Source organism: Salmo salar, chromosome ssa09, assembly GCF_905237065.1.
Source record: "Salmo salar chromosome ssa09, Ssal_v3.1, whole genome shotgun sequence".
Classification (NCBI taxonomy): Eukaryota; Metazoa; Chordata; class Actinopteri; order Salmoniformes; family Salmonidae; genus Salmo; species Salmo salar.
The window spans coordinates 36187258-36258915 of NC_059450.1; the positions used below are offsets into that span (position 1 = coordinate 36187258).

At 44.5% G+C, this 71658-nt stretch overlaps 3 protein-coding genes across 6 annotated transcripts in view; all 3 read right to left on the minus strand.

Moving 5' to 3' along the window:
• Positions 1–6873: 6873 nt before the first annotated feature.
• On the minus strand, positions 6874–19691 carry LOC123744621 (cell wall protein AWA1). Of its 2 annotated transcripts, none has more exons than XM_045723616.1 (5): positions 18369–19691; positions 17952–18110; positions 16387–16575; positions 15302–15346; positions 6874–9750 (listed from the first exon to the last, which is right to left on the minus strand). In XM_045723616.1, exons 1-5 carry the CDS (start codon positions 19602–19604, stop codon positions 9562–9564), a joined length of 1818 nt encoding a protein of 605 aa, XP_045579572.1. In that variant the 5' UTR covers positions 19605–19691; the 3' UTR covers positions 6874–9561. The 2 variants fall into 2 exon arrangements, with proteins under 2 accessions (XP_045579572.1, XP_045579571.1); XM_045723615.1 differs by having other exon boundaries at positions 15302–15349; positions 18369–19619.
• LOC106611262 (nesprin-3) lies at positions 19602–47574 on the minus strand. 3 transcript variants are annotated; one of them, XM_045723613.1, is made up of 15 exons: positions 46883–46990; positions 44804–44967; positions 39831–40003; positions 39220–39358; positions 37277–37447; positions 36052–36207; positions 35239–35694; positions 33052–33188; positions 30064–30238; positions 24977–25159; positions 24659–24802; positions 24204–24338; positions 23761–23922; positions 20635–20807; positions 19602–20223 (listed from the first exon to the last, which is right to left on the minus strand). In XM_045723613.1, the coding sequence occupies exons 2-15, from the start codon at positions 44951–44953 to the stop codon at positions 19824–19826; spliced, it is 2754 nt and encodes a 917-aa protein (XP_045579569.1). In that variant the 5' UTR covers positions 44954–44967; positions 46883–46990; the 3' UTR covers positions 19602–19823. The 3 variants fall into 3 exon arrangements, with proteins under 3 accessions (XP_045579569.1, XP_014066751.2, XP_045579570.1); XM_014211276.2 differs by lacking the exon at positions 46883–46990 and adding an exon at positions 47441–47574 and having other exon boundaries at positions 19603–20223; XM_045723614.1 differs by lacking the exon at positions 46883–46990 and adding an exon at positions 47441–47559 and having other exon boundaries at positions 19603–20223; positions 39831–39942.
• A 16527-nt stretch (positions 47575–64101) lies between these two features.
• Positions 64102–71658, minus strand: part of LOC106611267 (gamma-aminobutyric acid receptor subunit rho-2) — a 23789-nt gene continuing 16232 nt past the window's right edge. Inside the window, exons 3-9 of the mRNA XM_014211295.2 lie at positions 70359–70426; positions 69120–69343; positions 68017–68099; positions 67505–67645; positions 67113–67265; positions 66579–66799; positions 64102–66267 (exon numbers count right to left, since the gene is read on the minus strand). Coding sequence (XP_014066770.1) covers positions 65917–66267; positions 66579–66799; positions 67113–67265; positions 67505–67645; positions 68017–68099; positions 69120–69343; positions 70359–70426 — 1241 coding nt within the window. The 3' untranslated portion in view covers positions 64102–65916. The remainder of the gene's footprint in view (positions 66268–66578; positions 66800–67112; positions 67266–67504; positions 67646–68016; positions 68100–69119; positions 69344–70358; positions 70427–71658) is intronic.

The following is a 71658-nucleotide window of genomic DNA, read 5'->3' on the forward strand; positions in this document are numbered from 1 at the left end:
TCTATTCTGTCCCTAAACAGTCAGAAAAAACATTAGTTACATTTTCCTTTGGAATGTAAATAGATAATGATCAGTTACACCATCACTGCTGAACTGAGATGACTGTATAGAAGGAGTAAAACATGTTCCTGTGGGTTATGGCCGCCACTCTCTGTAATAGTATGATTCCAATGCCTACGTCATAGGACTGTATCCCAGCCCCACTGGCCTTCAATTCTAGATTTCCCCTCTCTCGGTCTACTCTTCATTTAAGCCTATTTCAATCATTAAAAAAATTATTAAAAGAAATTAAGGAGTTAAAATGGCCACCGGGCGGTGACAGTGCTGGGACAGATTGATGGCAGGTCACACATTGTAACGGCTATCATAGAGAGGGGACCAAAGCGCAGTGTGTTGAGTGCTCATGATGAAATTTATTTTAACTCAAAAACACTAAAGCCAAAATAACAAACAGAAACCGATCGCGCACAGTTCTGTCAGGTACATAGACTTAACAGATGATAACTACCCACAAACCCAGGTGGGAAAAACCCCTACTTAAGTATGATCTCAAATTAGAGACAACGAGGACCAGCTGCCTCTAATTGGAGATCATCCCAAAAAACAACAACATAGAAATAGAAAACTAGAACTAAACATAGATATAGAAAACATAGAAAAACACAAAACACCCCCTGTCACGCCCTGACCTACTCTACCATAGAAAATAACATCTTACTATGGTCAGGACATGACACACACACACACACACACACACACACACACACACACACACACACACACACACACACACACACACACACACACACACACACACACACACACACACACACACACACACACACACACACACACACACACACACCATGACCGACAGCCTGCGGGTCAGAGACAGGACACAGCCCTGGTCTATCACCTTCAAACTGATGTTTTGTTTTCCAAACGACTATAGCTCAAAGATAGAGAGCTCTCAACCTTTTACAATTCAGGGTTTGAGCATATTCAATGATATCATATTCATCATATTAAATCATATTCAATGATTTAATATGCACCACAGGCACCTTAAATGGGGAGGACGGGCTCATAGTAATGTCTGGAACAAAATAACGGAATGGTATCAAACACATCAAACACATGGTTTCCATTCGCTCCATTCCAGCCATTATTATGAGCTGTCCTCCCCTCAGCAGCCTCCTATGATGTGCACATACAGTATTTCACCCCCCAAAAATACACATTTGGATAAGGAATCAGTGTTAGCGTTAACCTGCTAAACCTGGTAAGAAGAAAAGAACGAGAGAGAGAGAGAGAGGAGAGGAGAGGAGAGGAGAAGAGACGAGAAGAGAGAGGTATTCCAATTTCCAAACCTAGACTAGCGTAGCTATACAGGGTCATCATGTCTAGATTGACGAGGTCATCCCCAAGGGACACCTTATGACAGCAACGCAGCAGCTGCCATGGCAACGCAGTAAAGGATTCAATATTTACAAGGGACAGAATGGATGTCTCTGCTGTTGTGAGGAGCAGAGACGAGCCCGTGTGGGTGGTGAGTTGTCGGTCAGCCAATCAAAGTACAAAATGGAGGTGGTCCGGTCAGCAGACAGCAGTAGCAGGAGAAAAGGGCCAGGTGCGGAGACAGGGCAGAGCGGGTAACTAAGAGGTGTTTACAGCAAGCTAAGTGATCAGGGGACTATACTGCTGTTACTGTAGTGGATCACCTTTAAGCTGAGAGAGAGCCCTGACTGACTGTGCAAGGACTACTGCCATTAAGATGTGTTATGACTGTCTATGACTGTCTTGGCCCTGGATTGTCAAAGGTTTGTCTTAGACACACAGTCATATGAATATAGACATACTGTGTATGTCGGTCCTGGATCGTTTTGTGCCACTATGTCGGTCATGGATCGTCTTGTGCCACTATGTCGGTCCTGGATCATCTTGTGCCACTATGTTGGTCTTCTTTGACCCTAACCAGGACAAGAGCTCTGTCACACCAACATGTCCTCTTGGGGATAATAAAGTCATAATCTCTCTCTCTTTATTGATCTCCATCATAGCCTCTCCCTAAAAACCAACAATCCCCTGCTTAGCCTTCCTTTCTTCCCACCTGTCAGACAGACAGAAGGTTTCCTGCTCCAGTAATGTGATAAGAGACTGTTTACATCGGTGCTGCATCTCCCTTTCGCTCCCTGAATGTACACTCTCTCTTCTGTTCACTCTGCAGTCTAATGAGAATTGGCTGAATCTGGTCACTGTAATAAAATCAACAGCCTACTGTTCCGGCCGGCTGGAAGGGAAGCAGGCAGGCATGTAGCTAGCTAACTATCTCCGGTCATTTGTCCAGCCCCCGTGCATGAGTCTCAAATGGTACATTATTCCCTACATAGTGCACTACTTTTGAACAGAGACCTAAATGGGGAATAGAGTTCCATTTGGTACGCAGATAGTGGGGCGACTGTCAACCGCTGATCATTTGATTAGACGGAGTTTGATGAGGCATTTGATTACATACTCTCTGTCCTTCTTTTGTTCTTTTTATCCTGGTATTTACAACAGTACATAGCAGAGACATATAGAAACCACTGACCAAGATCACAGAGAGAAGATGCAATGAAATATGTGTTTAGTGATGTCTTTTCATTGGATCACAATGGGATTGGGTGAAAAAAAATTCAGACAGAACACAACCACTCAGACATGCGTTTTAACAGTAACTGTGTCAGTATTTGTACTTGTGTTTTTTTTGTTTTTTTTACGTTTAACCTTTATTTAACGAGGCAAGTCAGTTAAATAGGAACACATTTTTATTTACAATGACGGCCTACCCCAGCCAAACCCGGACAACCCTGGGCCAATTGTGCGCTAACCTTTGGGAATCCTAATCATAGCCGGTTGTGATACAGCCTGGATTTGAACCAGGGTGTCTGTAGTGACGCCTCAAGCACTGAGATGCAGTGCCTTAGACCGCTGTGCCACTCAGAAGCCCCCAAGGATGGGCATATAGTAATGACTGGAATGGAATAAATGGAATAATATCGAGCACATCAGACACGTGGTTTCCATGTGGTTGATTCCATTCCATTCACTCCATTCCAGCCATTATTATGAGCTGTCCTCCCCTCAGCAGCCTGGTTTCATATTCTCTAAGAAGTGTTACGTCTCATACAGAAAGGCTTTGGGAGTAAGAAGTATTTCTACTAGAGATTTATTTCCAGGCCAGATTGAGTCTCAGTGGTGGAGCTGAGAAAAGCAGGGTTGTGTGTGAGCGAGGATGCAGTCTGCAGAGAGTAGGTGGATGGGTAGACACACACACACACACACACACACACACACACACACACTAGAGATGTATAGTATTATGTAAGAGTTTGTTAACTGTTGTGTACGTGGGTAGGCACACACAGAGATTTGAGCTCTAAATTGCTTGTTGTTTGGTATTTCCATATGCAGTGAATAGGTTGGTGGTACACTGCACACCTAGAACAGAGAGGGGAGAAGAGAACTACACCAACTGGCCAACTACACCAAGAGGGACTTCCAGTTGAATGAATTAGGCCAAACAAGGGCTACCGCACAGAGCAAAGTGTGCCACTGTCGCTATCAGCATTTGCCAGGTAGGACAGAGTCCACAAACACACCCACAACTGGAAGGCAAACAGTCACCTGAGTGTTGCACCTGAGTGCTTGTCATGCACAGGTTGAGCCCCAGACGTAAATATTGTTTGTCTGCCAGGAGGGTGTGTTTGTGTGTGTAGATTTTGGAGCTCATCTCTAACAAATCAGATGTTTTGGCAGGCAGCCATATGCCTTCCTCAGATGAGACGAGCTGCTCTTGCTTTCACTGGTGGCCTAAATCACAGCCAAATGAATCTACTGAGAACGTCATACTACAGTACAACTGCAAATCTCCTGAGCTGTTTTTCCGTAACTGCAGAGTTCCTGTGGAGTGTACGGTATCTCAGTATAGTAAAATAGACAAATAAACACTGTACTCTAGGCCTGAATATCATAACACTGGCTTTAGTGAGGAAATGGCCAGCTCTCTTGTTAGTGTCAAATCTAACAATAGCATACTGTCACCGATGAAATAAAATAGAGAAATAATATAAAAAAGAGCTGGAGAATGCTGAGAGAGAGAGAGAGAGAGAGAGAGAGAGAGAGAGAGAGAGAGAGAGAGAGAGAGAGAGAGAGAGAGAGAGCGAGCTAATGCTTCATATTTGACTGTGAGGCTGTGTGTCAGGTTGTCAGTGTGACTGGTGTGTGTCAGGTTTTGGGTGTCAGTGTGACTGGTGTGTGTCAGGTTTTGGGTGTCAGGTTTTGGGTGTCAGTGTGACTGGCCGTGTGTCAGGTTTTGGGTGTCAGTGTGACTGGCTGTGTGTCAGGTTTTGGGTGTCAGTATGACTGGTGTGTGTCAGGTTTTGGGTGTCAGTGTGACTGGCTGTGTGTCAGGTTTTGGGTGTCAGTGTGACTGGTGTGTGTCAGGTTTTGGGTGTCAGTGTGACTGGCTGTGTGTCAGGTTTTGGGTGTCAGTATGACTGGTGTGTGTCAGGTTTTGGGTGTCAGTGTGACTGGCTGTGTGTCAGGTTTTGGGTGTCAGTGTGACTGGCTGTGTGTCAGGTTTTGGGTGTCAGTGTGACTGGTGTGTGTCAGGTTTTGGGTGTCAGTATGACTGGTGTGTGTCAGGTTTTGGGTGTCAGTGTGACTGGCTGTGTGTCAGGTTTTGGGTGTCAGTGTGACTGGCTGTGTGTCAGGTTTTGGGTGTCAGTGTGACTGGCTGTGTGTCAGGTTTTGGGTGTCAGTGTGACTGGTGTGTGTCAGGTTTTGGGTGTCAGTGTGACTGGTGTGTGTCAGGTTTTGGGTGTCAGTGTGACTGGCTGTGTGTCAGGTGTTGGGTGTCAGTGTGACTGGTGTGTGTCAGGTTTTGGGTGTCAGTGTGACTGGCTGTGTGTCAGGTGTTGGGTGTCAGTGTGACTGGTGTGTGTCAGGTTTTGGGTGTCAGTGTGACTGGCTATGTGTCAGGTTTGTGGTATCAGTGTGACCGTGTGTGTCAGGTTTTGGGTGTCAGTGTGACTGGTGTGTGTCAGGTTTTGGGTGTCAGTGTGACTGGCTATGTGTCAGGTTTGTGGTATCAGTGTGACCGTGTGTGTCAGGTTTTGGGTGTCAGTGTGACTGGTGTGTTCACAGTGGTCCAGCTTATCAGACACGTTCAGACCTAACCCTCTTTTCATATCACAGGAAACTAGGTGGTGAAGCATTCATCCAAGATGGCGATCATCCAAGATTGCGATCATCCAAGATGGCATAGCAGTCAGACCTCTTTCTCTTCGTCATGTCGTGTCCCGTGTATATATCTTTTTATATCTTTTTTATTCGCATATATTTTTTATATATTTTCTTAACCTCAACTTCAACATACTCTCCAGCAATCCGACTCACCCAACGTGGTATGGATCTGCTATTTTCTTTACTTTCGAATCGGAACCCCCAGCAGAAGCTAGCCAGGTAACTAGCTACTAGCTAGTAGTCAGCTAGCCACTGCTAGCGGTCATCAGCTAACCTTAGCCCGGACAACTCTTGCCAGTCTGCACAGAGCAATTCAAACCAGGGCATATCGGACGTATTTTTCTCCATATCTCCGGATTCCTACCGCAAGCTCAACAGCTGTCAGAGCAGCTCACAGATCACTGCACCTGTACATAGCCCATCTGTAAATAGCCCATCCAACTACCTCATCCCCATACTGTTATTTATTTTGCTCCTTTGCACCCCAGTATCTCTACTTGCACATTCATCTTCTGCACATCTATCACTCCAGTGTTTAATTGCTATATTGTAATTATTTTGCCACTATGGTCTATTTATTGCCTTACCTCCCTTTCCTACCTCATTTGCACAAATGGTATATAGACTTTTTCTATTGTTTTATTGACTGTATGTTTGTTTATTCCATGTGTAACTCTGTGTTGTTTGTGACGCACTGCTTTGCTTTATCTTGGCCAGGTCGCAGTTGTAAATGAGAACTTGTTCTCAACCAGCCTACCTGGTTAAATAAAGGTGAAATAATAATAATAATTGCTCTACATACTCAGTCATCTCATCTCAGATCCACAAAGGGGAGTGAACAAGGGCAGCAAGGAGGGAAGATCTTTTTTGGAATGAAATGCTGACCTGTAGAACCCTCACAAACTTCCTGGTATAGGATAAGGAAGTGTGTGCCTACTCCAAGACCTGCTCAGCATTGAGCTTTTCAATCAGTGCCTAACCAGAGGCTGGTTAAACGAACAGCCTGCTACACATTACACCTGGTAACTCTGGCATTTTACTCCTCATGTTAAACGAGTTAGTAATTTACCCCCAACAACAACAGTGGCTCAACAATAGAAATAGTATCACTAGAACGGACGTAGCCCCTCAGACCACTGCAGTTTGACTGCAATAATCATGAGTGATTCTATACTGAACAAAAATATAAACTCAGCATGTAAAGTGTTGGTCCCAGGTTTCATGAGATGAAATAAAATATCCCAGAAATGTTCCATATGCACAAAAAGTGTATTTCTCTCAAATATTGTGCACACATTTGTTTACATCCCTGTTAGTGAGGGGTATTTATGTTTGTAGTAAAGCCCTTTTGTGGGGGAAAAACTCATTCTGATTGGCTGGGCCTGGTTTCCCAGTGGGTGGGCCTGGCCCACTGATGGCTGCGCCCCTGCCCAGTCATGTGAAATCCATAGATTAGTGACTAATGAATTTATTTAAATTGACTGATTTCCTTACATGAACTGTAAAATATCAGAAATTGTTGCATTTATATTTTTGATCAGTATATTTCTATAGGCTCAACAATGATTGACACTTCATAGACTTCTGTCAGGTATACACATTGCATATTTATTGCCAGTTTGAGTACAATACAAAAATATTGGTTAAATAAAAGCTCTGTGTTGTAACATTAAGCATTTTGTTCATTTCAAAATATAGTAACAAAATAGAGTATAATATTTTAATGTTTTACAAAAGCTTTGAATCTTCATTCCTGCCGGCATGTGTGTTTAAAAGCCTTTCATTTTTGTAAAGCAGATACTAATTTGCATAACACACTATTCCAATCTATGCTAATTTCATTTTGAATACATTTAGCAGAGCACTTAGTAAAGCTACTCCTGCCCATAACACACTGCAGAGGAATCTAATTAGGGGTTGCAAAATTCTAGTAACTTTCCAAATATTCCCAGATTTTCCAGAAATCCCAGTTGGTAGATTGCCGGAATCAGTAAGGAATAAGCAAGAAATCCATAATCCTCCAAATTTTTTGGGAATACCTGGGAATATTGTAAGTTACCGAAATTTTGCAACCCTAAATCTGCTACGGTACATTATAATATTCCGACCTAGCCTGTTGCCAGTGTGTGCTTAGCTAACATTCCACTCCTTGAAGGCAACTCCGTGTCAAGGAGTGGAATGTTAGCTATAAAGACTGGCAACCGGGCTAACTCTGACCTTCATCCCCCACCACTATCCTTCTCCTATCCTTGATTCCCAGATCCTTTCAAGAGGACCACTTCTTTAGGTTCAAGTGAAAGTCCATATGGATGTTCCTTATGTGTGACTACAGACATACAGTTCATGACTGACTAGGCATTTGAACCTGTGTCGATTGTATATGTGTCTTACTCAATATAGCAGTGCAAGAAGCAGAGTTGGCAGGTAGGCCCACTGTAGCCATTGCTACTCAAAAGAATGCAGCATATCACCCTGTGGTATAAGTATGGTGATGTTTTGTGCTATATATTGTATTTAAGTTGAACATTTATTTAAAAGCCTCCTAAGAGCTAGATATGTTGAATAAATATATTGAAGAAGCGCATTGCATAAGTTGTTTATAGATAACAGTAGACTGGTATAAATATTCAGTTCAAATCCAGCATACACTCAACTGTAATACTATGTATGCCTTCAATACAGTTTTGTACAAGTAGGGCCGGCATGCACTTTCCTTCTATTTTTCCTTAAGAATAAAGTTGTTCAGTCATTTAACGTTCACAATGACAGACGAAGACAGCCCTCTGAGACCTTCCCAGACAGAGAACAGACACAGATTATACTTCAACATTCTGAGACGAGACAGGCTTCAGTCGAACTAACACACGCTCACCCCCATTCCCAACAAAAGCTAACAGTTCAAATGTAATCAAATTGAAAACATCGGCAAACTATTTGTGGGTTATAACCTCGTAAAGCCATGTGTGATAGGACACTAATAGAATAACTGGATTTGGTCTCCATTTCCCTAGCAAACCTTAGGTCAGTAAAACACACTTACAGGGACAAATAGAAATGTGAGTGAATGACAGAAGTCCACACTGGACCGCAAGATCAGTGAGTGAGTGAGTGAGTGAGTGAGTGAGTGAGTGAGTGAGAGAGGAAAAAGTCAAGGTTTAGAGGTTCATTGCGTCATTTTAAGAGTTTGCTCAAAAAAATGCCCCTCTCCCATAACAGCGGCTATGTCCATCTTATAATCTGGGCCCTGCTGAACATTACATATAAAAAACAAAGTAAATTTAGCATCTAGAACACTCTGTGGTCCAAGAAAAAGTCAGGGGCCATAGTACAAGGCTTTATAATTGCTATATTCACCAAACGGTTTAACTGTGCCAAGGGATCATTACGAAAGTGTTCAAATATAGCATAGAACCTTGAGAAAAGAAAGCATACTGTTTAAACATGCATACCTACAGTACAGTATAAGTACAATGTATTTGGACAGTCAAAAGTGGGACATCCTGTATACCATTACTGACTGACTTGCTTTATCATGCATCTGTTAGATTTCAGTTGACTCATGATAGAATAGATATTGTGTTTTGGGGGACATGAGAACATCCTGCATCTAGAATGTCTACTATTCCTGATCATTGAAGTGCTAGGCTGTCATTAACACAGTGCTACAATCGATAAGGGTAATCTATGCAAAAGGCATTATGTACAGGTTAAATATAAAGCTTTAAAAACATCTTACACTCATCCAAGAAAAAAAAAGCATAATGTTATTTGCGAGGGTTAAAAGCAGTTTAAAAATGTGTTATCCACACTAGTCTTTAAAATGGCAGCAAACCATGATAGGTATTTTTGGTATATGATAGATCACACTCAGTTATTTTTTAAGACCATGTAAGCATAATTTCACCCTTTAAATAAAGGCAATAAAAATCCACCTCCTTATCCCACATTATCTCCACTCCCTACTCCAACATTATGCTAAGTGTTTGGTGGCCATTAGTTACTGTGGTAGTGTGAATAGGAGTGTGGAGCGCTGTTCTCTGTGAAGTGCTGCCAGCCTGTGTGATAGAGGGGCTGAATTGGCCTGACTGTGTGAGAACAGCTGAGGTCACCCACCCACACACTGACACATACAGCAGAAACGCATTCACACACTGACACACACTCACTGACCCAAACTGACACACACACACACACACACACACACACACACACACACACACACAGAATGGATTGAGGGTGAAGAGCAATGGTCTTCATAATCCTATATCTCCTCTCCTATGTGGGTGGAGGTCCGTGGTAACGGAGCATGATGTTGAAGGAGCGGGCAAAGTTGTTGGACAGAGAGCAGCTGGAGCCTTCGTCCATCCAGGGCAGGAAGAAGGCAAAGAGGAGCAGAGCCAACAGCAGGAGCCAGAGGGGCAGGGCCACCCGACACACACGGTACAGCAGGCCTGGAGTCTTCTCCTGCAGGGAGTCAATATAGAGACGTTACACACAACACACACACACACACACACACACTGTATATATACACATGGAACACACACACATACACATGCACCTAGTCAAATACACAAACACACTAGTGTGTACAAACAAACACATTTTAATTCACGTAATTCAACCCATCAATTTTTGGGGGGTAAACAGCTGGGCTTGAGAAATGAAAATTCATAGACAGAGCAAAGACGGACCATCCATGAGATCAAAATGATAGTCCCTTTAAAGGGAGTGTATACTGAGTCACTTCAACATGGGTCACACAGTAGGGTCACTGTTAGCTAGCTAGGTAAACAACATAGAAAAGGCTCACAGCCCCCTCAATATAATCAGGATTGTGATGACACACACACACACACACACACACACACACACACACACACACACACACACACACACACACACACACACACACACACACACACACACACACACACACACAGAGAGAGTGTTCTTCCAAGTGAAGCGAGAAAATCCTCACCCACTCACTCATGCTCACTATCTTAACAAGACTGCTCCATCAACTGCCAAGACATTGCTGTGAGTGACACTACAGCTTCTTTCATCTGTGTCTGCTGTTATTTTTCTCATATCAACAACCTGGGGGTAAACTTAGTTAGCTATCCTCCTTATTTTTAGCCAGCCATGCACCTGCTGTGTTCACAGCTCACTGATAGAGACACAGCGAGACACAGCGAGCGAGAGACACAGAGAGCGAGAGACACAGAGAGCGAGAGACACAGAGAGCGAGAGACACAGAGAGCGAGAGACACAGAGAGCGAGAGACACAGAGCGAGAGACACAGAGCGAGACAGCGAGAGAGAGACAGCGAGAGAGAGACAGCGAGAGAGAGACAGCGAGAAAGAGAGAGACAGCAAGAGAAAAAGAGACAGAGCGAGAGAGAAAGAGAAACAGAGAGAAAGTAAAGAAGGCATCAATCTAGCATCAATCTAGCAGTAAAAAACATCAATAATATATTCAGGCAAATGGCAAAAGAAGCACAACTGAAATTGATAAAACTGTTTTAATGCAGATTGTAAAATAAGGAAAAAAACACTATCCAACCAAAAGCACAGAGACCCAAATAATGGTGAATTACGCCTTCATTACTGTGAGACTTTTAAACTCTATAAACGTTCACTCAGAACCAAAACAGCAAGCAGCTGACACTAATTGAGGAGTCCATAAACACAAATAACTTCTGTTTCAAAATTGGAAAACCCCCCCCCCAAAAAAATCTACAGGAATTAGCGATACAAAATGGTGATATTTGGACAGCCCAGTTTAAAACACTCTACAACACTGTTCAAATTGACCCACATGCAGAACAATGCCAAATTCATGAGAAGTTGAATGGATTTGAAAAAGCTATAGAGGACAATCAAAATCCACTGGACGCCCCAATTACTGACCAGGAGCTTTATAAGAAACTTCAGGCCCTCAAATTTAAAAAGCATGTGGACCTGATGGCATCCTAAATGAGATGCTCAAACTCATTAGTGCAAAATGTCAATTGGCTATATTAAAACTGTTCAATTTGATCCTGAGTGTAGGTTATTTCCCTGACATCTGGAATCAAGGACTCATAACCCCCCCAATCTTTAAGAACAAAGATGAATTTGACCCTAACAACTCCAGAGGCATTTGTGTGAACAGTAACCTGGGGAAGGTTTTCTGTAGTAATATAAATGTAATAGTTCTAAACTTCCTTAATAAGCACAATGTCTTGAGTAAAATCCTAATTGGATTTATACAAAAACATCGCACGACCGATCATATTTACACCCTAACAGATTAACATGTCCACCAAAATAATACCAAAATGTACGCTTGCTTTATCGACTTCCAAAAATAATTAGATTATATTTGGCATACAGGACTGTTTTCCAAAGTTATTGAAAGTGGTGTAAGGAGCTAAACAGATGACATAATTAAATGGCAATATGTGCAGCATCAAAATTGGCAAGAAAATAACAGAATTCCTTAACCAGGGGCGGGGCCGTCGCCAGGGTTGCAATCTGAGCCCTGCACCCTTCAATATTTACATCAACGAATTGGCCACAATTCTAGAACAATCCTCAGCCCCTGGTGTTAGTCTCCACAATTCAGAAGTTAAATGCCTGATCTTCACAGGTGACCTATACATGCTGTCATCTACAGCACATGGCCAACAGCAAAGCCTGGATCTTCTAGAGCAGTACTGCCAGACCTGGGCCCTGGCAGTAAACCCCAAAAATACTAAAATAAGGATTTTCCAGAGAAGATCCAGATCTCAGGGAATTAGACCAAAGTTCTCAATTGGTACAAAATATATAGAGTACTGCACACAGGTTTAAAAATAAGCTCAACTGGACACCTTAATAAAGCAGGAAATGAACTGAGAGAAAATGCATGCAGGGCCTTCTACGCCAATAAAAAACAAATTCAAATTGAAATACCTATTAAAACGTGACTAAAACTAATTGAATGTGTCATGGAACCAATAGCACTTTATGGCAGCGAGGTGGTGGGTCCACTTGCAAAACAAGATTTCACCCAATGGGGAAAACACCCAATTGAAACCCTGCATGCAGATTTCTGTAAGATTCTCCTACATGTCCAGAGGAAAACTACAAACAATGCATGCAGGGCAGAATTAAACCAATATCCACTAATAATAAAAACTCAAAAAAAGAGCAATTAAGTTTCGGAAACATATAAAATACAGTGACCCCTGTCAGATCATTACCAAGCCCGACAATGCCAAGAGCTGAGCAAAGAAAATAGTCCCCTCATCCAGCTGGTCCTGGAGCTGAGTTCACAAACCTGTTCTACTAACACACTGAAGCCTCAGGACCAGAACATCCAATCAATCAGAATAAAACAAATTACAACACAGTCAAAACAAAACTACATTCCTTATTGGGAAACACAAGCACAAAGGACAATGCAGTGCAACCTGCCCCTAAATCGACAGTACACCATGGCTAACTATTTGACCATGGTTACTGATCAAAACCTTTTACAAAGTCCAGGCTCAGTGAGCACAGCCTTGCCATTGAGAAGGGTAGGCACAGAAAAACCTGGCTCCCTGTAGAGGAAAGGCTGTACAACCACTGCACCACAGCAGAACCCAAGACAGAGCTGCATTTCCTGAGAACATTTTAAAATATAAAACAATTAGAGTTACACTAAACTTGAAACCCAAAATGTAATTTAAGGTGCCCCAAAGCTTTTTACTCTTATTCGTTATATAATTTATCTTTGTTTCATAGTGTACTTTATTTTTATTTCTATTTAGTTTAGTCACATGATTTCTTAATTTGCAGTATGTTTGCCAATCAGTTGGGCTGCCAGACTTATTTGCCATACCTTTTGCCTCATCCCTCTCAACCATAACATTTTTAAATTCCTCATCAATCCAATGAGATTTAACAGTTTTTACAGTCATTTTCTTAATGGTGCGTGCTTATCAGTAACTGGAATAAGTAGTTTCATAAATGCGTCAAGTGCAGCGTCTGGTTGCTCCTCATTACACACCACAGACCAGCAAATATTATTTACATTATCAACATATGAATCACTACAAAACTTATTGTATGACCTCTTATACACTATATTAGGCCCAGCCTTTGAAACTTTGGTTTTCCTAGATATGGGAATTATATTTTGATCACTATATCATATGAATTTGGCTACTGCTTTAAAGCAAATATCTGCAGCGTTAATAAAGATGTGATCAATACATGTTGATGATTTCATTCCTGTGCTGTTTGTAACTACCCTGGTAGGTTGACTGACAACCTGTTCCATGCTGCAGGCACTGGTTACAGTTTGACATTTTTTCCTGAGTGGGCAGCTTGATGATAGCCAGTCAAATATTTAAATCACCCAGAAAATATACTTCTCTGTTGATATCACATACATTATCAAGCATTCGCACATATTATCCAGATACTGACTGTAGAGATATTTGCATTCCTCAGGCTGCAGCTTAGCCGCTCTTGGGTAGGGGGCAGTATTTTCACGGCCAGATGAAAAACGTACCCAAATTAAAACGGCCTACTACTCGGGCCCAGGAACTAGAATATGCATATTATTAGTCGATTTGGATAGAAAACACTCTTAAGTTTCTAAAACTGTTTGAATGATGTCTGTGAGTATAACAGAACTCATACGGCAGGCAACAACCTGAAAAAAATATAACCAGGAAGTGGGAAATCTGGAGCTTGTAGTCTTTTCAAGTTATTGCCTATCCAACACACAGTGACTTAGGGTTAATTTTGCACTTCCTAAGGCTTCCACTAGATGTCAAGAGTCTTTAGAACCTAGTTTCAGGCTTTTGCAGTGAACAGAGAGCGAACAAGAAGGCCAGGGAGTTGGTGACTCAGGGAAGGACATGAGTTCATTGGCGCGCAATCACGTGATGAGGTAGTTGTGTTCCAAAACGTTTTTCAAGACATTGGAATCGTCCGGTTGGAATATTATGGAAGTTCTATGTTAAAAAGGCCCTAAAGATTGATTCTATACAACGTTTGACATGTTTCAATGAACGTAAATATAGCTTTTTTTTAACTTTTCGTCATGAAATTTGGGGCGCGCTTCCTACATTTGGAGTAGCTTACTGAATGCGCAAACAACAAGGAGGTATTTGGACATAAATTATGGACTTTACCAAACAAAACAACATCTATTGTGGACCTGGGATTCCTGGAAGTGCCTTCTGATGAAGATCATCAAAGGTAAGTGAAAATTTATAATGCTATTTATGATTTTAGATGACTCCAAAATGGCGGGTATCTGTATTGCCTAGTGTATGTTTCTGAGCGCCGTACTCAGATTATTGCAAAGCATGCTTTCCCCGTGAAGCTTTTTTGAAATCTGTCACAGCGGTTGCATAAAGGAGATGGTTATCTAAAATTCTTTGAATAACAGTTTAATATTTTATCAACGTTTATGATGAGTATTTTTGTACATTTTTGTGCTGATTCACCGCCAGTATTGGAGGCAAAATATTTTCTGAACATCACGCACCAATGTAAAATGCTGTTTTTGGATATAAATATGAACTTTATCGAACAAAACATACATGTATTGTCTAACATTGAGTCCTAGGAGTGTCATCTGATGAAGATCGTCAAAGGTTAGTGCTTAATTTTAGCTGAATTTCTGGTATTTGTGACCCCTCTCCTGCTTGGAAAATGGCTGTGTGGTTTTTCTTGTGTTGTACCTGTCCTAACATAATCTAACTTTATGCTTTCGCTGTAAAGCCTTTTTGAAATCGGACAATGGGGTTACATTAAGGAGAAGTGTACCTTTAAAATGGTGTAAAATAGTTGTATGTTTGAGAACTTTGAATTATGACATTTTGTTGATTTGAATTTGGCGCTCTGATTTTTCACTGGCTGTTGAATAGTGTGAACTGTGGGTGGGACGCTAGCATCCCAGGCCACAAGTTTCTCCAGTTTGAACTACACTGAATATTAAAGGAATGTTTGACCAAGACAAAATCATTGAGACTGATTGTTAACTGTACCTTAGCTGTCCTGGTGTGTTCCTCTCGGCCAGCAGCACTGGCACCCTGCTGGAAATAAAGAAAACATACAGGTCAATATACTGCATGTGCTTAATCAGCAGTTATCATATTCAAAATGGCAAAAATATTAGCTGTAAAACTGCAAATTTTTCTCTCCAACTCCATAGCAAAATGGGTAAAATTGCAGGAAACAAACTTTAAAATGTGTTTTTTCCCCTCTTCAATGTCACTAAAATGCAAGATGGGGGGTATGTAGATGATAAATTTTGTTTTTTTTGTGGCCCCAAAAACATCAAAGTTGCCCATCCCTGTGGTAGACCAATGTATCATCTCTTTATTATAGGATACTCTTTAACGCCCTCTGCTGGATGTACATTTTACACAGCACCCTATTCCCTATATATTGCACTACTTTTGTCCAGAGCTACAGTATATTCATGGCTTGTTTCGTTACAATATTATTTTGAACGTTCGTTCTGGACTGATGCCTATCTGAGCATTCTACACAATGCATCATCAATGAGCGCTGATGAAGATTTCATCAAAAGTGCATTACAGTGGCTTGGAAATACAATGCCCTTCAAAAGGAGGCAAATAATTAGTAGGAAAACCTTGTGTCATCATTTTGATGTCGCCAGATTGACTTTAGATGCAGTATAATGTTAGCTACGATTGAGGGGAGGACACTGGCTTTTAGCTAGCTACCATTAGCATAGCTGGCTATTTTTGCAAAACTTTGCTAGCTAATGACAACATTTCCATACATTTTCTAAAGTAAATTTGACGACATGATAATGCTGGCAAAGTTGTTTCCTACTAAACATTTGACTACTTTAGCAACGTAAACATTTTTCCAGGCAGTCGTTAGCCTCCGTCCAGAATGACTGGGCTTATCATGACTTCAGAGCACCTCCATCACACCGCTGGTAGAGGGCAGCTTGAGAACGTTCATAACAATGGAATGACATGACCGAGTGACAGAGGTGCAACCTATGAATAGGTCCTAGTCAAAAATAGTGCACTATAAAAAGGGAATAGGGTGCCATTTTAGAGGCACAATACAATATTTGCACAGTATTGTTTACCTTGACATTCAGCAGGGCCTTGAGGTCTCCAACGTCCTTCAGTTTGGACTTGTAAAGCATCCAGCGATAACGTATCTCCTCCATACCCACATCCTCAGCCCCACGGTCAGCCCTGGCCCCGGCTACAGCCCAAGCCATCAGTAGTAGCTGGAACTGCTCCTGACCCCAGTCCACACTGGACCGCAAGGTCTGTGGGAGTGAGGAGAGGGAGGGGTGAGAGAGGGAGGGAGATGGTGGAAAGATAGAGTGAGGAAGAGAGGAGTAAGAAAGAGAGAGGGGGAGAGAGAGGGAGGGATAGAAAGAGAGGAAGAGAGGGGGAAGAAACAGAGAGGGAGGGATAGAAAGAGAGAGGAAGAGAGAGAGAGGGGGATGAAAGAGAGGGAGGGATAGAAAGAGAGGGGAAGAGAGAGAGGGGGAAGAAAGAGAGAGGCGGAGAGACAGAGAGGGAGGGATAGAAAGAGAGAGGAAGAGAGCGAGAGAGAGGGAGAGAGAGAGGGGGAAGAGAGAAGGGGAGTGAACAACAGGGGGACGGAGAACTGTTGCATGTGGCTGAGGGATAAGCAGGAGAATTGCTGCATCATGTAATAACAATAAGCAATGTGTCAGTGAGTAATGTCTACACAGGATCTTTGCACAGGAGAATTCAGGCCGCAGTAAATCCTGAAGCAATAATCCTTCATATCTACTGAAACACACACAGTATATCCCCAATCAAACATCTCCAATCCCCCGTCTGCCTTGAATCAATGTCCATTGTCTGCTGACTGAATTTGAAGCGTTCTCTGTGCTCCCATACTGACAGATACATCCTAACCACTAACATGGCCTGCTAGTGTCCCAAATGACACCCTATTCCCTTTATAGTGCACTACACAGCCCTATTTCAAAAGTAGTGCACTAAATAGAGAATAGGGTGCCATTTTGGATGTAACCTGTCTGACTGTCAGGCAGCTTGTGGTTGTGATGTAACCCGTCTGACTGTCAGGCAGCTTGTGGTTGTGATGTAACCCATCTGACTGTCAGGCAGCTTGTGGTTGGGATGTAACCCGTCTGACTGTCAGGCAGCTTGTGGTTGGGATGTAACCCATCTGACTGTCAGGCAGCTTGTGGTTGTGATGTAACCTGTCTGACTGTCAGGCAGCTTGTGGTTGTGATGTAACCTGTCTGACTGTCAGGCAGCTTGTGGTTGTGATGTAACCCGTCTGACTGTCAGGCAGCTTGTGGTTGGGATGTAACCTGTCTGTCAATTCAGCTGCCAAAAGTTATTTTAGTCTTCTAGAGGAAGGCCAGAAGGTTTGTGAATTTGTCAGGGCCTCGCTGTAAGGTATGTTTATACCTTCCTAGGGTTTTGTTTGGTGCACTCTGAACATAATGTCCTCCAGATGAAATACACGTTTTATCATGTAGCATGCATATTACTTCAAAAATAACTTGCCTTAAGCAATCTCTAACCATAAGACGGCCACAGACCTAGAGTAACTTATAATTTTTGTGTAAATATAAACAAGAATGGAATACTGGAAATGCAATACTGTATATTTCTGAGAAGAAACATCAGCACCAACCATGAGTGTGTTCTGCCTGATCTTGAGTTCTTTGGTGCTCAGTGTTCCCTCTGTGCTGAGAATCCCTGAGAGTGTATCGTTCTCCTTCTGTAGCCAGGCCTCAAACTCCCTCCTCCTGTCCTCATAGTCCCCTGCACTCAGGGTTGCCCCAAGACCTGCCTGAAGGACCCCAACAACAACATTATCAGCAACAACATCAACTTACTGTAGGAAATATATGTAAAAAAAAATATTTTTTTAAATCAGCTAGCTAATTTTCTTAATATTTCAGTTTATAACAGCAGTTGAATATGGGTTACAGAGTATTGAGAGAAGAGTCAATTATAGCATGCCAATTTGAAGTATATATCTTCCTTTATGAACTAGAAAATGTGCTTATTATGTTTGGAGTTAATAGAATGGGTGGAGCAACCAGACCGTGGTGTGGTGACTTGAGCCCTGTAGCCTTCCAGAGGGTTTTCTAGCAGAGCCTTGCTGGAATGACAAAGTGAGACCATCCATGACTGAATCCTCCATCCTGGTCTTGATAGGCGGGAAAAAGCCTCTGTGTCGCAGATGTCCCCCTTCACTGTGGTCTCTCATTTCACCTGTTCCCTCTTCGTAGTTGCCTCTGTTGCCGTGCCCTAACCCAGAGCCTGACCCCAACCCCACATCTACCTCCATGGCCAGGGATTCAGCCATCCCTCTGGACCTCTGCCCATCCACCCACTCCTCTGTCCGCCCGCTACTGCTGGACCCAGACACCTCCACCACCACTACCCCGCTAACCCTGGTGCCAGAGTGCCCCACTACCCCGCTAACCCTGGAGCCAGAGTCCCCCATTACCCCGCTAACCCTGGAGCCAGAGTCCCCCACTACCCCGCTAACCCTGGAGCCAGAGTCCCCCACTACCCCGCTAACCCTGGAGCCAGAGTCCCCCATTACCCCGCTAACCCTGGAGCCAGAGTCCCCCACTACCCCGCTAACCCTGGAGCCAGAGTCCCCCACTACCCCGCTAACCCTGGAGCCAGAGTCCCCCACTACCCCGCTAACCCTGGAGCCAGAGTCCCCCACTACCCCACTAACCCCAGAGCCAGAGTCCCCCACTACCCCGCTAACCCTGGAGCCAGAGTCCCCCATTACCCCACTAACCCTGGAGCCAGAGTCCCCCACTACCCCGCTAACCCTGGAGCCAGAGTCCCCCACTACCCCACTAACCCTGGAGCCAGAGTCCCCCACTACCCCGCTAACCCTGGAGCCAGAGTCCCCCATTACCCCACTAACCCTGGAGCCAGAGTCCCCCATTACCCCACTAACCCTGGAGCCAGAGTCCCCCACTACCCCGCTAACCCTGGAGCCAGAGTCCCCCATTACCCCACTAACCCTGGAGCCAGAGTCCCCCATTACCCCACTAACCCTGGAGCCAGAGTCCCCCACTACCCCGCTAACCCTGGAGCCAGAGTCCCCCATTACCCCACTAACCCTGGAGCCAGAGTCCCCCATTACCCCACTAACCCTGGAGCCAGAGTCCCCCACTACCCCGCTAACCCTGGAGCCAGAGTCCCCCACTACCCCGCTAACCCTGGAGCCAGAGTCCCCCATTACCCCACTAACCCTGGAGCCAGAGTCCCCCACCACCACCACCACCCCCCCCTCCTCCTCCTCCTCCACCATGGGTGCTTCTGCCCCCTGTGTGGCCTGATGTCATCCCTGTGGTTCCCTCCTCTCCCCTCTGACCGTACCCCCCTCTCCAAACGATGGAGGAGTCCACCTCCTCTAGACCCAGGCTGTGCTCACCGCCACCCCTCTCCTTCACCCTTTCCCTCTCCCTGCTTCCACTCCCACCGCCCTGTCCCCGTCTCTGACTGCCCGCCAAGGTTAACGTCATAGGACTCAGTTGTTGACCAAGAGTCTGTCGATCATTGCCCTGTCTCTCCCCATGTTCAGAGAGATCCATAACCTCCATACTGCCCTCAAACGCTCCCTCGACCCAAATACCCTCTTCTGCTCCAAAACTCTCCCCCCTTCCCCTTGCTCCAACCTTCCTCCTAACCCTGTTCTTCCCCCTCTCCCAGCCCCCACCTCAGAGCTCTGAGAGAGCCAGACCCCATGGCCCTCTCCTGGGGATCTCTCTGGAGCACCCCCCCTACTGCTGCTGGAGCCACTACCCTTGATCATGTCTCCTCCCTCCCCAGGAAAGAGTTCCCTGCCTGGGCCTGGCCTCTCCCCAGCCTGGCCTCTCACCCTCTGGGTGTCTAAGTCAGGGTCCTCAGAGCTGTGCCCATTCAGCAGCCTGGGAACGGAACAACAGACAGTCAGTACTGAAGGCATCTCTTAAGATTGTGTAATTGGCTGCATTAAATACTTTTCACCCAGATGCAGGGACAGCATATGTTATATAATTACTTTTATGTAGAAGGTTTTTGGAGATAAATGTGCACAAGCCATAAGAGGTTGTCGAGGACCTCAACTGAAATCCACTAAACTACAGATGAAGAAGTAGTAGTAGTAGTAGTATTAGTAGTGGTGCCAGATTACTTCTCCCATAGAGACTCTATCATTCACTAGAGTGGAAGATGTCATAGACCTACATAGCTATAGAATGTGATAATGGCAGTCATCTTGGTCAGGAATAAATAACCCTTCTTGTGTTCTATATCTAATTCTATGAGTTTTGCATCCAGCCCGAAGTAGTGTGGTGTACCTGAAGAGGTTGAGGCTGAGGTCATGGAGGGCCATCCAGGACTCCCTCAGGTGCTTCATGTCCCTGAGAATGTGCACCCGGCCCTCCTCAGAGGTCCTCTCCAGCACCCCCTGGCCCTGCACCTCTGTCTGGTGCAGCTGCAGCTCCTTCTCTGGGAACTCACCTAGTGCCCTCTACAGGGCCGGAGGAAGAATAACAGGACAGGACGGGACTTAGGCTGTGGCCACAAAGACTTATGAAAACATATGAAAACAGAAACATATTCATCAGTGTCCGTTTTTTCAAACAAGTTGCACCAAACCAGTGTATACATGTGAAAACAGTCAGTTTCTATGATCTGTGGTTAAAAAGATTTAAAAGAAAATGCTTCTCTGACATCACAGGGTAGGATTAAAAGTAAAAAAAACAGTGCATTTTCAAAACATGTAACATGTTTCTAGCCAGAGGGAGGGCATTTCTTGCTCCCCACGTCACCGCGAATCTCGTAGTATTTGAAAATCACTGTTAAAATGTTTTCACTTTTGATGATGTCATCGGGTAGAACTTTTTATCTTTATAGGTCTCCAAAGCACTCACATCTTTTTATTTTGTAATGTTTTATTTAACTAGGCAAGTTAGTAAAGAACAAATTATGATTTACAATGGACGGCCTACAACGGCCAAACCCAGACGACGCTGGGCCAATAGTGCGCCACTCTATGGACTCCCAATCACGGCCGGTTGTGATACAGCCTGGATTCGAACCAAGGTGTCTGTAGTGACGCCTCAACTACTGAGATGCAGAGCTTTAGACCGCTGCGCCACTCGGGAGCCCAATCCTTGGGTCGCTTGTCTTTTCAGTTTGCTGCAGCTAGCAACTGGAACGAGCTGCAACAAACACTCAAACTGGACAGTTTTATCTCAATCTCTTCATTCAAAGACTCAATCATGGACACTAACTGACAGTTGTGGCTGCTTCGCGTGATGTATTGTTGTCTCTACCTTCTTGCTGTTCTCTGTGCCTAATAATGTTTGTACCCTGTTTTGTGCTTCTACCACGTTGTGTTGCTGCCATGTTGTGTTGCTGCCATGTTGTTTTCATGTTGTGTTGCTACCATGCTGTGTTGTCATGTGTTGCTTCCATGCTGTGTTGTCATGTGTTGCTGACATGCTGTGTTGTTGTCTTAGGTCTCTCTTTATGTAGTGTTGTGTTGTCTCTCTTGTTGTGATGTGTGTTTTGTCCTATATTTTTATTTAAATTTATATACATTTTAATCCCAGCCCCCGCAAGAGGTCTTTTGCCTTTTGGTAGGCCGTAAATTGTAAATAAGAATTTGTTCCTAACTGACTTGCCTAGTTAAAAATAAAAAAATAAAAACATTTCTACAAAACATAGTGAGGGAAAAAAGTATTTGATCCCCTGCTGATTTTGTACGTTTGCCCACTGACAAAGAAATGATCAGTCTATAATTTTAATGGTAGGTTTATTTGAACAGTGAGAGACAGAATAACAACAAAAATATCCAGAAAAACGCATGTCAAAAATGTTATAAATTGATTTGCATTTTAATGAGGGAAATAAGTATTTGACCCCTCTCAATCAGAAAGATTTCTGGCTCCCAGGTGTCTTTTATACAGGTAACGAGCTGAGATTAGGAGCACTCTCAGCTTGTTAGCTGTATAAAAGACACCTGTCCACAGAAGCAATCAATCAATCAGATTCCAAACTCTCCACCATGGCCAAGACCAAAGAGCTCTCCAAGGACAAGATTGTAGACACCAAGGCTGGAATGGGCTACAAGACCATCGCCAAGCAGCTTGGTGAGAAGGTGACAGCAGTTGGTGCAATTATTCGCAAATGGAAGAAACACAAAAGAACTGTCAATCTCCCTCGGCCTGGGGCTCCATGCAAGATCTCACCTCGTGGAGTTGCAATGATCGTGACAACGGTGAGGAATCAGCCCAGAACTACACGGGAGGATCTTGCCAGTGATCTCAAGGCAGCTGGGACCATAGTCACCAAGAAAACAATTGGTAACACACTACGCCGTGAAGGACTGAAATCATGCAGCGCCCGCAAGGTCCCCCTGCTCAAGAAAGCACATATACATGCCCGTCTGAAGTTTGCCAATGAACATCTGAATGATTCAGAGGACAACTGGGTGAAAGTGTGGTGGTCAGATGAGACCAAAATGGAGCTCTTTGGCATCAACTCAACTCGCCATGTTTGGAGGAGGAGGAATGCTGCCTATGACCCCAAGAACACCATCCCCACCGTCAAACATGGAGGTGGAAACATTATGCTTTGGGGGTGTTTTTCTGCTAAGGTGACAGGACAACTTCACCGCATCAAAGGGACAATGGACGGGACCATGTACCGTCAAATCTTGGGTGAGAACCTCCTTCCCTCAGCCAGGGCATTGAAAATGGGTCGTGGATGGGTATTCCAGCATGACAATGACCCAAAACACACGGCCAAGGCAACAAAGGAGTGGCCAAGAAGAAACACATTAAGGTCCTGGAGTGGCTTAGCCAGTCTCCAAACCTAATCCCATAGAAAATCTGTGGAGGGAGCTGAAGGTTCGAGTTGCCAAACGTCAGCCTCGAAACCGTAATGACTTGGAGAAGATCTGCAAAGAGGAGTGGGACAAAATCCCTCCTTAGATGTGTGCAAACCTGGTGGCCAACTACAAGAAACGTCTGACCTCTGATTTCCAACAAGGGTTTTGCCACCAAGTACTAAGTCATGTTTTGCAGAGGGGTCAAATACTTATTTCCCTCATTAAAATACAAATAACTTTATAACATTTTTTACATGCGTTTTTCTGGATTTTTTTGTTGTTATTCTGTCTCTCACTGTTCAAATAAGCCTACCATTAAAATTATAAACTGATCATTTCTTTGTCAGTGGGCAAACGTACAAAATCAGCAGGGGATCAAATACTTTTTCCCCCTCACTGTAACAATTTGACATTGATATTGTGCCGGAGATACTGAAAATGAAGTTAGAAAGTGGTGGCGTTGCCCTTTAAGATAACAGACCAGTACCTCAGTCTTGTGCGGTCTGTTGTCCCATCAACATACTATCCTAGACATAACATACCATACTATACCAGAACATAATAGATACATGTGGAAAGTCAGTACCTCTGCCTCGTGCTGTCTGTTGTCCAGGCTCCACTCCCCAGTAGAACTGCGGTAGGACTCCAGCTTCTGCCTCATAATCATCAACCACTTCTCTACGTTCAGTAGGCTCTCGTGGAAACTCTCGTGTTCCCCGATGCTCTCCTCACTCTTCTTCACCTTTACCTGACACAGAGAGAGACACATCCAAACATGAATGCACAAATACAGTACATATATGTGCCTGATTAACACTATAGTGCCAACCCTAACTGTACTGTTGACTGGGATATTTTCTTTTCACATTGTCCTTTCCAGCACACTTCCAGAAACTATAATGATGCGTAACCCCGGAAAGCCCAGCTCAGCTCAGCTTGGTTCAGTAGCATGAAACGGGTCATTGTTAACCTTTTTCAGAACCTGTGAAGAAAGAATGGAGTTGCCGTCTCTCTCAGAGCCTGTCTTACCCTGACGGACTTGTAAAGGATTCTCCAGTCCCCGTAAAGCCTCTCAAACTGTGTCCTGTTAGCAGAGCTAGACGACACCAGAGTCTCCAGAGCTGTGATGTGGGCCTCACAGTCCTCCAAGTCCTTCTTGATCACCTGAGAGAGGACACAAGCAGTAGCTTATTAATAGTAAAAACATTATAAATTCCTTATGAATGCTTTATAAATGCCTTGCTTATGTACAGTATATTCTTCTCCTAGCACACACTGGAACTGGCTAGAGGAAACCAGTTTGAGAGACACAGGTATAGATTACCATGAGCACAGAATTAAATAGAACACTAGAATGGACGTTGGCAACAAAACAGCCATCTTGGTCAGGAAAACGTTAATTCTAGAACCTGATCATATGTGGTAATATATTGTATGAAACAATTAACTTCATCATAGGATCTCCATAGCAGTGAGTGACCCACCCGTTGCTGGTCTGACTGGCTCTTCTTGGCCAGTATGTCTGGCTGGAGGCTGTCTGCTGAGATCAGTCTCTCTCTCAGCAGGGTCAGCTTGTTCCTGATTGACTTGCAGGCGTCCCCAAAGTCCTTTGTCCTAGAGATCAAACCCTAAAAGAAAGGACATATCAGAAATTAGGGGTTGCATCTAAAATGGCACCCCATTCCCTTATAATGCACTACATTCGACCAGAGCCCTATGACAAACACACCACACACACACACACACACATCACACAACACCACACACACACACAACACCCCACACAATACCACACCACATACCTGCAGTCTTGCTTTCCTCTGCAGCAGCTGGTTGTGCAGTAACTCCCTGTTCCTCACGGTGTCATTGAGCTCTGTCATTAGACTCTCTGCTCTGTCTGAGCCGAACACTGAACACAGCAGATCTCTCTTCAACAGCATCAAACGCAACTGCTCCTGCAGCTGCAGACTGTGCTTCAGCAACCTCTGTAGGGGGGGAATGAGTGAAATAGGGAAAGACAGTGAGGGAAAATAAAAAAAAATCAAATATATAGGCAGGGGATAAATCAAGAAAAGTGTGCAGATGGAAGACAGTAAAAGAGGGGATATTGAAAGGGGAAGGAGAGAAAAAGAGGGAGATACAAATAAAAATAATGATGTAAGAGGGAACACACCACAGATGAAAGCTATGTGTAGCAGAAATATGTGCCTCTAGTAGATAGATCACACATTTCCTGGTGTCAAAGTACAGCAAGCATAATCCTCAGATCTTTTTCACAGATCAGGGATTGATTGAGCTCCCTGACCTTTGCTGTCATTACTCCCATATATGGAGGGGAGTTTATATTAGAGGTCGACCGATTAATCGGAATGGCCGATTAACTAGGGCCGATTTCAAGTTTTCATAACAATCGGTAATCTGTATTTTTGGCCACCGATTTGACGCTTTTTTTTATTTTTATCTAAATATTTTTTAACTAGGCAAGTCAGTTAAGAACACATTCTTATTTTCAATGACGGCCTAGGAACGGTGGGTTAACTGCTTTGTTCAGGGGCAGAACGACAGATTTTTACCTTGTCAGCTTGGGGATGAAACCTTACGGTTAACTAGTCCAACGCTCTAACCACCTGCTTTACATTGCACTCCACGAGGAGCCTGCCTGTTACGCGAATGCAGTAAGAAGCCAAGGTAAGTTGCTAGCTAGCATTAAACTTATCTTATAAAAACAATCAATCAATCAATCATAATCACTAGTTAACTACACATGGTTGATGATATTACTAGTTTATCTAGCCTGTCCTGCGTTGCATATAATCGATGCGGTGCGCATTCGCGAAAAAGGTCTGTCGTTGCTCCAACTTGTACCTAACCATAAACATCAATGTCTTTTTTTAAATCAATACACAAGTATATACAGCGGGGGGAAAAAGTATTTGATCCCCTGCTGATTTTGTACGTTTGCCCACTGACAAAGAAATGATCAGTCTATAATTTTAATGGTAGGTTTATTTGAACAGTGAGAGACAGAATAACAACAAAAATATCCAGAAAAACGCATGTCAAAAATGTTATAAATTGATTTGCATTTTAATGAGGGAAATAAGTATTTGACCCCCTCTCAATCAGAAAGATTTCTGGCTCCCAGGTGTCTTTTATACAGGTAACGAGCTGAGATTAGGAGCACACTCTTAAAGGGAGTGCTTCTAACCGCAGCTTGTTACCTGTAAAAAAGACATGTCCACAGAAGCAATCAATCAGATTCCAAACTCTCCACCATGGCCAAGACCAAAGAGCTCTTCAAGGATGTCAGGGACAAGATTGTAGACCTACACAAGGCTGGAATGGGCTACAAGACCATCGCCAAGCAACTTGGTGAGAAGGTGACAACAGTTGGTGCGATTATTCGCAAATGGAAGAAACACTAAAGAACTGTCAATCTCCCTCGGCCTGGGGCTCCATGCAAGATCTCACCTCGTAGGGTTGCAATGATCATGAGAACGGTGAGGAATCAGCCCAGAACTACACGGGAGGATCTTGTCAATGATCTCAAGGCAGCTGGGACCAAGAAAACAATTGGTAACACACTACGCCGTGAAGGACTGAAATCCTGCAGCGCCAGCAAGGTCCCCCTGCTCAAGAATACATATACATGCCCATCTGAAGTTTGCCAATGAACATCTGAATGATTCAGAGGACAACTGGTGAAAGTGTTGTGGTTAGATGAGACCAAAATGGAGCTCTTTGGCATCAACTCAACTCGCCGTGTTTGGAGGAGGAGGAATGCTGCCTATGACCCCAAGAACACCATCTCCACCGTCAAACATGGAGGTGGAAACAGTCTTTGGGGGTGTTTTTCTGCTAAGGGGACAGGACAACTTCACCGCATCATTTGACGGGGCCATGTACTGTCAAATCTTGGGTGAGAACCTCCTTCCCTCAGCCAGGGCATTGAAAATGGGTCGTGGATGGGTATTCCAGCATGACAATGACCCAAAACACACGGCCAAGGCAACAAAGGAGTGGCTCAAGAAGAAGTACATTAAGGTCCTGGAGTGGCCTAGCCGGTCTCCAGACCTTAATCCCATAGAAAATATGTGGAGGGAGCTGAAGGTTCGAGTTGCCAAACGTCAGCCTCGAAACCTTAATGACTTGGAGAAGATCTGCAAAGAGGAGTGGGACAAAATCCCTCCTGAGATCTGTGCAAACCTGGTGGCCAACTACAAGAAACGTCTGACCTCTGTGATTGCCAACAAGGGTTTTGCCACCAAGTACTAAGTCATGTTTTGCAGAGGGGTCAAATACTTATTTCCCTCATTAAAATGGAAATCATTTTATAACATTTTTGAGTCAGGGTATATGCAACAGTTTGGGCCGCCTGGCTCGTTGCGAACTAATTTGCCAAAATTTTACGTAATTATGACATAACATTGAAGGTTGTGCAATGTAACAGGAACATTTACACTTATGGATGCCACCCGTTAGATAAAATACGGAACGGTTCCGTATTTCACTGAAAGAATAAACGTGATAGTTTCCGGATTCGACCATATTAATGACCTAAGGCTCGTGTTTCTGTGTGTTATTATGTTATAATTAAGTCTATGATTTGATAGAGCAGTCTGACTGAGCGATGGTAGGCACCAGCAGGCTCGTAAGCATTCATTCAAAATAGCACTTTCGTGCGTTTTGCCAGAAGCCCTTCGCAATGCATTGCGCTGTTTATGACTTCAAGCCTATCAACTCCCAAGATTAGGCTGGTGTAACCAATATGAAATGGCTAGCTAGTTAGCCGGGTGCACGCTAATAGCGTTTCAAACGTCACTCGCTCTGAGACTTGGAGTGGTTGTTCCCCTTGCTCTGCATGGGTAACGCTGCTTCGAGGGTGGCTGTTGTCGATGTGTTCCTGATTCGAGCCCAGGTAGGAGCGAGGAGAGGGACGGAAGCTATACTGTTACACTGGCAATACTAAAGTGCCTATAAGAACATCCAATAGTCAAAGGTATCTGAAATACAAATCGTATAGAGAGAAATAGTCCTATAATTCCTATAACTACAACCTAAAACTTCTTACCTGGGAATATTGAAGACTCATGTTAAAAGGAACCACCAGCTTTCATATGTTCTCATGTTCTGAGCAAGGAACTTAAACGTTAGCTTTCTTACATGGCACGTATTGCACTTTTACGTTCTTCTCCAACACTTTGTTTTTGCATTATTTAAACCAAATTGAACATGTTTCATTATTTATTTGAGGCTAAATAGATTTTATTGATGTATTATATTAAGTTCAAATAAGTGTTCATTCAGTATTGTTGTAATTGTCATTATTACAAATAAATAAATACATTTAAAAAATATATATATATAAAAAATAAAAATAAAAAACGGCCGATTAATCGGTACCGGCTTTTTTTGGGCCCCCAATAATCGGTATCGGCGTTGAAAAAAAATAAAATCATAGTCGGTCGACCTCTAGTTTATATTAGGAGGAAGTCATTTTCTGATGGAGAAGGCTAGGATGCGTGTGAAAGAAAGAATTACATACTTACCTGATTGGTTTGATATTAATAGTAAACTATTATATACTTAACTTAGAGTAAGACTGGCCTGCTAATACTGAGTTTTATGGTGTCCACTCCTGCTTCCTGCAGCTAGTCTGGGTGTCGAGGACATGGCTTTTACTAGAGATAGCATGAAGCTGACAATTGATTGATGTCTTGGTGATAAAAAACCAAACAGACACATTCCAGTTTATCAATAGTGGTGCATGTGAGAAATATGTCTCTGGTCTAACTGGGCCTGCATTCTATAGATGAGATTGTGTGTGTCACCGAGATAGAGATAGCCTGGAGGAATAGAACAAACATTCCATTGTTTGTTCTCATCCTTGCATCTGGGAAATTAGCCTGGAGAAGTAGAACACCCCCCCCTCCTCGGGGGGGCCCCCCTCCTCGGGGGGGGCGCAGCCATGGTTTAAGCAGTTTTAGGTTTGGTATATAAAGACCCGGTATTCTCTGTATGATTCAGACTCTCAGTCCGACAGTCAAGACTGATGGGCTGACAGTTTCATTAATGCAATAATTAATCGATATTAAATAAAGATGATTGTTTGAAGAAATTACCAAGTCTCTCTCAGTACTGAATTTCCACGACATGTGTCCCAAACGGCTCCCTGGTCAAAAATAGTGCTCCAAATAGAGAATACGGTGCTATTTGGGACGCATTCTAAGCCAATCTCTGTCCAGTACTGTATGTAGGGCTGATTACATTTCCCTAGCTGGCCTAATTAAGGTACCATGAATACTGAAGATCATCTGTTTTTCTCTTTTCATTATCATCTCCAGGCCTTAAGGGCCACAGTTACTACTGAGATTCAGACATTAATGTTCGCCCTTATGAACACAATCCTGGTTTAGCGGTTTGATTGACGGGAGTGACTCTTACTGTAAATATGCGTTTAACTTTTTCTCTATGCATTTTACTTTACTGTATTAAAATGATTTTGTTGTTTGTTTACGCCCTGCTACATCCCTTTTAAAGATGGAATCCGCATTAGGGGAGACAAGGCCACTGTCTGCCCAGGCACCTCTGTTATTGTTTTTACTTTGTGAATGAAATGAAAGTGTGGTGCATCCAGCAGTGTGTAAAACATTATTGCAGTACATATTCTGCTGTTCTATCGCGCGGGCAATGATGTACGAGGAAAAAAAAAAAAAAAAGTGTTAATTTTTTTGCAATAACTTGTTTGTTGTTGTAATATCCTAAACGAACATGGCAGTTTCGCCATTTAGGATTCCAGTTTTAAGCACATGAGCAAACACATTTCCCCATGCCTGGTGGAATAATAGTTGATTAAAATCAGTAGCAGTCTGCAGTGTGCTGTTCCTACCTGGATGTTCTGCACCAGCATGGCGACGTGTGAGAACTCAGACACTTCAGCAGAAGACTCCAGCACTTGAGAGACCACCTGACTCCACTGAGAGAATCCATGTAGAGGGTCCTGCAGCACTTGTCTCAGCACCAACTCTGAGTCCACACACAGCTTCATAGAACGACACTTCACACTGCACGGGGACAAAGGAAATGAGCATAAGACCGGTTAGATAGGGGTGCTTTTCATGCAAAGACCAAGATTGCTGAAGAGATTTTTTTAAATATTGTCTTTCACACTGAGTCAAAGGATAAAAAAAATGATGTATGTTTTAACTTTACATGAATTAAAGACATGTACTAGGGTTGGGTGGTATGCAGATTTTCATACCGGGGTATACGGTATTACCGGCAGTGAACACAAGGGGCGCTATATATATATAAAAAAAATATATATAAATATATATAAAAAAAATGTAAATATATATATTTACATTTACATTTTTTTATATATATTTATATATATATTTTTTATATATATAGCGCCCCTTGTAAATATGTAAATATATATATATATATATATATATACATATATACATATTTACAAGGGGCGCTATATATATAAAAAATCTATATATAAATATATATAAAAAAATGTAAATGTAAATATATATATTTACATTTTTTTTATATATATTTATATATTTTTTTTTTATATATATAGCGCCCCTTGTAAATATGTATATATATATATTTAGTATTTTGTTTTTTCGCACAAAAATAATTTAGGCAGCAAGGATCTTGATCAAGGAGCTAGCCACTCCAGATTCATAGCTGGACCCCTGAGCTGGAGATATAAATTATCTTACATAATTAACTTAGCAGCGGTGTAGCACGCACTCCCTGAGCATTAGGGTATTGAAAATCATCCCGTCCGTATTTCAAAAATACCCATGTATACGGTGTTAGGTTGTACTTTGAAATACTTGCTACACCAGAAGTTAATGGTTACATGTATGAGGAATGTACCGTACCAGTCAAAAGTTTGGACACACCTACTCAGTCAAGGGTCTTTCTTTATTGATACTATTTTCTACATTATATAATAATAGAGAATATATCAAAACTATGAAATAACATATGTAATCATGTAGTACTCCAAAAAGTGTTAAACAAATCTAAATATAGTTTATATTTGAGATTCTTCAAAGTAGCCACCCTTTGCCTTGATGACAGCTTTGCACACTCTTAGCTTTCTATCAACCAGATTCATGAGGTAGTCACCTGGAATGCATTTCATAAAAGTTCATTTGTGGAATTTCTTTCCTTCTTAATGAGTTTGAGCCAATCAGTTGTGTTGTGACAAGGTAGGGGGGGGGGGTATAGAGAAGATAGCCCTATTTGGTAAAAGACCTAGTCCATATTATGTCATGAACAGCTCAAATAAGCAAAGAGAAACGACAGTCCATCATTACTTTAAGAAATGAAGGTCAGTCAAAGTTTCTTCAATTGCAGTCGCAAAAACCATCAAGCGCTATGATGAAACTGGCTCTTGTGATGACCGCCACAGGAAAGGAAGACCCAGAGTTACCTCTGCTGCAGAGGATAAGTTCAAAAGAGTTACCAGCCTCAGAAATTGCAGCCCAAATAAATGCTAGGTATCCCCCTTTCCCTTTACAGAGTTCAAGTAACAGACACATCTCAACATCAACTGTTCAGAATAGACTGCGTGAATCAGGCCTTCATGGTCGAATTGCTGCAAAGAAACCACTACTAAAGGACACCAATAAGAAGAAGAGAATTGCTTGGGCCACAAAACACGAGCAATAGATATTAGACCGGTGGAAATCTGTCCTTTGGTCTGATGAGTCCAAATTTGAGATTTTTGGTTCCAACTGCTGTGTCTTTGTGAGACACAGAGTAGGTGAACGGATGATCTCCGCATGTTATGCACTTTATTAGACCAAACAGAGGTGTTAGGATTCCTAACTGTCACATTAGTTACGACAAGTTAGAGCATGAAAAGGCATGGAACCTGATATCCTATCGAAGAAAAAGCACATCAGGCCTATATAGACAGTTGGTTTATGCAAATTCAGCTGAACCATCCCTCTGAAGGTGAATGTCAATAGTCTGAAAAATCATCTTCCTCTCCTTGTTCCTTCTTTGAATAGAAATCACTGAACAAGAGAGTGAGAGCAAATATGTCAGATGCCACCTCCCCAACTCTCTCACATTAGTTAATATGAAGTATCTTAGAGTATGGATAATGATGCATTCCCATTATACTTCACTACCTTTAAAAATATATATATATTTTTTTACATTTTAGTCATTTAGCAGACGCTCTTATCCAGAGCGACTTACAGTAGTGAATACATACATTCATTTAAAAAAATAAAAATAAAAATTGTACTGGCCCCCCGTGGGAATCGAACCCACAACCCTGGCATTGCACACACCATGCTGGCGTTGCAAACACCATGCTCTACCGACTGAGCCACAGGGAGTTAGTCTTGTCCCATCGCTGCAACTCCCATACGGACTTTCGAGAGGCGAAGGTCGAGAGCCATGCGTCCTCCCGAAACCCAACCCAATCCAACCAAGCTGCACTGCTTCTTGACACAATACCCGCTTAACCCGGAAGACAGCCGCACCAATGTGTCAGGGGAAACACGGTACACCCGGCGATCGTGTTAGCGTGCATTGCGCCCGGAACTCCACAGGAGTTGCTAGAGAGCGATGGGACAAGAACATCCCTGCTGGCCAAACCCTCCCCTAATCCGGACGACGCTGGGCCAATTGTGCGCCGCCCATGGGTATCACGGTCGCAGTCGGCTGCGATAAAGCCTGGACTCGAACCCTGAATTTCTAGCCTTAGACCACTGCGCCACTCGGGAGGCGTAGTTCACTACCTTTTACCAGTGCCGATAAGGCTCTGGTCAAAAGTAGTATACTAAATAGGGGATATGGTTCCATTTGGGACACATCCTCCATGTCAACTCACCTCTGCTGTTCTTTCACCACAGCCAGGACGTCATCAGAGAGATGCTGCGAATCTTGGGAAAAGCGGAAGAGTTCTTTAAGCTGGGCCTTGAGGTGCTCCACCTGAGATTCCTCTGCCAATAAAGTATTCCGGATGTTCTGAGTGGAGGAATACCAACAGAGAGAAATAAGGAAAAAAGGAAAAATACACATCACAGTGCATATTACCTTTTTGAGCCCTGGTCAAAAGTAGTGCATTATAAATGGAATAGGGAACCATTTGGGACATATCCAGAGACAAGGCTAGACCACCTGGCAGCTCATTCTCTACACCCAAACAATCACACACCAACATCAACAACCAAATTGGCATAAACACCAACTTGAGTTTGAGTTCATTTATTTTTTTATGTTCACAAGTCTGATTGGCCTTTAGCCATGTCTTAATGTTTTTTTGTGAAGGTGTGATAGGTGGTGCAGTTGTGTGTGTCTGATGTCAGTGTATTCCAGAGAAAGCAGATTGACGAAAGGTGCTTTTCCTTGAATACAAGACATGCGTCAGTGTATTGCACAAGATTTTCCCAACTCAGGAACTCGTGCTTTCTGAGGATGTAACAGTGATGATGGATATTGAGCTTTCAATCAAGCACGTTGAGAGCCTGTTTGTAGACATTCTGAATGTTGTACAGCGAGCTTGGGTCCAACTAGTCAAGCAGTATAATAAGTGGGGGAATATCATAGCATTGAAGTACAGTTTTGCTACCTCTTTAGTCAAACAATTTCATATGAATTGCAAATTAGCTAGGTTGAATTTGGCTATTTGAGTTCCCCTTTTCGCCTGCTTTGCTTTTTTTTTTTTTTAAAGAGGTTGGAATCAAGTATGATGCCAAGGTACTTAACATGGAATACCACCTGGAGCTTCTCCCCTGACACACAGACATCTGGCTCAGTAGCATCAGTTGTCCTCTTTGTGAACAACATGCAGACTGTTTTTTTCACATTGAGATGCAAACATGAGTCACTGAGCCACTTTGTAACCTGGACCATTACAGTAGTGAGTTCTTGTGCAGCTTGTTGTTTGCTCTTTGCATGCACATATATCACTGTATCATCTGCATACATTTGAACTTCAGATCCAGTACAGACAGAAGGCAGATCATTAATGTACAGGCTGAACAAGAGGGGCCTCAGTAGTGACCCTTGGGGCACGCCCAATTAATTTCCTCCTTTGCCAGAGTTAACCGATTACAGCCTCAGGGGCCTCTTGGTGCCTGCTGCTTTCATTCCACTAAGGTGAATTGTCAAGAATGCTTTTGTTTGTTGAGGATTAAAAGAGTGGTTAAGAACTGCTTGCCTCATCTGCCAGCTTTGGCTTCTCAGTCTGATCAAAATATTCTACAGTGGCTTCCTAGACTCACTTCCTAGACTCACTTCCTAGACTCACTTCCTAGACTCACTTCCTAGACTCCATCTTCACTGATCTGAACAGACGCAGGTTGACGTTTATTGTCATGAGTTGGAGGCAGAACTGAGCAATTTCCCCTTAGATAGGCCAGCTGCAAATTAAAAATTGTCTATATTGTAAAAAATGTATGAACAAAAATTTGAGCTTTTTGGTCTTAATTTAAGGTTAGGCTTATCAATTTGGTTAAGGTCAGGGTTAAGGTTAGGTTTAAAATCAGATTTCATGACATTGTGGCTGTGCCAGCTAGTGAACACTGCAGAGCTGCCTCCAGAATAAGATTCATGATGAAAAACACTAACCTACTGAAGAGACAGGACAGGTGTAAGCAATGTACTGAAAGCCTATGGAGGCATTTCCTTTCATCTGTCCCATTTATTCACATCAGTGAGGATGAAGTACAATAAATAACAAAAATAAGCGACTTTAAACTATTGATACACATAGACTGTTGGAACCTGTCCTACCACACCTGCCCACAACATGTACGTTTTTACTGTAAGGTTACAATACCAGCCCACAATCATTATCTTCTCTCTCATTTCCACCACACCTCTCCCAGGCATTCAGCCAGAGGGCAATTCCTGCCAAGTAATAGTTAGAGCAACCACCCATGCAGTGTCAAACCCTTGTTGTAGCTAGTAACTAAAGCTGTAAACCATAGGGTTGAGGAGTGAAAGTGGCATAGAGAACTGTCAGAGAGAGAGATGATACAGGAAGTAATAGAGAGAGTGAGCCCAAACCCACCATGTATTTCCTCCACTGCCCAACCATCTGTTCCTCAATCCTGTCTACCTCCCTGGCTGTCTCCAGATCTCCGGTCCTGTCTCCCTCCCTGGCTGTCTCCAGGTCTCTGGTCCTGTCTCCCTCCCTGGCTGTCTCCAGGTCTCTGGTCCTGTCTCCCTCCCTGGCTGTCTCCAGGTCTCTGGTCAGTCTGTGGAGCAGGCCCCGGAGCTGCCCGATGTCCTCCCCCAGGCGCTGGCAGCGGCTCTGGTACTGGCTCTGAGAGTCCAGGCTGCTCTTCAGGCCCTCTCCAACCTCACACAGGCTCTGTCTCAGCCTCTGCCAGTCCAGACGCAGCTCCTCTGCTTCCTCCACCACCACATCCGCCCCCCCGGGGGACGTGTTGGCCCGCACTGCCTCCGCCATGACCTCGATGTGCTGCAGCGTCCTCTCTTCACTGGCCACGTTGTCATCCAGGGTCTGACAGAGGAGAAAGGGTTAGGCTGTGTCCTGATTCTCTACCCTACTGACCCTTTATCATATTCTTTCAAATCCATGACACAAAACTAAGGAAATTACAGGTTGTTCTTAGCATGGTATGTGTCCCTCCCAGCAGAATCAAATCAAGTCAAATCAAACCTTATTTAAAATGCATTTCAAATTGCAACACACTTTACAGTAAAACAATATTAAACAAAAAAACCAGAAGGTAATAAAAGAACAGTGACGTGACTAGAGTAAACTCTCACCTGTCCCTCCCAGAAGTCATGTGACTAGGGTGTACTTCTCTCACCTGTCCCTCCCAGAAGTCATGTGACTAGGGTGTACTTCTCTCACCTGTAGGGCTCGGAGTTTGTTCTCGGCTGTGTCCTCTGTCTCAGTGAGGGTGTTGAGCTCCTTAGTCTTGGACACCAGCCAGGCCTGGAACTTCAGGACGTCTCTCTGGTACATCTGGTGCTCTTCAGCCATCTTCTGCAGCACCGACAGCCTCTCCTGTTGAAATTAAAATCTGGGATTAGTACATATATTTTTTCACTTAAAAATGTGTGATATAGCCATTGATTGTTGTTTTTCAAATCCCAGTTTGCCCCTTTAAAAGCCAAGTAACCTTTCTAAAAAAAAAAATTTTTAAACACTAATTCAGTATTTACTATTTTATGAGGATCCCCATTAGCTACTGCTGAAGCAGCAGTTAGTCTTCCTGGGGTCCACGATGCTCTATGACAATAACGGAACCAGAGAATGAGCTAATAAAAGGAAAGAAACCCTTATCAATATGGAGCAGATACATGCAAATAGCTTTGAATAAAGAAACCTCATTGGTGTACTGGGGAATAGTAGAATAGCATCTTATTCAGAATAGCATTTTATTTAACTTAGATTAGAACTAGCTGGTCCATCTTCTTTCGAAGTGTAGGGGAAGAAATGTGCTCCTCTATTAAGCAACAACTTCAATATGAAAGAGAACATCAATCATTACAATGACATTCCCCCTTGGACCAAACACACGGCTCTGCCACGAGCTAAAGGATGTTCAAATGGGCCAGGAGCACCGAAAGACCTTTTGAAAAGAGAGAGAGACAGAGGAGAGGACTATTGTTGGCTCCGTCCTGTCAGATGTTTCAAAGAGCAATGAAACGCAGATAGAAACAGGAATGGCATTGTCTTGATAGTGTGAAAAAGAGAACAGAGAAACTATACAACAAAAGAAAGCTTAGCACAAATTGAAGAGTATTTACCAACAACATTCAGAGACACAGACTTAACTCTGAGAACGTAGAAGTTAATGTACTCTGCAGCCGTCAGCCTGTCTGCCTGTCTGTCTGTCTGCCTGCCTGTCTGTCTGTATGCGATTACAACGGCAACAAGGTTTTAATCATTACATTATGTTTGCTATATAGCCTACCCTGACAGTAATCGTGGTGTACACATTATATCCCTTAGCTCTATACAGGAATGCTAGCCTGGGTTTTGAGCAGAGAAATCGAGGGGATGGGTGGAAAGACTTTGAATGAGAGTCATCAGAAAGCCTCCATTATACTACACACGCAAACACACACACCTCAGCTTTGTCCCGTATGCTGTTATAGGCCAGCTGGAGTCTCTCCTGTGCTTCCTGGTCCACACTGGGATCCTGGATGCGGTTGTTCAGCGCTGCAGCCTCGTCCACCAGCCTCTCCAGCAACAGTGCCTGGTTCTGGACGTCACTCAGCAGGATGCGCTGGTTGTCCACCTGGAACACACACCACACACACGTTAGATTACATTACATTAGGGTGGCTTTTGAAATTTGTATCTATAATAAAACATAATGCAAGTCCTTTATACTGCAAAAAGTTATGTTTATGCATTATTTAAAGGGCTTGGGCTAAGCACATTGGCTTGTCCCAGTAGTGATGTGTAGAGTCGTAGTGACATGTTTTGGGGATTTAGAGATACACTACATGACCAAAAGTATGTGGACACCTGCTTGTTCAACATCTCATTCCAAAATCATGGGTATTAATATGGAGTTGGTCCCCCCTTTGCTGCTATAACAGCCTCCCATCTTCTGGGAAGGCTTTCCACTATATGTTGTAACATTACTGTGGAGACTTGCTTCCATTTAGCCACAAGAGCATTAGTGAGGTCAGCACTGATGCTGGGCTATTAGTCCTGGCTCACAGTTGGCATACCAATTCATCCCAATGGTGTTTGATGGGGATGAGGTCAGGGCTCAGTGCAGGCCAGTCAAGTTCTTCCACACCGATCTCAACAAACTATTTCTGTATGGACCTCGTTTTGTGCATGGGGGCAATGTCATGCTAAAACAGGAAAGGGTCTTCCCCCAAACTGTTGCCACAAAGTTGGAAGCACAGAATCATCTAGAATGTCACCGTATGCTGTAGCGGTAAGATTTCCCTTCACTGGAACTAAGGGGCCTAGCCCGAACCACTGAGCTCTTTTGTAAGGCCATTCTAATGCCAATGTTTGTCTATGCAGATTGCATGGCTGTGTGCTCGATTTCATTCACCTGTCAGCAATGGGTGTGGCTGAAAGAGCCAAATCCACTGATTTGAAGGGGTGTCCACATACTTTTGCATATATAGTGTATCTATTATTTTGAGTGCTATAAAGTAAACAAAGGTATTTCATGTACTGTATAGATCAGGTATAGAGCAATACATTAGGATAATAAAATACTTTTTTTTTTTACTAGTATAACATCTGTCCCTCAGTTTTATGTCATTGGTGTTACCACCTTGAAAATGACTCATTACAAAGATATACAAGGACCTTGAGCATTCTCTCCAGTGACAAACTGTTATCGGGGTAGAGGTCTATATTAAAGAAAATTATTAGCTAATTTGAGGATTCCATTGATCATTTGGTGGGTCGAAATCCAAATTGTCACTTGGTGTTAGTCAATTTAAATGAAGAGAAATAACATTGTGAGCAAAATGATTAATCAAATCACTTTAGTAAATTACATTTAAAGGGTTGATGACCTTAGATTTGAGCCTTTCTTGCCTCCATTTCAGAAAATCCTCATTTACCAAAAAATGTCTATTTACTACTCTTACTGGTGGCACAATGTTATCTTAAATGGTACAAATGATTTAAAGTAATTAAGCTACCATATCAGTTGATTTAGAATAGGAAGATGTACCCAAATACATTTAAATAAATACAAATGTAGAAAAATGAAGTTCATTATTTCCAAAATGTCAATCCCAAATGCCACCGTAATTGAAGAACGACCCATTGGACACTTTCCAGCTGGAACTTTGTGCATCAGCAAGCTAGCTCTTCTATAGGTTTAATAGGCAGCATTCATTGGTTAAATTTATGTGGCTAGAGTTTTCAACTATGAACTCAGAGATGGCTTCCTACAAGAAGTAGGAATCTAACAGCCTATCAACACAGTTCAAGCTAGGCTACTGAAATGGTACCAGTAGTATTACCTCTCTTCCCCTGGCTAAACATCACTATTGTTGACACCCAACACCTGGTGTGTTTGCTCACCTGCCACAATTTCTCCTTCACCCCCAGCTGCAGCTCCACCTCTGGCTCCAGACTGCGACGCACGCTGACCAGCCACATCTCAAACTCCTCATACGCCTTCAGGTACTCACTCCAGTGCAGCCACACCCACTCTATACGGCTGAGGAAGAGGAGATGGAATGGTAGGTAAGACTTTATAATCATGAACAAGCATGTATAAACGATTTATATACAATTATCAATAAGTATTTCATTATGAAATACTTAAGCATTTATGAAGGCATATTCAAGGTGACACACAATAGACCTCCGAAAACTGATATGTGTAGCTATATGGCTTAAAAAATATATATATTTTTTTAAACAAGGCCTTCTGCTGTGACTATGTAATTAAAAAAATATGTGTAAACTACTGGAAGGAATATATTCACTCATGCCTACATTATCCATGTGTTGGTAACATATCCTGGTGTCTACACACGGACGACTCTCTTTCTAAAAGAGAAAGGAGGCTTAATACTAATTGTGGTTTCTTTTTAAAGAAACATTATAGTAATTCACCTGCCATTTTCAGCTCTCATAGAAGTCATGGAAGGTCATAGGGGTCGTGGAGGAGTCATGAGTTAGCCTACCTGTGGCAGTGGATGATGTAGGTGCAGGTCTCCTCCCATAATGCTTTGAGTTCTTTGAGTCTGGCGTGGGTGATGTTCCTCGTCTCCTGGTTACCGTCCTGCAGTAAGACCTCTGCAGCCACAAGCACCTTGTCAAACTTCACATGACCCTCGTGCTCCGACTGGTGGATTTTCTGACCACCAATAACACACAGGAGAGGCTTGATGAGATCAAGAATTTTGTGATGAGAGATAATAATGTGATCAAGCATACAGAAGCTTCCCTCGAGGGAAACAAACCTGAGAGAATGGTGGAAGCAACGGAACGAAAAAGGAGAGTTGGAATTAAACTAATGTAGAGGCCGGCTCTGGTTTCACATACCAAGGTTCTACTGTATTACAGGGTTTAAAGTTGAGTGGCCAGTTGAGGACAGCCATAACCACAGCCATGCTGGAAAGGACAATGTGAAAAGATGTATCCGAGCCTGCACAGTATGGTTGAGGCTGGCTCAATAGTGGGAAACAGGTATTTGACCCTCGGTCACGCTGTCTCTCTGAGCCTGTGTCAGTAGGGCTGGGCAGTATAGCGGTATTTTACTACAGTACCAGTCAAAAGTTTGGACACACCTACTCATTCAAGGGTTTTTCTTTATTTTTATTATTTTCTACATTGTAGAATAATAGTGAAGACATCAAAACTATTAAATAACACATATGGAATCATGTAGTACCCCAAAAAAGTGTTTAACAAATTAAAATATATTCTATATTTGAGATTCTTCAAAGTAGCCACCCTTTGCCTTGATGACAGCTTTGCACACTTTTGGCATTCTCTCAACCAGCTTAATGAGGTAGTCACCAAGAAGGCATTTCAATTAACAGGTGTGCCTTGTTAAAAGTTCATTTGTGTAATTTCTTTCCTTCTTAATGCGTTTGAGCCAATCAGTTGTGTTGTGACAAGGTATGGGTGGTATACAGAAGATAGCCCTATTTGGCAAAAAACCAAGTCCATATTATGGCAAGAACAGCTCAAAAAAGCAAAGAGAAACAACAGTCCATCATTACTTTAAGACATGAAGGTCAGTCAATCTGGAAAATTTCAAGAACTTTGAAAGTTTCTTCAAGTGCAGTCACAAAAACCATCAAGCGCTATGATGAAACTGGCTCTAATGAGGACCACCACAGGAAAGGAAGACCCAGAGTTACCTCTGCTGCAGAGGATAAGTTCAATAGAGTTACCAGCCTCAGAAATTGCAGCCCAAATAAATGCTAGGTATCCCCCTTTACCTTTACAGAGTTCAAGTAACAGACACATCTCAACATCAACTGTTCAGAATAGACTGCATGAATCAGGCCTTCATGGTCGAATTGCTGCAAAGAAACCACTACTAAAGGACACCAATAATAAGAAGAGACTTGCTTGGGCCAAGAAAGACGAGCAATGAACATTGAGATGCAGAGTAGGTGAACGGATGATCTCCACATGTGTGATTCCCACCGTGAAGCATGGAGGAGGAGGTGTAATGGTGCTTTGCTGGTGACACTGTTGGGTGATTTATTTAGAATTCAAGACACACTTAACCAGCGTGGCTACCACAGCATTCTGCAGCGATGTGCCTTCCCATCTGGTTTGCGCTTAGTGGGACTATAATTTCTTTCAACAGGACAATAACCCAACACACACCTCCAGGCTGTGTAAGGCCTATTTGAACAAGAAGGAGAGTGATGGAGTGCTGCATCAGATTACCTGGCCTCCACAATTACCCAACCTCAACCCAATTGAGATAGGTTGGGATGAGTTGGACCGCAGAGTGAAGGAAAAGCAGCCAACAAGTGCTCAGCATATGTGAGAACTCCTTCAAGACTGTTGGAAAGGCATTCCTACCTTCTATAACGGTATTTGAATGTTTGGCCTCTCTCTCTGTCAAAGAGGAATAGGCGAAGCATGAATATGTTGGCTACATGAAGAAATATTTAATGTAGCCAAAGATTATAGGGTTCCCTGGGAAAAACTGACCATCACATTGGTTCCTACCTTGTCACATTAACTCCTCCCTGGCAATTTCATTCATTGTTATGTCAAACACCACTGAATTCAAAGTGCTCACTATTATTTATATTCTAACTATAGAATTAGAATGAACTTTCTATTTACAAGTTCACTCAAGTGTTTAGATCTAAATAGCAAGTCGAATCACAATTGCAACATTTGGTTAAAAATTGCCCATATTGTGCTACGTGGCAGAGTGAAAATGTTCTCAAATGAGTGCAGGAAATGCAGAAATTGATGGAAATGCAGGAAATTTGTTTTGGTTGAAGTTGACCTGAACAGTATAAAACAATCAAAATGGAGAAAGACCCATTGAAATCACTTAGAATGTATGTCTTGCCACTGTAGGGTCACTCACTGCTCATAAAGCAAAGTTAGAAATGGTATTATTCAAAAACATAAAACACCATTAAAAAATGTTATAAATTCTGTGATACGTTTTGGCCATATTGCCCAGCCCTAGTAGTTAGTGTCAGTAGTTAGCAGTGTCAGTAGTTAGTTATGGTGAGACCCAACCCTGTCTCTCTGTGCTTATGTCAGTAGTTACTGTCAGTACTTAGTTAGGGTTGGGTCTCACCCTGTCTCTCTGAGCCTGTGTCAGTACTTAGTTAGGGATGGGTCCCACCCTGTCTCTCTGAGCCTGTGTCAGTACTTAGTTAGGGATGGGTCTCACCCTGTCTCTCTGAGCCTGTGTCAGTACTTAGTTAGGGATGGGTCCCACCCTGTCTCTCTGAGCCTGTGTCAGTACTTAGTTAGGGATGGGTCTCACCCTGTCTCTCTGAGCCTGTGTCAGTACTTAGTTAGGGATGGGTCTCACCCTGTCTCTCTGAGCCTGTGTCAGTACTTAGTTAGGGATGGGTCCCACCCTGTCTCTCTGAGCCTGTGTCAGTACTTAGTTAGGGATGGGTCCCACCCTGTCTCTCTGAGCCTGTGTCAGTACTTAGTTAGGGATGGGTCTCACCCTGTCTCTCTGAGCCTGTGTCAGTACTTAGTTAGGGATGGGTCCCACCCTGTCTCTCTGAGCCTGTGTCAGTACTTAGTTAAGGATGGGTCCCACCCTGTCTCTCTGAGCCTGTGTCAGTACTTAGTTAGGGATGGGTCTCACCCTGTCTCTCTGAGCCTGTGTCAGTACTTAGTTAGGGATGGGTCTCACCCTGTCTCTCTGAGCCTGTGTCAGTACTTAGTTAGGGATGGGTCTCACCCTGTCTCTCTGAGCCTGTGTCAGTACTTAGTTAGGGATGGGTCCCACCCTGTCTCTCTGAGCCTGTGTCAGTACTTAGTTAGGGATGGGTCCCACCCTGTCTCTCTGAGCCTGTGTCAGTACTTAGTTAGGGATGGGTCTCACCCTGTCTCTCTGAGCCTGTGTCAGTACTTAGTTAGGGATGGGTCTCACCCTGTCTCTCTGAGCCTGTGTCAGTACTTAGTTAGGGATGGGTCCCACCCTAGGGATGGGTCCCACCCTGTCTCTCTGAGCCTGTGTCAGTACTTAGTTAGGGATGGGTCTCACCCTGTCTCTCTGAGCCTGTGTCAGTACTTAGTTAGGTTTGGGTCTCACCCTGTCTCTCTGAGCCTGTGTCAGTACTTAGTTAGGTTTGGGTCTCACCCTGTCTCTCTGAGCCTGTGTCAGTACTTAGTTAGGGTTGGGCCTTACTCTAACTACTGACACAGACTCAGAGAGACAGTGAGACCCAACCTTAAACTACTGACACTACTAACTACCACTGACACTAACTACTGTCACAGGCTCAGAGAGACAGGGTTTGGTCTCACTGGCTCTCTGAGCCTGTCTGTAGTTAGAGTCAGTCGTTAGTTAGTTGGTGAGACCCAACCCTAACTAAGCACTGACACAGGCTCAGAGAGACAGGGTGAGACCCATCCCTAACTAAGTACTGACACAGGCTCAGAGAGACAGGGTGAGACCCATCCCTAACTAAGTACTGACACAGGCTCAGAGAGACAGGGTGAGACCCAACCCTAACTAAGTACTGACACAGGCTCAGAGAGACAGGGTGAGACCCATCCCTAACTAAGTACTGACACAGGCTCAGAGAGACAGGGTGAGACCCATCCCTAACTAAGTACTGACACAGGCTCAGAGAGACAGGGTGAGACCCATCCCTAACTAAGTACTGACACAGGCTCAGAGAGACAGGGTGAGACCCATCCCTAACTAAGTACTGACACAGGCTCAGAGAGACAGGGTGAGACCCAACCCTAACTAAGCACTGACACAGGCTCAGAGAGACAGGGTGAGACGCAACCCTGTCTCTCTGAGCCTGTGTCAGGAGTAGTTAGTAGTGTCAGTAGTAGTGAGTAGTGTCAGTGGTAGTTAGTAGTGTCAGGGGTAGTTAGTAGTGTCAGGGGTAGTTAGTAGTGTCAGGGGTAGTTAGTAGTGTCAGGGGTAGTTAGTAGTGTCAGGGGTAGTTAGTAGTGTCAGGAGTAGTTAGTAGTGTCAGTAGTGCCAGGAGTAGTTAGTAGTGCCAGGAGTAGTTAGTAGTGTCAGGAGTAGTTAGTAGTGTCAGGAGTAGTTAGTAGTGTCAGGAGTAGTTAGTAGTGTCAGGAGTAGTGTCAATAGTAATTAGTAGTGACAGGAGTAGTTAGTAGTGTCAGTGGTAGGTTGTGTCAGTGGTAGGTTGTGTCAGTGGTAGTTAGTAGTGCCAGGAGTAGTTAGTAGTGTCAGGAGTAGTTAGTAGTGTCAGGAGTAGTTAGTAGTGTCAGGAGTAGTTAGTAGTGCCAGTGGTAGTTAGTAGTGCCAGTGGTAGTTAGTAGTGCCAGTGGTAGTTAGTAGTGCCAGGGGTAGTTAGTAGTGTCAGGAGTAGTTAGTAGTGTCAGGAGTAGTTAGTAGTGTCAGGAGTAGTTAGTAGTGTCAGGAGTAGTTAGTAGTGTCAGGAGTAGTTAGTAGTGTCAGTGGTTGGGTCAGTAGTTGGTTCGGGTTGGGTCTCACCTCTGTCTCTCTGAGTCTGGCCTCAAGGGCGGCCCGGGGGCCCTGGGTGTTGTCGTTGAGCCGGAGCCGCTCCTGGACGGCCTTCATCCAGGACATAGCTGCCTCCAGGCTCTCCCTAAAGAGGATCTCCTGCTGCTCCTGATGAGTCATCTGGACACACCAGCCTGTGGAGGAGAGGAGAGACATTTAAAACAGGCATTCGAAAAACAACAACAGCCACCCCACCACTTGTTTTGGTAAACAGCTGAATAATGGGGCTAAAGAAATGTAACCGCTCTCAAATTCTGCCTGTGGTGAAGTACAGAGAAGATAGGTATTTAAAAGGAAGTGTGTGTGTGTGTGTGTGTGTGTGTGTGTGTGTGTGTGTGTGTGTGTGTGTGTGTGTGTGTGTGTGTGTGTGTGTGTGCAGAGCCCATTAGTAAATAGAAAGCTTTTGTCAGATGATCAACTGGAGATAGACTACCACCAACAACACAGAAGTATAGAAGTGATACTGCTGCATGTCTTTTTTTCCTCATGTTGCAACCAACTGACTCACAGCTGTAAATTCTGAATGTACAGTATAGGTATCAGTCAAAAGTTTGGACACACCTACTCATTCAAGGGTTTTTCTTTATTTTTACTACTTCTACATTGTAAAATAATAGTGAAGACATCAAAACTATGAAATAACACATATGGACTGATGTAGTAACCAAAAAAGTGTTAAATCAAAATATATGTTATATTTGAGATTCTTCAAAGTAGCCACCCTTCGCCTTGATGACAGCTTTGCACACTCATGGCATTCTCTCAACCAGGTTCATGAGTTCGTCACCGGGAATGCATAACAATTAACAGGTGTGCCTTGTTAAAAGTTAATTTGTGGAATTTCTTTCCCTCTTAATGCGTTTGAGCCACTCAGTTGTGCTGTGACAAGGTAGGGTTGGTATACAGAAGATAGCCCTATTTGGTAAAATACCAAGTCCATATTATGGCAAGAACAGCTCAAATTAGCAAAGAGAAACCACAGACTTGGTCATTTACCAAACAGGGCTATCTTCTGTATACCACCCCTACCTTGTCACAACACAACTGATTGGCTCAAACGCATTAAAAAGAAAATAAATTCCACAAATTAACATTTAACAAAGCACACCTGTTAACTGAAATGCATTCCAGGTGACTATGCATTCCAGGTGACAACCTCATGAAGCTGGTTGAGACAATGCCAAAAGTGTGCAAAGCTGTCATCAACGCAAAGGGTGGCTACTTTGAAGAATCTCAAATATATTTTGATTTGTTCAACACTTTTTTGGTTACTACATGATTCCATGTGTTATTTCATTGTGTTTATGTCTTCATTATTATTCTATAACGTGGAAAATAGTACAAATAAAGAAAAACCCTTGAATGAGTTAGGTGTGTCCAACAATATCACTGCCTAGGTCTAGGCCTACTTCTTGGCTCCACGGTTTCTTCAGAGAAGACATAGCATTACTTTACTTGGGAGGATCGCTCACACAGCCTACATAACATAACTCGTCTGATCAAAGAACACACCACAAAATAAATCATTGAAGGGTGTAATCAACATACTTCAGTCAGTGCTGCACTGTTGAATCCGGCTATGAAGGAATGAGGGTGGTGCATTAAAGCATACCTATGACCAATTAGCATACAAGTGGAATGTGAACTAACAATGACGTTGTAGTGTAATGAGGTGTTATCAATCTATTTGACATGATGGTCTGTATGAGTGTAAAAGACAGTACTTTCAATGTTTATACTACTCTCCCAAGGTAAGAATATAATATAAAATAATAGAATAGAATGCATTGCAGGCCTAGTCATGACAATACAATGTTAGGAAGGAAAGAAGGGCGGTTTGAAGGGCACCGCAGGGAAGACACAAAATCGGCCCGAATGAGCAATTTTCCTGCGTGACTCATTTTCCCCCACCACAAAATTCCTCATAATAAGCCCCAAGTTCCTCTGTCTACAGCGAATCTTTTAATATTCTCTGTGAATGAAGAATAACATGAACAAAACCATACAATAGTAATTAATGCGATATTTTAATGGATGAACTAAACTTACCGATGTTCCAAAGTCAATAATAATAAAGTCTAATAGACAAAGTTAAAAAGTGTATTTTGAGAGTTTACAAGTAGGCTGCGCCCCTCCCCTCCTCGCGACATCTGCTGTCTGACAGCTCAAGCTTCGTAAACGTAAATAAGCTCGCGACCGACTGCTACTTTTCACGCGCTCTTCATCAAGGCTACATTGTATCAATCTCAGACGGCGTTATAATTATGTGTTGACTGAGACGATCGGCATTCGTTAACCGAAGAAGTCCAAATAACTTTTATGGAAATAGCAGAATAACGACTGGAGCAAAAATCTATTTCAGGACATTTGTAAACCTTTATAGCTATAACCAAAGAGGTTTCAAATTAAAACGTTTGATATTGGGATATAACCTATAGCGGGATATACATACTATTCCTAGGCTAGGCCTACTGTAGTCGAACAAAGGGATCTTGTAACGATGGAGTCCATCATTTATCATGCTCTTTTCTGTACAAATATCCATAACACAAACTGCCCTATCGATAACCGAAATAATAGTCGATATGAAATGAAGAACAGACTTACCGATACCTGTGCATCTGGTGAAAGTAGCAACTAGCGTGCCTGAACACAAATGAGCTGATATGTACTGTAAACTTGTAGCATACACAGGAAGTACAGGCAGATGCCTCTCTACTATATCTGCATTGGCTGGCCGACCAGATTTAGCCAGAGGAGAGCAGCAAATCCGCAACTGATAATCGTGGGGCGTGAGCGTCCTACGTCAACAATTCAAACTGAAAGGCGTACCCTGGAGAGTAGACATACTGGGCGCGTTCCTCTGCCCAGACGTTGTTGACGCCTGCCAGGTTTTACAAAGCCTGGAGAGGTATTTTACGTATCAGCTAATCATATCATATGTTATAGCAATCTGTCAGTCAACGACAGTCAATAACGTAGCAAGCAACCATTGATTTATGCGTCATATGGGAACGCGATGCGACCAGTGAGTGTGGCCTACTGTAAATCGTGTGATGAGTCGGTGTATAGTCTCTGAACAGTTGGAATTATTGCTTACACAATTGTCAGTTGAAAATAATTTCAAACAGCAACATTTAGCATGAAACACATGTAATCAATATTTTATTACCACCAAATTATACAATAAATACATTATTTTATTTTCATCATCAACAATATCCACATTGAGTGATGCAGGAAAATATATTCCTTTACCGACTCCTCCTCTATTCAAAATGGAATGGCAAAGGTAGTGTATGGTTTCACAAAACGTGTTCATGTAAACTGTTGTCTGGTGAAGAAATAACCTACAGCTGCATGTATTGAAAGAAACTTTCTGTCCACAGTTTGACACAAAACTACAGTTTACTGAAAGTAGTTGAATTCCAGTTCCTCACCTAATAATAAAGACTCAAGTTGTCAATTAACAATACTGTACATTTAAGAAGATATCAATGCTTCTACACCAATTGGCACCATATTCCCTACATAGTGCACTACTTTTTATCAGAGCACATGGGCCCTGGGACACCTTATCTCAAGCCATGTGCTGTTGTTGCTCTACAGTAGCTTGTTAAGGTATGACGGCTGATGGCATAGGACACCTCAGAAGTTTTGAAATTCCACTAACCTTCATGAAGTGCCACAGTGGCACAAAATGACATTTGTTTTTAGATGTATATACGTTGTAGGCCTACATGATTTTGTACAATGGCATGTATCCATACAATGTGACCATATTATATTATGAGAGGTATCAGAAAAAAGAAAATGCATATCTATACATGATTTCTCAGCTTCTTTACTTAATACATTAGGTTACGCATGAGCTTATAACTGAAGTTGTTTTCCATTTGAAATGCTCTACGTAGTTGTTGTGCTTTTTTATTTATTTCTCCGCACACTCCACTGGCTTCCAGTTGAAGCTCGCATCTGCTACAAGACCATGGTGCTTGCCTACGGACCTGTGAGGGGAACGGCACCTCCGTACCTTCAGGCTCTGATCAGTCCCTACACCCAAACAAGGGCACTGCGTTCATCCACCTCTGGCCTGCTGGCCCCCCTAACTCTGCGGAAGCACAGTTCCCGCTCAGCCCAGTCAAAACTGTTCGCTGCTCTAGCACCCCAATGGTGGAACAAGCTCCCTCACGACGCCAGGACAGCGGTGTCAATCACCACCTTCCGGAGACACCTGAAACCCCACCTCTTTAAGGAATACCTGGGATAGGATAAAGTAATCCTTCTAACCCCCCACCCCCCCACCCCCCCCCCCCCAAAAAAAGATATAGATGTATTGTAAAGTGGTTGTTCCACTGGATATCATAAGGTGAATGCACCAATTTGTAAGTCGCTCTGGATAAGAGCGTCTGCTAAATGACGTAAATGTAAATATAAAGGTAATTTAACCAGGTAGGCAAGTTGAGAACAAGTTCTCATTTACAATTGCGACCTGGCCAGATAAAGCAAGCAGTTTGACACATACAACAACACAGAGTTACACATGGAGTAAAACAAACATACAGTCAATAATACAGTAGAAAAATAAGTCTATATACAATGTGAGCAAATGAGGTGAGATAAGGGAGGTAAAGGCAAAAAAGGCCATGGTGTCGAAGTAACTACAATATAGCAAGTAAAACACTGGAATGGTAGATTTGCAGTGGAAGAAAGTGCAAAGTAGAAATAAAAATAATGGGGTGCAAAGGAGCAAAATAAATAAATAAATACAGTAGGGGAAGAGGTAGTGGTTTGGGCTAAATTATAGATGGGCTATGTACAGGTGCAGTAATCTGTGAGCTGCTCTGACAGCTGGTGCTTAAAGCTAGTGAGGGAGATAAGTGTTTCCAGTTTAAGAGATTTTTGTAGTTCGTTCCAGTCATTGGCAGCAGAGAACTGGAAGGAGAGGCGGCCGAAGGAGGAATTGGCTTTGGGGGTGACCAGAGAGATATATCTGTTGGAGCGCGTGCTACAGGTGGGTGCTGCTATGGTGACCAGCGAGCTGAGATAAGGGGGAACTTTACCTAGCAGGGTCTTGTAGATGACCTGGAGCCAGTGGGCCAGCCAACGAGAGCGTACAGGTCGCAGTGGTGGGTAGTATATGGGGCTTTGGTGACAAAACGGATGGCACTGTGATAGACTGCATCCAATTTATTGAGTAGGGTATTGGAGGCTATTTTGTAAATGACATCGCCGAAGTCGAGGATTGGTAGGATGGTCAGTTTTACGAGGGTATGTTTGGCAGCATGAGTGAAGGAGGCTTTGTTGCGAAATAGGAAGCCAATTCTAGATTTAACTTTGGATTGGAGATGTTTGATGTGCTTTTGGAAGGAGAGTTTACAGTCTAACCAGACACCTAGGTATTTGTAGTTGTCCACATATACTAAGTCAGAACCGTCCAGAGTAGTGATGCTGGACGGGCGGGCAGGTGTAGGCAGCGATCGGTTGAAGAGCATGCATTTAGTTTTACTTGTATTTAAGAGCAGTTGGAGGCCACGGAAGGAGAGTTGTATGGCATTGAAGCTCGTCTGGAGGGTAGTTAACACAGTGTCCAAAGAAGGGCCAGAGGTGGATCAGAGACTCACCAGCAGCAAGAGCGACATCATTGATGTATACAAAGAAAAGAGTCGGCCCAAGAATTGAACCCTGTGGCACCCCATAGAGACTGCCAGAGGCCCGGACAACAGGCACTCCGATTTGACACACTGAACTCTATCAGAGAAGTAGTTGGTGAACCAGGCGAGGCAATCATTTGAGAAACCAAGGCTGTTGAGTCTGCCGATGAGGATGTGGTGATTGACAGAGTCGAAAGCCTTGGCCAGGTCAATGAATACGGCTGCACAGTATTGTTTCTTATCGATGGCGGTTAAGATATCGTTTAGAACCTTGAGCGTGGCTGAGGTGCTAAGAACTACACAGCTGTTTTAGCACCTCTGAGAAAGAGCTTACCTGAACCACAAACCATTATTATATACTATATTACATACATTTCACATACGTAGAGTACCAGTCAAAAGTTTAGACACACCTAAACATTCAAGAGTTTTTCATTATTTTTACTATTTTCTATATAGTAGAGTAACACATATGGAACAATTTAGTAACCAAAAAAAGTGTTAAACAAATCAAAATATATTTTATAATTGAGATTCTTCAAAGGAGCCATCCATTACCTTGAAGACAGCTTTGCACTCTCTTGACATTCTCTCAACCAGCTTAATGAGGTAGTCACCTGAAATGCATTTCAGTTAACAGGTGTGCCTTGTTAAAAGTTAATTTGTGGAATTTCTTTCCTTCTTAATGCGTTTGAGCCAATCAGTTGTATTGTGACAAGGTATGGGTGGTATACAGAAGATAGCTCTATTTGGCAAAAGACCAAGTCCATATTATGGCAAGAACAGCTCAAAAAAGCAAAGAGAAACGACAGTCCATCATTACTTTAAGACATGAAGGTCAGTGAATCTGGAAAATTTCAAGAACTTTGAAAGTTTCTTCAAGTGCAGTCGCAAAAATCATCAAACGCTATGATGAAACTCGCACTCATGAGGACCGCTACAGGAAAGGAAGACAAAGAGTTACCTCTGCTATAGAGGATATGTTCATTAGAATTAACTGCACCTCAGATTGCAGCCCAAATAAATGTTTCACAGAGTTCAAGTAACAAACACATCTCAACATCAACAGTTCAGAGGAGACTGCTTAAAGCATCCTTCATAGTAGAATTGCTGCAAAGAAACCACTACTAAAGGTCACCAATAATAAGAAGAAACTGTCACGTCCTGACCATATACTTAGGTTTATTTGTATTATATTTGGTCAGGACGTGGCAGTTATGTTTGGTTATGGTATAGTGGGGTTCTGAGTGTTGGGGTAGGTTCTAGGTTAGGTATTTCTATGTGGAGTTTAGTGAGTGTATGTCTGTTTGGTTAATTGGGGTTGGGACTCTCAGTTGAAGGCAGGTGTTGTCTATCTGCCTTTGATTGAGAGTCCCATATAGTGGGGTGTGTTTGTGTTTGATTTTTGTGGGTAATTGTAATTTTGCACTGTGTTTCATTTCACCTGTGAAACTGTCACCTTTCTCCTTTGCGTGTTTATTTTGTTTTGTCGTTTCCATCTAAAATAAATATGATGTGGAACAGTCAACCTGCTGCGTATTGGTCATCGAGTGATTTCGACATATCTTCCGATGAGGGAGAATATGAGGAACGTGACAGAATTACCCACCAACAACGGACCAAGCAGCAGAGGAAGGAGCAGCACAAGGAGAGGCACCAGGAGAAAAGCATTCTGGAGTCATGGACTTGGGAGGAAATCCTGGATGGGAAAGGTCCATGGGCTCAAGCTGGGGATTATCGCCGCCCGCAGTGGGAGATCGAGGCGGCGACAGCTGAGAGGCGCTGGTATGAGGAGAGGGAGCGCAACGGACACGGGAGGCAGCCCCACAATTTTTTGGGGGGGGGACACACGGGGAGATTGGCGGAGTCAGGTGGTAGACCTAAGCCAACTCCCCGTGCTTACCGGAAGCAGCGTGGTACTGGTAAGACACCGTGTTATGCTGTGGAGCGCACGGTGTCCCCAGTGCGCGTTCAAAGCCCGGTGCGCTACATACCAGCCCGCCGCAAGTGCTATGCGAGTGCAGGCATCGAGCCAGGGCGGATGGTGCCAGCTCAGCGCGTCTGGTCTCCAGTGCGCCTCCTCGGTCCAGGTTATCCTGCGCCGGCGTTGCGCACTGTGTCTCCAGAGCGCTGGGAGGGTCCAGTTCGCCCAATGCCTGCTCTCCGCCCGTGCCGGGCCAAAGTGGGCATTCAGCCTGGAGTGTGGGTAAAGAGTGTCCGTACCAGAACTCCAGTGCTCCCCCACAGCCCGGTTTATCCTGTGCCTCCTCCTCGGACCAGGCCTCCAGTGGGTCTCCCCATCCTGGTTCATCCTGTGCCACCTCCCAGGACCAGGCCTTCAGTGGGTCTCCCCATCCTGGTTCATCCTGTGCCACCTCCCAGGACCAGGCCTCCAGTGGGTCTCCCCATCCTGGTCCGTCCTGTGCCACCTCCCAGGACTAGGCCTCCAGTGGGTCTCGCCAGTCAACAGTCGTCAGAGCTGCCCGCCAGTCAACAGTCGTCAGAGCTGCCCGCCAGTCAACAGTCGTCAGAGCTGCCCGCCAGTCAACAGTCGTCAGAGCTGCCCGCCAGTCAACAGTCGCCAGAGCTGCCCGCCAGTCAACAGTCGCCAGAGTGGCCAGACTGCGCTGAACTGCCGGAGTGGCCAGACTGCGCTGAACTGCCGGAGTGGCCAGACTGCGCTGAACTGCCGGAGTGGCCAGACTGCGCTGAACTGCCGGAGTGGCCAGACTGCGCTGAACTGCCGGAGTGGCCAGACTGCCCTGAACTGCCAGAGTGGCCAGGGACGCCCGCCAGCCCGGTGAGTCCTGTGCCTACGCCTAGGGCCAGGCATCCATCATGTCTCCCCAGCCTGGTGAGTCCTGTGCCTGTGCCCAGGGCCAGGCATCCATCATGTCTCCCCAGCCTGGTGAATCCTGGGTCAGGGCCGTCGGAGGATCCGACACCGGGGTGCGGCCCAGAGGATCCGACACCGGGGTGCGGACCAGAGTATCCGACAACCTCTTGCGACCCGGGACTGAGGGGAGCTGCCTGTGACCCAGAACCGGGTGAGTCTGGTCACAATTCTAAAATAAAGTTGATTAACTATGACTGTGATGATTCTGCCTACAACCCAGAACCGAAGGAGTCTGCTTACAGCCTGGGACCGACGGAGTCGGCCCACGAACCAGAACCAAAGAAGTCTGCCTACTGTCCTAAGCCCAACAGGTCTGTCTACGGTCTGTTGGACAGTAGGCCAGAACCGGAGCCACCTCCAATATAGGTGGGTTGGGGAGGGGGGGTGTAGCACTGTGCCGTCGTTGACGGCAGCCACCCTCCCTTCCCTCCCTTTAGTTAGGAGGTTAATTGTGTGTTGTTTTTTTTTTTTTTTTTTTCTGTTGGTTTTGTGCATTCAGTGTATGCACCTTTGGGGGGGGGGTAATGTCACGTCCTGACCATATACTTAGGTTTTTTTGTATTATATTTGGTCAGGACGTGGCAGTTATGTTTGGTTATGGTATAGTGGGGTTGTGAGTGTTGGGGTAGGTTCTAGGTTAGGTATTTCTATGTGGAGTTTAGTGAGTTAATGTCTGTTTGGTTAATTGGGGTTGGGACTCTCAGTTGAAGGCAGGTGTCGTCTATCTGCCTTTGATTGAGAGTCCCATATAGTGGGTTGTGTTTGTTTGATTTTTGTGGGTAATTGTGTTTTTGCACTGCGTGTTGTGTGCCTGCAAAACTGTTCCTGTCTTTGTGAGTACCGTTTATTGTTTTCCCTGTGGATGCTTTACTTGTGTTTGGAATTAAACTATGAGTATCCACATTCCCGCTGCGCCTTGGTCCATTCTTGAAGACAAGTGTGACAGAAACTTGCTTAGGCCAAGAAACATGAGCAATGGACATTAGACTGGTGGAAATCTGTCCTTTGGTCTGATGAGTCCAAATTTGAGATTTTTGGTACCAACCACCGTGTCTTTGTGAGACGCAGAGTAGGTGAATTGCTGATGTCCGCATGTGTGGTTCCCATCATGAAGCATGAAGGAGGAGGTGTGATGGTGTGGGGGTGCTTTGCTGTTGACACTGTTGAATTCAACGCACACTTAACCAGCGTGGCTACCACAGCATTCTGCAGCGATTACGCCATCTCATCTGGTTTGCGCTTAGTGGCACTATAATTTGTTTTTCAACAGGACAATGACCCAAAACACACCTCCAGGCTGTGTAAGTGTCATACCCTGATCTGTTTCACCGGTCTTTGTGCTTGTCTCCACCCCCCTCCTGGTGTCGCCCATCATCCCATTATCCTGTGTATTTATACCTGTGTTCTCTGTTTGTCTGTTGCCAGTTTGTCTTGTCTTGTCAGGTCTTACCAGCGTGCTTTCCCGTCTTCCTTATTCTGATGTTCTGTTTCCTAGTTTTCCCGGTTCTGACTATTCTGCCTGCCCTGAACCGAGTCTGCCTGCCGTCCTGTACCTGCCTGACTCTGACCTAATTATGAACCGCTGCCTGCCCTGACCCCGAGCATGCTTGCAGTCCGGTACCTGCCTGACTCAGACCTGATCACGAACCCCTGCCTGTCCTCGACCTGCCCTTTGCCTGCCCCATGTTTACAATAAATCATCTGGGAACTGTACTATCTGCCTCCTGTGTCTACAGTGGGGAGAACAAGTATTTGATACACTGCCGATTTTGCAGGTTTTCCAACTTACAAAGCATGTAGAGGTCTGTAATTTTTTTATCATAGGTACACTTCAACTGTGAGAGACGGAATCTACAACAAAAATCCAGAAAATCACATTGTATGATTTTTTAAGTAATTAATTTGCATTTTATTGCATGACATAAGTATTTGATCACCTACCAAACAGTAAGAATTACGGCTCTTACAGACCTGTTAGTTTTTCTTTAAGAAGCCCCCCTGTTCTCCACTCATTACCTGTATTAACTGCACCTGTTTGAACTCATTACCTGTATAAAAGACACCTGTCCACACACTCAATCAAACAGATTCCAACCTCTCCACAATGGCCAAGACCAGAGAGCTGTGTAAGGACATCAGGGATAAAATTGTAGACCTGCACAAGGCTGGGATGGGCTACAGGACAATAGGCAAGCAGCTTAGTGAGAAGGCAACAACTGTTGGCGCAATTATTAGAAAATGGAAGAAGTTCAAGATGACGGTCAATCACCCTCGGTCTGGGGCTCCATGCAAGATCTCACCTCGTGGGGCATCAATGATCATGAGGAAGGTGAGGGATCAGCCCAGAACTACACGGCAGGACCTGGTCAATGACCTGAAGAGAGCTGGGACCACAGTCTCAAAGAAAACCATTAGTAACACACTCCGCTGTCATGGATTAAAATCCTGCAGCGCACGCAAGGTCCCTCTGCTCAAGCCAGCGCATGTCCAGGCCCGTCTGAAGTTTGCCAATGACCATCTGGATGATCCAGAGGAGGAATGGGAGAAGGTCATGTGGTCTGATGAGACAAAAATAGAGCTTTTTGGTCTAAACTCCACTCGCCGTGTTTGGAGGAGGAAGAAGGATGAGTACAACCCCAAGAACACCATCCCAACCGTGAAGCATGGAGGTGGAAACATCATTCTTTGGGGATGCTTTTCTGCAAAGGGGACAGGACGACTGCACCGTTATCAGAGGTGATCAAAGATGAGCTCACAGCCTGGAAGCTGCCCATGGACCTTGACTTCCTAATAGCCTTGACCATCCGGATCGATGGGTGGCTACAAGAACGTAGGAGGGAGAGGGAATCTGTGCCCAGTTGCTCTCGCTCGCCCTCGAATCCCGTGACGCCCGAAGTCTACATGTCCGAGTGAACCCGATGTAACCCGAGTTCTCTCGGGAATCACAGAGGGCTGCCGACTCACCTCCTTTGGAGCCCATGCAACTGGGCAGGGCTAGACTGTCTCCGGCTGAGCGCATACGCAGACTTAACACCTAGAGCTGTCTTTTTGTGGAGCTACGGGACATTTCTTAGATACCTGCTCATTAAAAACCCAGGCTCATCAAGTAGGTACGAGTACGCTGGTGAGCCGTATGGTGAGTTTCCCATCCTCCATTGCTTGTACATTTCTCCATGCTTCCCTGTTGTGGGGTGACCGGTCCAAATCTAACTGGGTTTTCATTGACTCATGGGGCCGACGAGAGTTTTATGGACTCTACCCTGGTGTTGGAGCTGGGAATCCCCACACAACCCCTCTCCATTCCCATGGACGTCAGAGCGTTGGAAGGGCACTCTATTGGCAGAGTCGCCCACATTACATTTCCCATTAACCAGAGAGTGTCGGGAAATCACAGTAAAAGTGTGCAGTTCCTGCCCATTGAATCCCCTCATGCACCCGTGGTTTTGGGATTCTCCTGGCTCCAGAGACACAATCCTCTGATCGACTGGGCTACTGGTTCTATCGTGGGTTTGAGCCCGTTTTGCCATCCTCATTGGCTGAAGTCGGCGCTGTCGGCGCTGCCTGCCGCGGGACGTCTTCCTGTGGCTTGGGAGAAGTCCTGAACCTCTCAACCATTCCTGCGGAATACCAGGACCTCCGGGAGGTTTTCAGCAAGGCCTGTGCCACCTCGCTTCTTCCGCATTGGCCCTATGACTGCGCCATCGACCTTCTACCGGGTACTACACCTCCTCGGGGGCAACTTTATTCCCTGTCGGGTCCAGAGACCAAAGCAATGGAAGGGGTTATTGAGGACTCTCTCACTGCTGGGTTTATGCGTCCCTCTTCCTCCCCCGGTGGCGCAGGGTTCTTCTTTGTAGAGAAGAAGGACAAGACCCTGCATCCGTGTATCGACTACTGGGATCTCAATGACATTACGGTTAAAAACCGTTAACCGCTACCACTCATCTCCTCAGCTTTCGAGCGTCTCCAGGGAGCAACCATCTTCTCCAAGTTGGGCCTTCGGAATGCATACCAACATATTTTAAGCAGAGCACCATAGTCCCTGTGCCCAAGAAAGCAAAGGTAACCTGCCTAAATGACTACCGACCTGTAGCCCTCACGTCTGTAGCCATGAAGTGCTTTGAAAGGCTGGTCATGGCTCACATCAACACCATTATCCCAGAAACCCTAGACTCCAATTTGCATACCACCCTAACAGATCCACAGATGATGCAATCTCTATTGCACTCCACACTGTCCTTTCCCACCTGGACAAAAGGAACACCTATGTAAGAATGCTATTCATTGACTACAGCTCAGCGTTCAACACCATAGTGCCCTCGCAGAAAATCACTAAGCTAAGGAACCTGGAACTAAACACCTCCCTCTAAGGACCCTGGAACTAAACACCTCCCTCTGCAACTGGATCCTAGACTTCCTGACGTGCCGCCCCCAGGTGGTAAGGGTAGGTAACAACACATCCGCCATGCTGATACTCAAAACAGGGGCCCCTCAGGAGTGCGTGCTCAGTCCCCTCCTGTACTCCCTGTTCACTCATGACTGCACGGCCAGGCATGACTCCAACACCATCTTTAAGTTTGCCGATGACACAACAGTGGTAGGCCTGATCACCGACAGAGACCTGACCGTGTGGTGCCAGGACAACAACCTCTCCCTCAACGTGATCAAGACAAAGGAGATGATTGTGGACTACAGGAAAAAGAAGACCGAGCACGCCCCCATTCTCATCGACGGAGCTGTAGTGGAGCAGGTTGAGAGCTTCAAGTTCCTTGGTGTCCACATCACCAACAAACTAACATGGTCCAAGCACACCAAGACAGTCGTGAAGAGGGCACGACAAAACCTATTCCTCCTCAGGAGACTGACAAGATTTGGCATGGATCCTCAGATCCTCAAAAGGCTCTACAGCTGCACCATCGAGAGCATCCTGCCTGGTTGCATCATTGCCTGGTATGGCAACTGCTCGGCCTCAGACTGCAAGGCACTACAGAGGGTAGTGCGTACGGCCCAGTACATGACTGGGGTCAAGCTTCCTGCCATCCAGGACCTCTATACCAGGCGGTGTCAGAAGAAGGCCCTAAAAATTGTCAGACTCCAGCCACCCTAGTCATAGACTGTTCTCTCTGCTACCACGTGGTAAGCCAAGTCTAGGTCCAAGAGGCATCTAAACAGCTTCTACCCCAAAGCCATAAGACTCCTGAATATCTGATCAAATGGCTACCCAGACTATTTGCATTGCACCCTCCCCTTTACACCGCTGACTCTCTGTTGTTATCATCTATGCATAGTCACTTTAATAACGCTACCTACATGTACATATTGCCTCAACTAACGGTGCCCCTGCACATTGACTCTGTACCGGTACCCCCCTGTATATAGTCTCGCTATTGTTATTTTACTGCTGCTCTTTAATTACTTGTTACTTTTATTTCTTATTCTTATTCATATTTTTTTTAACTGCATTGTTGGTTAGGGGCTCGTAAGTAAGCATTTCTCTGTAAGGTCTACACCTGTTGTATTCGGCGCATGTAACTAATACAGTTTGATTTGATTTGATCTGATTCGGATACGGGAATGAGTGGAAATGGCTTTTAACACGGCTAGTGGGCACTACGAGTACCTGGTGATGCCTTTCGGACTGACCAACGCTCCCGCAGTGTTCCAGGCCCTGGTCAATGATGTGCTCCGAGACATGTTGAACCGATTTGTGTTTGTCTACTTCAACGACCTCCTCATCTATTCCCGGTCAGCTCAAGAGCACATCCTCCATGGCCGACAGGTCCTCCAGCATCTCCTGGAGAACCAGCTGTCCGTGAAGGTCGGAGAAGTGTGAGTTCCATCGCACTACCATCTCCTTCCTAGGAATCGGTGCAGGGAGTGTTCAGATGGAACCTGACAAGTTGAGAGCGGTTGTGGATTGGCCTCAACCTACGTCCAGAGTGCAACTGCAGCATTTCCTGGGGTTTGCCAAATACTACCGTCGTTTCATCTAGGGTTACAGCACCCTTGCTTCCCCCCTCTCTGCACTCACCTCTCCCAAGGTGCCGTTCATATGCTCTCCAGCAGCTGACCGGGCATTCTCTGATCTCAAGCAGCGATTCAATACAGCCCCCATCTTAATCCATCCGGACCCGTCCCGTCAGTTCATGGTGGAGGTCGACACTTCGGACGTTGGAGTGGGGGCTGTCCTCTCCCAACGCTCTACCCAGGATCAGAAGCTGCATCCCTGCGCCTTCCTTTCCCATCGCCTTAACCCAGCCGAGAGGAACTACGACGTGGGAAATCAAGAATTACTCGCTGTCAAGATGGTGTTGGAGGAGTGGAGGAACTGGTTAGAAGGGGCAGAACAGCCATTTTTGGCATAGATGGACCATAAGAACCTGGAATATCTCCGCACCGCCAATCGTCTCAACTCCAGGCAGGCGACATGGGCCCTGTAATTCACTCATTTACATTTACATTTACGTCATTTAGCAGACGCTCTTATCCAGAGCGACTTACAAATTGGTGCATTCACCTGAAGATATCCAGTGGAACAACCACTTTACAATAGTACATCTATATCTTTTTTTTTGGGGGGGGGGGGGGTTAGAAGGATTACTATATCCTATCCCAGGTATTCCTTAAAGAGGTGGGGTTTCAGGTGTCTACAGAAGGTGGTGATTGACTCCGCTGTCCTGGCATCGTGAGGGAGCTTGTTCCACCATTGGAGTGCCAGAGCAGCGAACAGTTTTGACTGGGCTGAGCGGGAACTGTGATTCCGCAGAGGTAGGGGGGCCAGCAGGCCAGAGGTGGATGAACGCAGTGCCCTTGTTTGGGTGTAGGGCCTGATCAGAGCCTGAAGGTACGGAGGTGCTGTTCCCCTCACAGCTCCGTAGGCAAGCACCATGGTCTTGTAGCAGATGCGAGCTTCAACTGGAAGCCAGTGGAGTGTGCGGAGGAGCGGGGTGACGTGAGAGAACTTGGGAAGGTTGAACACCAGACGGGCAGCGGCGTTCTGGATGAGTTGTAGGGGTTTAATGGCACAGGCAGGGAGCCCCGCCAACAGGGAGTTGCAGTAATCCAGACGGGAGATGACAAGTGCCTGGATTAGGACCTGCGCCGCTTCCTGTGTAAGGCAGGGTCGTACTCTGCGAATGTTGTATAGCATGAACCTACAGGATCGGGTCACCGCCTTGATGTTAGCGGAGAACGACACGGTGTTGTCCACGGTCAAGCCGAGGCTCTTAGCACTCTGGGAGGAGGACACAATGGAGTTGTCCACCGTGATGGCAAGATCATGGAAAGGGCAGTCCTTCCCCGGGAGGAAGAGCAGCTCCGTCTTACCGAGGTTCAGCTTGAGGTGGTGATCCGTCATCCACACTGATATGTCTGCCAGACATGCAGAGATGCGATTCGCCACCTGGTTATCAGAAGGGGGAAAGGAGAAGATGAATTGTGTGTTGTCTGCGTAGCAATGATAGGAGAGACCATGTGAGGATATGACAGAGCCAAGTGACTTGGTGTATAGCGAGAATAGGAGAGGGCGTAGAACTGAGCCCTGGGGGACACCAGTGGTGAGAGCACGTGGTGCGGAGACGGATTCTCGCCACGCCACCTGGTAGGAGTGACCTGTCAGGTACGACGCAATCCAAGAGTGAGCCGCGCCGGGGATACCCAGCTCGGAGAGGATGGAGAGGAGGATCTGATGGTTCACAGTATCAAAGGCAGCAGATAGGTCTAGAAGGATGAGAGCAGAGGAGAGAGAGTTAGCTTTAGCAGTGCGGAGAGCCTCCGTGACACAGAGAAGAGCAGTCTCAGTTGAATGACTCGCTTCCATTTCACTATTTCCTACCGCCCAGGGTCCAAGAATGTGAAACCTGACGTGCTCTCATGTCTGTACAGCCCGTTTTACTACACCCTCGAACCCCGAGACCATCCTCTCTGCACCCTGTCTAGCGGCTGCTATTGTCTGGGGAATCGAGAGTCTGGTCCGCAAGGCACAGTGTTCCCAGCTAACCGGATGTTTGTCCCGGACTCTGCCCGTGCTCCTGTTCTGGAATGGGTACATTCCTTGAGACTCACCTGTCATCATGGCTCCCGTCAGACCAAGGACCGACAATGGTTTTGGTGGCCCACCATGGTTCCTGATGTCTCTGCATTCATTGCCGCCTGTACTGTGTGTGCCCAGAACAAGAATCTGCGGCAAACTCCGGCTGGCCTCCTTCAACCACTTCCTGTCCTTTACCGCCCCTGGTCCCATATATCCTTGGACTTCGTCACGGGCCCCCGTCTGATGGCAACACCACCATCCTTACGGTGGTGGACCGGTTTTCCATTTTATTCTCCTTCCAAAGTTGCCCTCAGCTAAGGAGACGGCCCAGCTCATGGTGCAGCACGTCTTCCGGATCCATGGACTGCCGATCGACATTATCTCAGATCGCGGTCCCCAGTTCTCGTGCCGGTTCTGGAAGGCGTTCTGCACCCTTATTGGGTCATCGGCCAGCCTGTCCTCTGGTTTTCATCCCCAGTCCAACGGCCAGTCTGCGCGAGCCAGTCAGGACCTGGAGACAACTCTTCGCTGCCTCGTCTCCACTAATCCCACCACCTGTCCCGTAAACTGTCCCCCCTATTTTATCAGCCCTTCCCCATCTCCAAGATCCTTAGCCCCTCTGCTATTCGTCTTCCTTTGCTCCGTACCCTTCGTATACATCCCACTTTTCATGTGTCCATAATTAAACCTATATCTCACAGCCCTTTGTCTCCTGTTTCCTAGTTTTCCCGGTTCTGACTATTCTGCCTGCCCTGACCCCGAGCCTGCCTGCCGTCCTGTACCTGCCTGACTATGATCTAATTATGAACCTCTGCCTGACCTGACCCCGAGCCTGCCTGCCGTCCTGTGCCTGCCTGGCTCTGACCTATTTACAAACCTCTGCCTGCCCTGACCCCGAGCCTGCATGCCGTCCTGTACCTGCCTCACTCAGACCTGATCACGAACCCCTGCCTGTCCTCGACCTGCCCTTTGCCTGCCCCATGTATACAATAAATCATCTGAGAACTGTACTATCTGCCTCCTGTGTCTGCATCTGGGTCATATTCTGAGTCGTGATAGTAAGGGTTATTTGACCAAGAAGGAGAATGATGGAGTGCTGCATCAGATGACCTGGCCTCCACAATCACCCGACCTCAACCCAATTGAGATGGTTTGGGATGAGTTGGACTGCAGAGTGAAGGAAAAGCAGCCAACAAGTGCTCAGCATATGTGAGAACTCCTTCAAGTCTGTTGGAAAAGCATTCCAGGTGACTACCTCATGAAGCTGGTCGAGACAATGCTAAGCTGTCATCAAGGCAAAGGGTGGCTACTTTGAAGAATCTAAAATCTAAAATATATTTTGATGTGTTTAACACTTTTTTGATTACTACATGATTCCATATGTGTTATTTCATAGTTTTGATGTCTTCACTATTATTCTACAACGTAGAAAATAGTAAACATAAAGAAAAACCCTTGAATGAGTTAGGTGTGTCCAAACTTTTGACTGGTCCTGTATATAGCAGACGCTCTAATCCAGAGCAATTTACTGTACAGTCATCGTGTGTGTCCCTAATGGCATCATATTCTCTATATACTGTCGTGCACTACATTTGACACACAACCATTATACTCCACTACCAGGCTGAACTGGTACTTGGTCAAATAGACCTGAATGCAAAGTTAACAACATTGTAGACATACTATACATTTGTACAAAAGACTTCTGTGGACAAAATAGTTTTTAAACAACCGCTGATACGTACTTGCAGAGCAATCAATCACGCTGTGGAATACATTGAGAGGAATTCACAAAAGCTACAGTGGGATGATGAAGAACGTCTCTCTCTCTCTCTCTCTCTCTCTCTCTCTCTCGAGTGCTTTTCTCTTGTCATCTGTGCCAAATATCCACATAGAACTCAGTCTCTGTCTCTCAGATGCTCGCCATCTCTTTCATCCTTCGCGAGTGAGTCACACTTACCTTAATATACATAGTAAGCACAGACCCATATATACTGAACAAAAATATAAACGCAACATGTAAAGTGTTGGTCCCATGTTTCATGAGCTGAAATAAAAGATCCCAGAAATGTTCCATATGCACAAATATCATCCCTGTTTGTGAGCGTTTATCCTTTGCCAAGATAATTAATCCACCTGACAGGCATAACAAGAAGTTGATTAAACAGCATGATACTTACATAGGTGCACCTTGTGCTGGGGACAATAAAAGGCCACTCTAAAATGTGCAGTTGTGTCACACAACACAATACCACAGATGTCTCAAGTTTTGAGGGAGCGTACAATTGTCATGCAGACTGCAGGAATGTCCACCAGAGCTGTTGCCAGAGAAATAAATGTTCATTTCTCTACCATAAGCCGCCTCCAACGTTGTTTTAGAGAATTTGGCAGTACGTCCAACTGGCCTCACAAACGCAGACCACATGTAACCACGCCAGCCCAGGAACTCCACATCCAGATTCTTCACCTGTGGGATCGTCTGAGACCAGCCACCCAGACAGCTGATGGAACTGAGGAATATTTCTGTCTGTAATAAAGCCCTTTTGTGGAGAAAAACTCATTCTGATTGGCTGGGCCTGGCTCCCCAGTGGGTGTGCCTATGCCCTCCCAGGCCCACCCATGTCTGTGCCCCTGCCCAGTCATGTGAAATCCATAGATTAGAATCTAAGAAATTAATTTCAATTGGTTGAAAATTGTTGAAATTGTTGCATGTTGCATTCATATATTTTTTCAGTATAGATCAGTCTCATATAGGCCAGTGCCCCAGTCAAAAGTCCATCCAAAATATTAGCCATTAGTACCAAATGTCCATGTAAACACCAACTGCAGTCTCTCTTGTCCTTGATGAGTGTGTTAAACACATTCATATGATGAACATAGGATGCATCCCAAATGGCACCCTATTTCCTAGATAGTGCACTACTATTGACCAGGGCCAATACTGCACCTAAACAGTAGACCCTACACTCCTAAACATTAGACCTTACGCACCTAAACATTAGACCCTACGCTCCTAAACATTAGACCCTACGCTCCTAAACATTAGACCCTACGCTCCTAAACATTAGACCCTACGCTCCTAAACATTAGACCCTACGCTCCTAAACATTAGACCCTACGCTCCTAAACAGTAGACCCTACGCTCCTAAACATTAGACCCTACGCTCCTAAACATTAGACCCTACGCTCCTAAACAGTAGACCCTACGCTCCTAAACATTAGACCCTACGCTCATAAACATTAGACCCTACGCTCCTAAACATTAGACCCTACGCTCCTAAACATTAGACCCTACGCTCCTAAACAGTAGATCCTACGCTCCTAAACATTAGACCCTACGCTCCTAAACATTAGACCCTACGCTCCTAAACATTAGACCCTACGCTCCTAAACAGTAGACCCTACGCTCCTAAACATTAGACCCTACGCTCCTAAACATTAGACCCTACGCTCCTAAACATTAGACCCTACGCTCCTAAACAGTAGACCCTACGCTCCTAAACATTAGACCCTACGCTCCTAAACAGTAGACCCTACGCTCCTAAACATTAGACCCTACGCTCCTAAACAGTAGACCCTACGCTCCTAAACATTAGACCTTACGCTCCTAAACATTAGACCCTACGCTCCTAAACATTAGACCCTACGCTCCTAAACATTAGACCCTACGCTCCTAAACATTAGACCCTACGCTCCTAAACATTAGACCCTACGCTCCTAAACATTAGACCCTACGCTCCTAAACATTAGACCTTACGCTCCTAAACATTAGACCCTACGCTCCTAAACATTAGACCCTACGCTCCTAAACAGTAGACCCTACGCTCCTAAACATTAGACCCTACGCTCCTAAACATTAGACCCTACGCTCCTAAACATTAGACCCTACGCTCCTAAACATTAGACCCTACGCTCCTAAACATTAGACCCTACGCTCCTAAACATTAGACCCTACGCTCCTAAACAGTAGACCCTACGCTCCTAAACATTAGACCCTACGCTCCTAAACATTAGACCCTACGCTCCTAAACATTAGACCCTACGCTCCTAAACATTAGACCCTACGCTCCTAAACATTACACCCTACGCTCCTAAACAGTAGACCCTACGCTCCTAAACAGTAGACCCTACGCTCCTAAACAGTAGACCCTACGCTCCTAAACATTAGACCCTACGCTCCTAAACATTAGACCCTACGCTCCTAAACATTAGACCCTACGCTCCTAAACATTAGACCCTACGCTCCTAAACATTAGACCCTACGCTCCTAAACAGTAGACCCTACGCTCCTAAACATTAGACCCTACGCTCCTAAACATTAGACCCTACGCTCCTAAACATTAGACCTTACGCTCCTAAACATTAGACCCTACGCTCCTAAACATTAGACCCTACGCTCCTAAACATTAGACCCTACGCTCCTAAACATTAGACCCTACGCTCCTAAACAGTAGACCCTACGCTCCTAAACATTAGACCCTACGCTCCTAAACATTAGACCCTACGCTCCTAAACAGTATGAACACCAGTAGATTATGTTGAATAGGATATAGGAGCCAGGGAATAACATCCTGGAGTACTTGTCGATGGTATGTGTATTCTGGATAATATTGAGGGCCCTGATGCCTTTCTTCTTGGTTGTCGTTGACTCGCTGCTGGCAGACAGGTGGACCACTGTGTGTTCTCCAGGAGGCTGCTTCTCAGTCATCATGTCGCGGGGCATATCCATGTCCTCCTCGGGCCCCATAGTTCCTGAGGTGTAGCCGGCCAGGCTGTTAGTGTCCGCCTCGCTGTAGGTCCCGTCTAATAGCATGGTCCTGGTCTGGGACATGCCACAGGTGCAGGGTAGCGACTGCAGGTCAGGAGAGAAGGTAAGGGAAAGACAGAGGTTGTGCCAGGGAAAATGTAACTAAACTAACTTGAGATGCAAGCCTGTAATTTGAACTTTTGAATTCATGTCAATGAGAGATTTGACCAAAATGAATGTGTTGGCATACGTTAGATTTGGTCGTAGAAGAGACAAGAAAGTATAACGCGTCAGAAGTGTCTGTTAATCCAACCAAACTGCATGAAATAAAGAGCAAACTGTATTCTCAAGAGATATTGCGATTTTGTCTTCGAAAAAGGTTTTAGACACACAGTGTTGTGGTAGCATTTCATTACCTGTGACCTGGCCCTTTCCCTCATCTCGTCTCTCATCTTGCGTTCCCTGCGGTCCTGTGCGGTGGACAGGTAGTTGACAGCAGCGTACTCCAGGACAGACAGGAAGACAAACACGAAGCTGACCCACAGGTAGATGTCCACTGCTTTGATGTAGGACACTCTGGGCATGGAGGCGTTGACGCCAGTGATGATGGTGGACATGGTGAGCACTGTAGTGATACCTGCAGGGAACAGGAGAAGGAAATAACAAGAGTTCAAGATTGCTCTCTTCTGTATTCTTTTCCAAGAAGACAGTCAGACCCTGTCGAAGAATCAAACTATCTTTAAATATGTTTACTTTCATCATACACCAGCACGTTAAAAAGGTCTGACAGAGATGGCTGTATTATTCCAACCTCTGAAATACACTGTAATAACTGTGAAAAACTACAGAAAGCCAGACATCTGGCAATGAGGGCATTAAGCAGCATTAGAAACAGCATTAACTGTAACACTTCTGAATATTGATCTTCCATAGTAGCACTAGCATCTTACCTAGGGAGACACGAGCTGGGACAGCCCTGCGGTCGATCCAGAAGGACACCCAGGACAGCATAACCATGAGGGTAGCCGGGAAGTAGGTCTGAAGCAGGAAGAAGAAGATGTGTCTACGCAGGGTGAAGTTGATGTACAGACGGTTGTACCAGCCTGTACATGAGGAGGAACACAATGGGTAGGTATGGATCAATAATAATATCACTGGTAGGGTTGAAAAATTCTGGTAACTTTCCAAAAATTCCCAGGCATTTTTCAGAAATTTTGGTTGGAGGATTCCAGATTTTGTGCTTATTCCAACCAAGGATTTCTGGAAAACCAAAGAATTTTGGCAAAGTTAGCAGAATTTTTCTGGGAATATGTGATTCTCACATGGCTATGGTGATTATTACCAGTACTGCTGTAGAAGGCCAGCCGAGATGTGGTGTGGAACTTCTGGATGAGGAACTGAGACAAGGAGATACGGTCATCCGTACTCAAGGACTCATCCCCACTCTTCCAGTACAGCATCAGGTCCTCATCCGTATATGCATCTGGGGGGCAAAACCAGCATTAGAGATAAATGTGGTGCCTGTGTGGACCAGTGGTAACAACCCCAGCAGGAAATGCACATGTACTGTATAAACCAATGGTCCTGAGTTCAATCCCTGTCTTTCTGACTTTCCACACTGGTTGAATCAATGTTGTTTTCAATGAAATTGACATCTGTGGGTCTCTACTCTTTGCCTGTCTACCCGTCTAATTATTCACTGCCTACATAAAGCTTAAAAACATTTAGATATTCTCAATAATACTGTTCTGTTTGTGTATACTATAGACAAAAAATACGAAATAGTATGCCCTGACATATTTTCTAAAGGACAATTAATATTTTTTATAAAATTCTAAAAGTTAGCCTACTCACAGCTCTCTAGCTCCAGGGAGCAGGACTGGGTGTCCAAAGGGAAGCGGCTGAAGTCCATGTTACAGGCTGCTGTCACTGTCACCCTGTACAGTAAGGACAACACAGATCCATGATGTGACATCAACAACTTTAAGATTCCTCCATGAGCCTTACAACACATAACATCATGTTCTTGTAGATATTATAGGCTCTTCTTGCATTCTGAAATAAATAAATAGCATCAAATAACTTGGAAAATCTCATTTTTTTGGAGTGCGGACTCGCTACACTGAATCACCTGTTCACAACACCAAATAAAGTTGGTCCTTTATGTTGTCCTTACTGTTCCACACACACCAATTCAAAACTTCAACACTGACTATAACTGTATGTAGTAGACGATGTGAAAAAACAGGGCCACTGACATGAATAACAATGAGCATGTTCTCAAGCCATTAAAACACAATTTGTGCATCCATTGTCTGGTGAATGACTTTGAGCATCATAAAAGACCAAACTATCTGGCATTAAACAACAACTTAGTAGTACCTTCACATTTTGGCCTAGTTTTCAAAAACAGATAAAAAAATAAATAAAAAAACATCACCAGCCAGAAGCACATTTCTAATTTTAACAAACAACAGGAGCAAAATGCAAATGAATCTTCTTGTCTAGTTGTCAACATACCTACATCCTGCACAGAAGCATGTTATGTTTAGTATAAAAAGTTAGGATACTATTAATATTCCAAACTGAATACATTTAAAATTCTTAAGTCAACAGCTAAGTACATCATTCCAAGTATTGACAATATGAGGAGTCAATCACTTTGGAGCAGCGTGTGTAGGCTTTTGTTTCAGCCCAGCACTAGCACCAGTCAATTTAGAAAGTTAATTGAAAACTGAATTGATCCCAACCCTGCATGACAAAGAATGACCTGCACAATGTCCCCAGTAAGGTTGCAAAAATGCCTAGGTTTTCCAGAAATCCTGGCTGGAGGATTCTGGATTTCCTGCTACCTCTGATTCGGGGAATCTTCCAACCAGGATTTCTGGAAAACATGGGAATTTTGGAAAAGTGACTGGAATTTTGCAACCCTAGTCCCCAAAGCATCCCAGCTCCACCTCAGGCTGTACAGAACGTGTCCGTCGGGAAAGACCCTGAGCATGATGTTGACTGTGGTGGTGTCATGGATGAAGGATCTCTTGGAGTGGACGAAGAACACATCGGGCACCCAAATCTTCTTGACAAGACGCCCGTCAAATGTCATGCTCTTATTGGTGGAGCTGGTGAAGGACAGACGCTCGTCCTTCCAATAGTGTCTCAGGTACAGGGTCATGGTGAAGTCCTATTGGAGGAGAGGAGAGGAAGGGAAGGGTTTAATGTCTAACTAACGTGTGGATGACCGGAAAATGGAAACAGTAGGTGTGCTAGATTTGCATTTCCTGCTTCCCAAGGTGAGTGGACCAATGGAATGGTTTAAATGTAAAACCTTTATGATGAAAAACTAACACATCCAGCAATTGTGCAAAACTATGCCCAGTGAATCATCATACTCTAGGATAGTAACTCTAGGATACCCAGAAAATAAAGCTATGACTTTGCAAAAAGTACTATATTATAAAAATGCAAGTCTTAAACCTAGCTGTCAGAGCTTACAGAACTTTGGGTTCAAATCCTGTTGGGGATGAAATTAAGTGTAGGCTGAAAGTCAACGGACAGAGCAGATAAATTCAGATCAGTCTCTTTGATTTCCCTGTAACCGCTCACACCTCTGGGGTTGAGCTCTACTACAAAGAGACTGAAACCTCCTCCTTCTCCTCCTCCACTTACGCCTCCTCCTCCCCCTCTTCCTCCCCCCTCCACCCCCTCCTACTACCCCTCCTCCTCCACTTATGCCTCCTCCTCTGCCTCCTCCTCTCCATTTCCATCTACTCCTACAACCCTCCTCCTAGTCCTCCTCCCCTTACGCCTCCTCCTCCACTTACGCCTTCTCCTCCTCCTCTGCATCCTCCTCCCCACTTCCACCCCCTCCTACTACCCCTCCTCCTCCTCCTCTTCCTCTCACCCCCTCTTTCAGCCCACTCTCATTATATAATAAGAGCAACAGTTGGGAGTACCCATCATTATGATGCCCATCTGCATGGTCAATAACAACTATCAATATGTTACAGTCTGTTAGATCTCAAGGGATTTAGCTAGCACAAAAATACTCCAACAAACCATGTCAACTTGGATACAGGAAATAATGACTTAAATGTTAATGATGTGGTGATTTTACTCTCACATAATTTCCACAATGCGGAGTTGAAGTTGTTGCGTCATAACTTCAGAGTAGAAAAATTGGGATAGCTTCAACCTACCATGTCTACTTCTGAGATGCTATCCAAGCTTTCCACCTGTACGTCCACTCCGACTGGGATAGCAGGGCCTGGGAAACAAAAAGAAAGAAACCACAGATAAAATGATTTGAACAAACTACAGCATATTAATATACAGCATATAGAAACACGGATGAAGGCTATGGGACAAAAGGTGTTGGTTTTAACAATGAACAAGCATTTCTATCCACTTCCAATGTCCTCCAAGTTGCTATATTTCCTCTTCTCTTCAGTTAGCTCCTCAATTCATGCACCTTGGTTATGGAGCGAGGTAACATCTGTGTTCATTTTGCATTAAACAAACTAAAGTATACCAGTATCAGGTGGCTCATAGACGGTGACACCAAGTTACAGCTTCTGTACCCTATTTAAAGTATCAGGTGGCTCATAGACGGTGACACCTAGTTACAGCTTCTGTACCCTATTTAAAGTATACCAGTATCAGGTGGCTCATAGACGGTGACACCAAGTTACAGCTTCTGTACCCTATTTAAAGTATCAGGTGGCTCATAGACGGTGACACCTAGTTACAGCTTCTGTACCCTATTTAAAGTATCAGGTGGCTCATAGACGGTGACACCTAGTTACAGCTTCTGTACCCTATTTAAAGTATCAGGTGGCTCATAGACGGTGACACCTAGTTACAGCTTCTGTACCCTATTTAAAGTATCAGGTGGCTCATAGACGGTGACACCTAGTTACAGCTTCTGTACCCTATTTAAAGTATCAGGTGGCTCATAGACGGTGACACCTAGTTACAGCTTCTGTACCCTATTTAAAGTATCAGGTGGCTCATAGACGGTGACACCTAGTTACAGCTTCTGTACCCTATTTAAAGTATCAGGTGGCTCATAGACGGTGACACCTAGTTATAGCGGATGTACCCTATTTCCTTACAGGCAATTAAGTCAATGATTCAGCTTTGAACTTTACAGCGAAATTGTTGCTCGGCAATGACTCATTTGTCAAAACCTGACTCAAGTCTAGTACTGTAGACTTAAAGGGAGCGGAAATGATAGGGTTTAGAACCAATTCAGCAGTTCGGGGGCAGAGGAGCAAAGAATCAAGCCCACATTACGCAACTGCACTCTGACAATAAAAACTAGGCCAAGTACTGGAAAAGCCTCTGTCTTCTCTGCCTTTCCATGTAATAACTGGACTTGCAGTATCCCTGTTACGCCCACAGGGGCCACCAGTAAGTAACATTTGAATCTGTGTAATTCAAAGGAGGACCAGGGTCCATACGAGACCCACAGTGCCATGTTCAATATTCATCAATGCT

Coding starts and splice junctions, on each gene's coding strand:
- LOC106611262 (XM_045723613.1), bottom strand. CDS start 44,953: ATGACTCATCAGGAGCAGCAGGAGATCCTCTTTAGGGAGAGCCTGGAG. Junction 23,923..24,203: donor TCCTTTACAAGTCCGTCAGG/GTAAGACAGGCT, acceptor TCTCTGTGTCAG/GTAAAGGTGAAGAAGAGTGA. Junction 20,808..23,760: donor ACAGACAGCACGAGGCAGAG/GTACTGACTTTC, acceptor CCGGCCCTGTAG/AGGGCACTAGGTGAGTTCCC.
- LOC123744621 (XM_045723615.1), bottom strand. CDS start 19,604: ATGGTGGAGGAGGAGGAGGAGGGGGGGGTGGTGGTGGTGGTGGGGGAC. Junction 16,576..17,951: donor TCAGGCAGAACACACTCATG/GTTGGTGCTGAT, acceptor TCACTCCCACAG/ACCTTGCGGTCCAGTGTGGA. Junction 9,751..15,301: donor AACACACCAGGACAGCTAAG/GTACAGTTAACA, acceptor GACTCCCTGCAG/GAGAAGACTCCAGGCCTGCT.